General features: G+C 46.7%; 2 protein-coding genes and 1 pseudogene across 4 annotated transcripts; all 3 read left to right on the top strand.

Moving 5' to 3' along the window:
* The first annotated feature begins 21299 nt into the window (after positions 1–21299).
* LOC142583671 (uncharacterized) lies at positions 21300–22955 on the top strand. Its single transcript, XM_075694161.1, has one exon. The coding sequence runs from the start codon at positions 21300–21302 to the stop codon at positions 22953–22955; it is 1656 nt and encodes a 551-aa protein (XP_075550276.1).
* A 21260-nt stretch (positions 22956–44215) lies between these two features.
* CCHa2 (neuropeptide CCHamide-2) lies at positions 44216–64943 on the top strand. 3 transcript variants are annotated; one of them, XM_075691430.1, is made up of 5 exons: positions 44216–44349; positions 55949–56008; positions 57242–57280; positions 61275–61310; positions 64586–64943. In XM_075691430.1, the coding sequence occupies exons 1-5, from the start codon at positions 44271–44273 to the stop codon at positions 64771–64773; spliced, it is 402 nt and encodes a 133-aa protein (XP_075547545.1). In that variant the 5' UTR covers positions 44216–44270; the 3' UTR covers positions 64774–64943. The 3 variants fall into 3 exon arrangements, with proteins under 3 accessions (XP_075547545.1, XP_075547544.1, XP_075547546.1); XM_075691429.1 differs by having other exon boundaries at positions 57242–57286; XM_075691431.1 differs by lacking the exon at positions 57242–57280 and having other exon boundaries at positions 44217–44349.
* A 5992-nt stretch (positions 64944–70935) lies between these two features.
* On the top strand, positions 70936–71078 carry LOC142583797 (U2 spliceosomal RNA; annotated as a pseudogene).
* The last annotated feature ends 1011 nt before the right edge of the window (positions 71079–72089 follow it).

The following is a 72089-nucleotide window of genomic DNA, read 5'->3' as shown; positions in this document are numbered from 1 at the left end:
GGCTTTGTCTCTTAACGCATACATCTGATTCTTGCCAATTCCTAGTTTCTTCTTCTCTGCTTTTAGGCTTCCTCCGTTCCTGAGAGCTTGTTCAAGTCTATCCATATTATACTTCCTTATGTCAGCTGTCTTACGCTTGTTGATTAACTTCGAAAGTTCTGCCAGTTCTATTCTAGCTGTAGGGTTAGAGGCTTTCATACATTGGCGTTTCTTGATCAGATCTTTCGTCTCCTGCGATAGCTTACTGGTATCCTGTCTAACAGAGTTACCGCCGACTTCTATTGCACACTCCTTAATGATGCCCACAAGATTGTCGTTCATTGCTTCAACACTAAGGTCCTCTTCCGGAGTTAAAGCCGAATACCTGTTCTGTAGCTTGATCTGGAATTCCTCTATTTTCCCTCTTACCGCTAACTGATTGATCGGCTTCTTATGTACCAGTTTCTTCCGTTCCCTCCTCAAGTCTAGGCTAAGTCGAGTTCTTACCATCCTGTGGTCACTGCAGCGCACCTTACCGAGCACGTCCACATCTTGTATGATGCCAGGGTTAGCGCAGAGTATGAAGTCTATTTCATTTCTAGTCTCGCCGTTCGGGCTCCTCCACGCCCCTTCAGATCACCGGATATACCCTTCACCTCCTTGGTCGTATCCCCTTTGTGTCCAGTCTAAGTCATAACAGAGGCGGCAAATTTGGGCAGATGACGCGATTTTTTTCTTTGAGAGAGCCACCGCAGTGCTCTTCAAAGCAGTCTGAATGTAGTGGGCGCTGGGTTCTTTCCATTCTGCGCGAAGCCTTGGGCGCACAGCGATAACGCGCTAAAGGGCACAATGGGAACTCTGTTCATCGAAGCTCATCAGCAAAATAAAAAGGCCGTCGCAGATTGGGTCGACCTGGGTCGAATCAGGTGAATGAAAGCAAAAAACTACGGCAGATCTTATGTCACAATGGCTCTCGAAGGATTTGCATTCGAGCACTGTAGTGATACGTAGTAAATTCTGATTTGTTCAGAAAAGGACAGACTAAGGGAGGTCTCGACTACTTTTAGTTTACAACGATATATATATATGAGGTGGGAAAATGTCTGTGTAGAAAAAAACCAACCTTCGTTTTAGAAAACTTAGCATTGATTTCATGAAAAAAAATCGTATTTTCTTAACGGTGGATAACGACCTTAACAACTTCAGATTTTGCAAATTAAAAGGCCTATCAATCTAGAATTTCTTGTCAAGCCAAAATATTCTCAGTACATTTACACCAGTAGTAATATTGGCGATAGCGTAGCTAAATTTAACTAACTCACACTTCGCTCTTGAAAAAATGCCACAGTTTGGTTTTTGAGGAACTGCCTCTGACTGACCCCAAAATCAATGATTTTTGGGGACACTTTTGCTGAGGCGATGACGCTGGAAAATATTTGTGACAAATTTCCAAACGGTTTCTCGCAAACTGAAACCAGAAAAGTATGCAACTAGACCACGTTTTGCCAGATTTCGTTAGGAAATCTCAGAAATGTCAGAATTGCAAATGTGGCAAAAATTGTTACATTTTCTGGAACTGTTACAAAAACAGTCGTCGCCGATTCTCACCAAAGCTTTATAGAGTTTCCACGCAGAACTTGTGGATCTCATATGGCAAAAAAACACGTTGCATTATCTTATTTTAAGGGAGAAAATTGAGCCTAAATGTAAACCCGTGTATGGTCATCCGAATGATGTGTCTCGTTCTAATAATGAAATATAAATCACACTCAACGTGATATTGGGCGTAATATTCATTTTGTTGCGCACGCATCTGCTCTTGTGCCGACGTCAAGCATAACACTTCCTTTAGACAAAAGGAGTCACGTCGCATAGTGCATGAGAGAGAGCAGGTGCGCGTGACAGCACGAGCAAGGCATTTTGCATTTGGTCGAAGTTGCAGGAATGAAATGGGAGAATAAAAGCTTTACCGAAGTATTCCGTGTCGCACTTCTCCCCGCATAAAGTTATCTGCACCAATATTCCTTCGACAAACTCAGAATACGGCTTTTGTCCACGTGACATAACAGCGTGGACGTCCCACAGCGTGCACTCGCATCAACTGCTTTTCGCATTTCCGCGTAACTCGCGAACGGTGTTGTTAACAGACCCAAACGTTGCACGCTACTATTGTTGCGAGCAGCGCGGTGTATAAATATTAACACGGCCTGAGATTACACGATGTAGACGAGGACAATAAAAACACTTGTACACATAGCGTTTAGTTTGGTCAATTGTTCCATTAGTTCGAAAGAAAAGCTTCCGTTGGTCATTCCCGCGGGATTTGGCGTCCGTCGCTCGCCGAGTAAACTGTGCCGATGCCACGAGATGGTGAGGTCGAAAGTGGGCTTAGCCACAAAGACTGCGTATAATCAATTGTGTTCACGCGTGACACCAGCGCACGATATGTGCACTCCTGGAGGCGTCGATGATCCTGTCATCCGATCTTGATAATGCTATCTTACAGTTGCTCAGGTGTAGAATGTCGGCGTAGCTTCTTTGCTTCCCTCTCAGGCTTTGGCGTTGATATCTCGACGTCTAGAGGCAGCGAGGAGCCTCCCATACCACAATCGCAGGCTCGCTTTCACTGACAACTTGAGCCAAAGGCCATCGAAATCTGTCCGCCTAATTTGATGTTGGCTTGGCTTCACGGAAGGGAACCGATAGGGCATGTGGACATTTAATGTATTTGGATTCAGTTCTCATAATAAACGAGCGCGTGAATGCAGTGGTAGAGAGCTGCTGTGTTCGCGTCTAAATGGCATGGAAAGGGACACTTGCATCGCGATCTGTATGGCGACTTGCAGGAAAAGTTCGCATCGCCGAGCCGCGTGGGGAGAGAAGAGGTGCGTCATAGTGCGTTGGAACGAAGAACAGCCTCAGGTGAGCGTTGAGGAGTTTAGAGAGCAAACACTTGTGCAGCCGCCCTAGTTAACAAGTCACGACTGGTGCTGGCATAATTCAATGCAGCCCTAAATGACATTTACCAGCTTCTCAATTCTGACACACAATTTAACGTACTTCTCTATGGGCAATTGATCATGTTTCTGAAGTTTTGTAGGGAGCGTTACATGCAAGTCTTTACGATTGTTGCTTTTCACTAGACACACCCATAATTTGAAATTCCACTTGCATCCTGGGCCAACAGCGTCCCGGTATTGAAAGCGTGACGGAAGCCGTCGGCAGTACAGAGGTAAGCATTACATTTCATTTATTTTCTCTCAGGGCCTTGGAACTACAGATAGGAGTGGGTGGTATCAAAAGAAACAAGGTAAATAGTACACATTTTAGCTGCACATTAGGATAAAAAGCTTTAAACAAGCGCTTTTTGAATTCGTTTAATGGGATTTATCGAAGTTGGACTGTATTTGCATCTGTTTAACGAAGAAGAAGAAATGGGACACTTCACCGGCTGTAACTTTCATATGTACCTTTTGATAGCAGAGAGCATGGTGAACTTGATAGCGAGGCAAATGTAAATTTGTGTGTGCAAGGCAGGCCCACGTGAATTTTGCGTTCATAGAGGAGAATGCACTTGGATGGTCGCTCAATCCTCAGTATTGCTTTGCAGCTTCTCTGCATGGCAGCAAGCCATGTAGTGAAGATTGAAGACTGTTGAATCCAGCAGAATGCCTTTCGTCTGCCTACGATCAGTACTGGCGCCTGGTATGGTGGAAGAGAACGTCGCCAGAGAATCAGGCACTATACAGGAGACACGAGACAGTCTGCAATAAAGAAGAAAATAATGTCATGGTCCGAACCACTTCTTATGGCGCGCCAGCTTAATGTTACGCCCCTTTCGTCTGCTTGAAAGGGAAGCCCTGCGATTTTGCTGCGGATTGCCAATATTTGTTGTAAATGACGCACTACATCAAAAAGTGATGTTACTTTTAATGCTGTATAGATTTTGTTTAGTGACGGTATAAGCATTCTTATATATGTATGCATTCCCTATTAGTAGTTTGGAAGGCATGCATCATTTCTAAGGCTGCAATATTCTTTGGAGTATACAGTCCCAGTTTTTATACACAACAGGTGGTCTTTGTATAAACATGCTAATCCCTTAAATAATGTATGTACGTTGAAGGTGCCACCTATTTGTGATGTGCGACAGTTTACAACATCTATGATGATATCTACCCCAAAAAAGGCAAAGCTTCTCTCTGATACTATAATAAATGTATTATTACAAGGTCGTTAGTTGAGTTTAGCTATAAATGCGGTCGATGCGACAGGTGCCTCACAGTGTGAAGAAAAATCTGGTATTCGAATTTTTGCTCCTGGTCCAGTGTGGTCATTGTCACTCACGATTCATGACTTATCCGCATTTCTGACTGAATTACTAGCCGTGGCGCTAGCCTTACACAAACTAAACTCATCAGTACCGACAGTAGTCATAATAACAGATTCTTTACGTTCGTAGCTCATTTCAAATAGTGGAAGTAACCTTTTACGTACATTTCGTGTTCAAGTGTCTGCCTACATAAGTTTAATTTTGTTGGTTTGGGTGCCCGAACGTACCAGATTATTCATGAACGACACGGCTGGCAATCTCGCGAGAGCGACCCTCAGGGGTTCTGTACTATCATTACTTTCTAATTATCAGCTTACCTACATGCTGCTAGATTCTGGATATGCCAATTATTCAAGACTTTCTGAACCCACCTGTCGATAATTTTTGCGAATATCGACACCTCCTTTCTTGCTGGCACGAAAATTCCTTTCACGCATGAGAAACATTAGATATTTTTACACGATTACATTGTCCAATACTAGCCTTAAACTATTATCGTTACAGGGCTGATCTGGCACTGTCCCTTCTATGCTCAATATGTGGAGAAGATGATGCTATAGATCATTATTTGACATTCTGTCGACGTCTTTCCTCTCTAAGAAAAAATATTTGAGAATCAAGGGTTAGACACCTTCTTTTAAATTTATCCATTATGAATATTCTTCGTGTAGGAACTTCGTCTCTTAGAAACTATCACAGTGATGTTTGCTCAGCCATGGTTTAATTAATAATTGTTTGAGGGAGATTTTCTTAAGTTCTTCATACGTTATTTTTATTTATCTGTTCCTGGCAATATTACTAGCTTTATTAGCAGCTGCAATTTCCTAATACCATGAAAATTTTGGCCAATTTCCCACATAGGATATGCGCCATCATGAACGGAACAAGAAAACCAAAGCGAACCCCTTGGTTTTCTGCTTGCAGGCCTTCGTCCGCCCCTGCGACAAAGTCTGCTTCATTTCAGCCGACGGATCTTCTCTTATCAGCCGTAGTGCGATGCAACGTTAGAGATCTTTTCTAAGGCAAAAACTACTCCATCAAAAATAGCATGACGGCCTCAAGTGTGTTAGGCTATCAAATGTACTGCTTCAATTGTTTTATTGCGACATGCATCAGCCTAGATGGTGTCTGGGAATTAAATCGCATAAACCGCATTTGCACGCTCGATTTCTTTTTTTCTCATTTATAATAACAGATTTACTCCCGTAAGTTGTTTACATCGTTGATAAAGGAGGAGAGGATAAGAGCAATGGAAACCAGCTTCAGTAGCCCTCTCCCCTCGTGGATACAGCAAGTGACAGAGGGATATGAAAAAAAGAAGTCCCAATTCATTCTAAAATGTAAAAAATAAGATACGTTGGGTGGGTGTAAACGAGTTCAAAAGAACACATGTGTCAACAAAAGCATAAATGCAGGATCTTTGAGAGATTAAATAAACATAATAATTTATTTCGCAGTACTAATCAACTGAATTACTGAAAATATTCAACATCACCATGTGACGTGAAGTCACGCAGCACACCCCACCAACTTGACTATCCGCAGGCGTCAAACTCAAGTCATGATCCAACAATAATTTTTATTCGCGCGACGTTGGACGTGGAAATGAATTTGTATGAGCTAGCTGTGATATGTTATCAAGCTGTGAAAAGGGAGCTGAGCCATATTACCCGCCAGAAGCCTTTATTCACGCCGCCTGCCATTCAAGTTTCTAATGAGTGAAGGTATACGGCGAATTCGAGCGGTGTTCCCTGTACTGAAATGTCGGCGTGGGAGCCTATGCATCTCATGCCACAGAAAATACGTTCTGGCTTCGAGTCTATAAGGGGTTACAATAGTTGGAGACAATGGTTTAGTGCTTCAGGTCCTGGCATTTCACTTACTTCCATTTCCCTTCACAAAAGATTGTGCTTGACTGTGAATTCCCCGTCGGGAACTTCAGACATCCGAGCGATGTTGTGCTTGAAAGGCATCGCGATACGTTTTGTCATCCCCGGATAGCAAGCTGCACCCTCGCAACTTGCCTGTTTCTGCAGGTTCAAACGTCGGTTCCGCAGTTCACCATTTCCACAGGTTCCATAGATGTCAGCTTTTGTGGCTAATCATTTCTGACACAATTTCAGGTTTGCGCTCTCCATTATCACAGTCTTAAAGTTAAGTGAAGGATCGTTGTTTATTGCCAGCATATCTTGTTAGCGCAGCTAAGCATTGAAGTAATTATGTTTGCATGCGCAAATTTCGAATATCGCACAAAAATTGGTGGAAGAAGAAGAAGCCGAGGTGCGGACGTCCCTCACATCGGCTCCGTCGTTTTTGAATGTTTGTGCAGCCTTCTTTGCCACCATCACAGATTCAAGCACATCACTGGATTTGTGAAGTCACCGGGAATTTGCGGACACCTTTCTTTAAATTGGGACTTTCATTTTTGGACTGTTACTGGCCTTTCTTGGTGCGAGACCCAAGTAGGCCTACTGGCCCCGCCGTGCCGCGATGGCGGAAACGCGCATGGAAGATGAAGACGCTACCGGATTAGAAGAGAATGAGGAAGATCTAGGTTGGCAAATTGTGACAAGCCGAAAATTTCGCTCCACCACAAGGATTACTGGCGATGGGAAAACATCGCCGCAGAGCCAGCGAGAGCAAGGCAACAGCAGCAAGAACAAGGAACCTACAACCACTATGTTCAAAAACCGGATTGTCAAGGCATCAAGGATGCCCCAATTGCCCGAGGAGCACAGCAAAATCATCATCCGCCCACGAGGAGGTCTCAACTTGAGCAAAGTGAGCACCACAGCGATAGGCGTGGCGGTTATTGAAGCATCGGGCCTGACTCCGCAACAAGCCCGAGAGGATGTCGTTTGCCCTAACTTCACGCAAAACATCGTGGTGGTTAGTACACCAGATCCCAGCCATGCTGCCAGGTATGTGCGAATCAGGTCAATCATTATAGTGGAAACCGAATACGAAGTGAACGCCTACGAGACAGCTCCGCATACCACGTGTAAAGGAGTGATTCGGAGAGTTGACCTCAGAGACAATCAGGCCACGATAACGAAGAACATTGTGCATGACTTTAACCCACTGGCATTGGCAGCCAAACGTATTAAATCCACGGGTTCGGTTATTGTTCTGTTTGATGGGCTCAAGGTACCCAATTATGTAAGATACGGGTCGACCCTTGTCAAGTGCTACCTGTATAGGAAGCAGTTTGATGTCTGCTATGCCTGCGGAAAGATTGGACATCGATCAGATGTATGTCCAACACCGGACGTGGTACAGTGCAGAGGCTGTGGAACTCAAAACCCGGAGGACAATCACATGTGTGTGCCTAAGTGCAAATTCTGTGGAGGGGACCACCCAACTGGGGACAAGACTTGCCGACAGCGGTACCAAATTCCATACGTGGTACGAGTTCGACGACGAGAACGCAACAGATCTGCATCGGAGGCGACATCAGCACAGCTGCAATGGGATGCCCAAACGGGCACCAGGGGGCGCACGTGCTCAAGGAGCCCCACACGGTCAAGACGCCGCTCGCCGTCGAAGGGCAGAAGCCGCTCCAGATCACGCGAAGTGCAGGTGCGCTTCGAAGGAGGAGGGCAGACGCCTGGCGACAAGACGACATCTGGAACAACCTGGGCCGACAAAGTGAAAGGTACTGTGAGGGCTGCGGAGAGCGGTGCGGAGCGGCTGGTCGGAGATAATGATGCCAGGGTAGAACAGCTAATTAAAGAAGTAACGTATCTGAGAAAGGCAAACGAAGAACTTACTAAGCAGGTTGTAGAACTTCGCAAGAACTCGCAGACTAACTCCACAAAAGTAGCAATAGCCAAACCGGTGAATGATGACAATAGCCAGGATGAAGAAAACACACCAGCTCCAAAGAAGCGGGCAATAAGCCCAGTAGAAACGACAGTGTGCTCTGCTTTGGAAGAGATCAAGGAGGCGATTAAACAACTTAGAGATGCCATAGATAAAACTACCTTCAAAGTTGATAAGTTGTGGAAATGGAGACTGACGGCTGAAAAGAGGCTACCCAAAGTAGAAGCACAGGGCGATGACGACGAATACCTACCCTCAGAAGCAGAAAGCGTCAGATCGCTCCCTGGCGTGTCGGGGGGTTCTACGAACGTACTCTAGCGGGTAGCAGTAAGGCGGGTTCTATAAGCAATGGCTAGCAGGGGGAGCTTTACCGTGTGGCAATGGAATTGCCGAGGATTTTATCACAAAAAAGCACCTCTTATGCAGTTAATAAAAACCTCTCCAGACAAACCGAAAATAATTATGCTGCAGGAAACCTTGGCGGATGAGATCAGCCTATCCGGATACAAAGCGACATGCAATGCAAAGAGCCGGGTAGGGGGCTAGCCACGCTCGTAGATAAGAAAATACCTTACATAGAACATGATTTGCGCCTTGGACTAAACAAATTAGAATACTTACTAGTGGAAATAATTTTGAAAAGGAATAGAAGCAAACCGCAAAGCCTCTTATGTCTTAATGTTTATAGCAGCCCTAGCGACATGAAACAGAGTTTCAGGGCACTTCTTAATAAGACTATGGCTGTTACTAAGCACGCTCCACTCATTATTGGAGGGGATTTCAACGCCCCACATCAAACCTGGGGATATCGCTGGAATACTAAGAAAGGAGATGGACTCTGGCACCTAGCTACAGATCTTAATCTCTCCCTCATCACAGACCCAGCTTATCCCACTAGGTGTGGTACATCTACATGCAGGGACTCCACCCCAGACCTTACTTTTGTATCAAACTTAGCGAACGCTGGCTGGAATAACTCCAATATTGACCTGGGTAGTGATCATTACATATTACAAATACTATTGGAAACACCAAGTAATGAGATAAAGCACTTTAGCTACATTGACTGGGATCTTTTTCGGAAAGCAAGGAAAAGCAGAGCTGAGACAGAGGAAGGACAAAAGAAAACACTCCAAACTTGGACCACTCAGCTCAGGGAAGATGTAAAGGCGGCAACGAAGGATATTACCACAGAGGAGGATATCGAAATCATGGACAGTAGGCTGGCGCACTTGATTGAAGCGAAACAATCTGTGTTAAATAGATGGAAAACGCAACGGCTGAACAGGAGACTCAGGAAGCGCATAGCATTGTTGAATAGGGAGATTGAAGAACACTCCAGAAATTTACAGAAACAACAATGGGATGAGCTTTGTAATTCCATAGATGGTCGAATCAGACGTGGTGGGAATTGGAACTTACTTAGACATTTGCTTCATGAGAACGACACGAAATCTAATAGGAGAACAGCAGTGGCACGACTCGTCCATCGTGAGAGCCAGGACACAACGGAGGAGGCCATTCTGGATCGGCTCGCAGCTAAGTATTTACCACTTAAGGATAGCGATGAGAGTACAGACCTGCCTGATTATACAGGGGAAGACTGTGAGCCTATGGATCAAGACTTCACAGAAAGCGAAGTTCGTGCAGCCCTCTACGACCTCAACAGTAGATCTGCTGCCGGTCCAGATGGCATTTCCAATAGGCTGTTGAAAAATTTGGACGATCATTCCATAAAATATTTAACAGAGTATTTCAACGAACTCTGGAAAAACGGTGATTATCCGAAGGAATGGAGAATTGCTAACACAATTCTTATTCCCAAACCAGGCAATCAACTCAATCTAGATAACCTAAGACCCATATCATTAACATCATGTCTGGGCAAAACCATGGAGCATGTCATACTCAATAGACTGACTAAGTATGTGGAAAACAGAAATGTTCTTCCGCATAACCTGATCGGTTTCCGTCCTGGACTTTCGACTCAAGATGCAATGCTTTTAATCAAGCATCACCTTATTCTTGCTAGCCCGCTACATACGAGAGCTCTTCTAGGCCTAGATGTAGAAAAGGCCTTTGATCGCATCAAGCACAGGGCCATATTGGATATCCTCTCGGAGATGGGATTGGGTAAGCGATTGCACAATATAGTCAAAGCCTTTCTCGGTGGCCGTTCTGCTTGTCTCAGGTTAGGCGAACTCCAATCGACAACCCTGGAACTTGGGAATCGTGGGACACCACAAGGGTCTGTCCTATCTCCCATGTTATTTAATTTGGCGATGTCAAAAGTGGCTCGAGGTCTCGCGCAGATTGAGGGTATCCACTTTGCTATATATGCAGATGATGTAACAATCTGGAGTGCCGAAGGTAATATGGGACAAACAGAGATCAAACTACAGGAAAGCATTTATGTGGTAGAAACAACACTTGAGGGTATGGGACTGAACTGCCCTGCTAAAAAATCAGAACTATTGGTATTACGGAGCAGTAAGCGTGGGCGCAGGCCGAACGGATATATCCCAGAGGAAGAACCCCGCATTGACATATGCGCCAAGAATGGAGAACCAATCAGTCAGGTGGAGACTATTAGAGTGTTAGGACTTCTCCTGCAAGCGAACGGATCTAATTGCAGGATGATAGAATACATCTCTAACAAGTCAGAAGAAGTCATTAGGCTTCTGCGTAGAGTTACCAACAAGCATAAGGGGCTAGGAGAAGACAGTGCCATAAGATTGGTACATGCATTCGCCTTTTGCCACTTCTCGTACGTGGCTGGCATGCTACAATGGACACAGGCTGATAAGAACAAGCTAAACGCTTTAATCAGACGACTTATAAAGACTGCACTAGGACTTCCCATCAGCACGGCCAATGATAGCTTATTGCGCCTAGGGCTGCATAACACACTAGAGGAGATAGCTGAGGCTCAACAGGTGGCCCACCAGGAGAGACTAAAGGGGACACGCCCTGGGAGGGCGCTACTTGAAGAAATTGGCGTAGAAATTAACAACCACACCAACGAAGGAGAATTATTAACACAATTGCAAGCGGGACTAAAGAAACAATAAAGACGACCCCGTTCCCTAGGAACATGCACCCGACACATAACCTCGAGAGACGGAAGGCAAGGGCGAAGGCACTCCTTCAAGACATAGATCAACATAAGCAGCAGGCGGTGTTCGTTGACGCTGCCTGGGTTAAAAATAAGGATGCGTATACCTCCGTTGTCGTAGACACTCAAGGTAACATACAGGATGCCATCACCGTCTATACCAAGGACCCCACAGTAGCAGAACAAGTAGCAATCGCCTTAGCCATCCGGGCTAATCGGTGGACACATATTTACAGCGACTCTAGAACAGCCATACGCAACTTTACCAACGGATATGTGACACGGATAGCAACAAAATTATTAGAGAAGGTCAAGAGTGAGAGGATCGAAATCCGCTGGTTTCCTGCACATCTGGGGGTGGTGGACGGAGCTCGGAGAAACCTCAATGAGGTGGCAAATGAAGCAGCACGAGGACTTTCTAGCCGTGCTCTTCAAGACCGAGCAACTTACACTTCACCTGGGGAACACAGGGATCGATTATTAACATATAACGAAATCACGGAGCATTATTATTTAAGCAGAAGGGAATACCCATTGCCACACGGTAAGCTTTGCAGAGCCCAAGCGGTCACATTACGTTTGCTACAGACAAGAACATACCCAAGTCCATATTTTATTAACAGGATCTATCCGGAGAGGAACTTCAAACCAACTGTAATAAGTGCAATGGCATCATTACTCTTGACCACATGCTTTGGCAGTGCCTCGCGGTCTTCACAGACCGTGACAAGGAACAAGAATGGTGGCGGCAAATGCTACACAGTGAATCACTCTCTGACCAATTACGGGCAGTCCAGAAGGCCCGCGATGTGGCTGAAGGGCTCGGCCTGACAGTCCCAACGTGGGAGCGGCCCGCGTCAACGTATGGTTGACCTTCAGGACCCAATAAAGTTCTCCATACCATACAAAAATTTTACTTCGTTTCTGAGTGCCGTTAAACATCTAAAGCGAGTCAGAGAAGCTACAATACCCTAGCAGAAGACATATAAGCTTAACAATAACTCACCTTTCAATGTTCACCTAGACTGGGTATGAACGCGGAGCTCCGATCTTTCCAGGATCCGTACAAGAAAATGAAACACATTTAAACCTGAAGAGCATGCATCCAGTGGCAATTCTTGTGTCCATCTCACTTTTCGTTTTGATAGCTAAAAAAATGCGGATCCAACGCACATGTTGGAATCTACGTTAACCGAGCCTTTAGTAAAGAGGTTAGTTCAATGATGTACACATAACTCCAATGCGTCAAGTTTCTTTGCTTACATCCTATGCTACATGTAAGCTCATGGAATTATGCAATATTTATGTTTAATGCACTGCATCATTCACAAGTTACGCTGAAATTCACTCTAAAGCAGCCGGATGCAGAGTGTGAGAAGTATACGCAGCGACGCCACAAGAACAAATGCGATGTTTTATGCAGAAAAGAACATACCGTGTTTTGAGGATCATTATCAACCGGAAACTATATTGGAACTATACTGAAATCAATCAATCAATCAATCAATCAATCAATCAATCACAATGTCTTACAGGCTCATTGAAGAGCATCGAGTAAAAGGGGTAACAGTTTATACACAACAGAAAAAAAAAGGTTAGTATCAAATAAAAAGATAACACAGGTTACAAATAGTCAAGTGGAACATAATTATGCAATGTCATTCAGGTTATCACGAAAAGTTCGGCGGTTCGACATGGATGCGATGTGCGTCCGTAACATTGCTCCAATATGTTATAGCGCGAGGCAGTGACGATGAGTTAAATGCCTGCGTTTGACTGTGTTTTCGCGCGAAACTGAAAATGTTGCGAAGGCGTCATGACGTGCTCACAGGGCCATGAATTGGTAGAAGGCCATATTAGACAGTTTTATTACTGCGTACGTTGCGTGGGTTCTGTAAAGAGCGCATCTGCAGAACGCAACACGAACGGTACGTGAACTGTACGCGGCCGCCGCGTACGCACGCATCCGATTCTTTCGTGCGTACGTGGGGAGCCTTGCGTGCTGATCTGGCTGTTCTCGTTTGTTCGGAAGAGCGCGAGAAGAAGGTGTTTCGAAAAATAGTGGTGCCAAAGGCGACCAGCGGTAGGTTGTACTTTTTCATTCCATCCGATTTGGCCTTCCTGCGCGAAGAGGACTTGCGGAAATCATTCCAGGATCCTGCACGGTGGGAATTCATAGAAAAATATGAACTTTGTTTTTGAGAAAGTGTTCAGTGTGCGCTGTTTCGGCGTCTAAGAAGGCTCGCCCGCTTGCGTACGAAGGCATTTCCCAATACTAAAAGCCCTGACGTTACGTATCGTCATGGCGAGTACTAAAAACTGCCTACTCGTATTTATTTATTTGACCGCACCTGTGAACGGACATAAAAGAGCGATCACGCGTCGTATTTCTAATAAATGGAGCCAAATGTCGTTTTTTTTCTACGTAATTAATGCCAGAATAATGGTCGTACTTACGCGAGATGAATCTGGCTGGTCTATTATGAACAGCATCCAATGTGCTGATAAGGTACTCCTGATATGGTGACCCTGTGGATGAAGCAAATTCCACTTGTGGACGAACATAGCTCAGATACGCCAATTTGAAGGTGTGTTACGCAAGTTTCCACGCAGATAACCGAGCTACTTGGAAGCTTTAGAAGTGGTGGCTTCTTCATGCGCAGCCCAGGAGTGGTCAGGCGTAACGTGGACGTCAATATATTTTTACGATATACTTATAAAGAGGGGCTGGCAGAAATTGATCCTCTAACCTTTCTCCGTGTGAAGTCTTGGGGCTCGTCAGTGCAATCAATGCAGCAATTCTGCCGCGCATTCTTTTTGTCTTCCTAAAGTATCGTACACCTGTGCGGGGAAGAACTTGTGCAACGAACATCCTTACACGCCAGAGCATCCAAGCTCAAGCACTATGAATCTGACTTGGACTCCCGAAGTGTGCATCCACAGTGACTACCGCAGCCATCGCACGTGATCACCCGATCACGACATACATTACGTTTGACGTCCTTAGCACACGTGCTGCAGGATACATTACTCGACTGCCAACGGGCTGGTCTACTCACAGCGAGTCCATGTGCGCCAGCGTCATTGCAAATCACCATGATTCTCTGGCCAGCAGCTATTACGTCTGCTGGAAGACCACCGTTGTCTTAGTTGTGTACTCACCAACCCAAAAGCAGACCTCACTATTCCTGCAGTCATCGTGAAAGCTGGAATGCTGTTAGTTGCGTTAAAAGAAGCAACATTACAGTTTCCATAGTAGAAGCACAGCACCCGACTCTATGTTTATACTGACGGTTCTGTCAAATCTGCTAGTTAGGCAGGAGCGGTTGTCATAGCAGCGAAGTCTTTTGAAATAACGACCAAGACATCCTGTCTGATAAGCTCTACAGGAGCGAAAATTTCTGGTCTTCGAGCGGCACTCATGTTCATTCTTCACGAGCCACCTCATCGCTGGACCGTTTTTTTTTTGTGACTCGAAGGCAGCACTCCAAATAATACCAAGTTCAATGCACCGCGGTCTTAATGAACAATTCGTTTCAGCGATACGACGCTCACACTATCGAGAAACTGAGCAAATCACGATATACCTTATCAGTAGTTGTCGGCACAGTGTGGTGCCAGCAGCAACAATCGCGGCGACCAATACGCAAATTTTGGGCACGACAATGCCTGATATGTGTCAATTGCACTCGCAAGAACAGACGCAGCACCTACGCTTCACTCTATGGCAGGCGATAGTACATTGGCCTTGTGGAAGTCAACGAGTTCAGCGAACAGTCACCCATATTATCGGGCTCGTGACTTGAAGATCTACCTACCGCCTGTGCTACCAAGTGGGAAAAAATTTTGTTGTAACGGCTGTGACTTAGTTTCACATTTACAGGGTATATTCGTTCTTAATTAGCTGTGCCGACAGTCATACCTGTGACACATGCGACTGGGGAAGGAGATATTTGACATCTTACGTGCATGTGTCCCCGTTAGAGCATGGAGAGACTTGTGTTATCTACTACATTAGAGGCACTCGACGGCCGGGTACTGCCATAGGGAAAGATATGATGACAGTGGCCGCAACGGACCTGCGCGTTAAATGCAACCGTAGGGCTAGTTCTCAACCTGCGGTCTAGGGCCGGCGAGAGAGATTATGACACTGACTTGTGGAAGTTAATTTTGTGCGCTGATTCCCGTTTCCCCACTTGCCTTTCTCTCGTTTCATTTCCTTAAATTTCATTTGCGATTTCTCTGTGCTGCAAGTTAGGGAACGGGACTTTTTCTGGATGACCTCTCTGTCTTTCCTTTGTTTTCTCTCACTATCTCTCTTTCCTGAAAGGAAGAATCTTGATGACAGGCGCATGCGGAGAAAAGTACGACACGTATCGAGGAGCATTTGCAGACTGTCTGTCTCTTGTGTCACAGCGGGGCATACCGATATTGTAGGACTGGCCAAGAACTGGGACACCCCCGGTGACCCATACCGAATGGTTAAATCAAAGAAAACAAAGTAAATAAAAGAACCCGTGAGATATAGTTAACCGCGCTATTAACAGATTGGCGTGGTTTAGAGATATATATCTGCAGACAGTAAAGGTGGAGGTTATATGCAAAAACTAAAGTGGAACATGCCCATTCCGGAGCCCAAGAATGGCCCCACACCGAGTGGAACATACTGAATGGCTGAATAAGAAAAAAAGTATGTCAAAGAATCCGTGTCATAAAATTCAGTATGCTATTAACATATCGGCGTGCTGTAGATACATGTATGAGAAGACGTTATATGTTTATGTGGGAAAGTGTTGTTACGTAGAATAGAAGTGCGCATGGTCAGCCCACCGGGGTTATACAAGCCAGTTTGCTGGTACCTTCATTCAGCGCACATAATACTTTTGTATCATCGTTATTAGCCTATATTTATGTACACTGCAGGAAGAATGCCTTTCCCTGCGATCTCCAATCATCCCAGCCTTGCGCTAGCTGATTCCAACTTGCGGCTGCATATTTCCTTATTTCATAACACCACCTAATCTTCCGCCGTCCTCGACAGCGCTCCTTTTGGCACCCATTCTGTAACTCTAATGGTCCACCATTTATCTACCCCAAGCACAACATGGCCTGTCCAGCTCCATTTCTTTATTCTTTTAACGTCGAATAGAATATTCGCTATACCCGTTTGCTCTATGATACACACCGCTCTTTAAGCGGTTCTTAACTTATTCCCAAGCTTTGTCAACTTCCATGTATCTACCCCAGATGCCAGCACGCACCAGTAGAATGCAATGATGACATGCTTTTTTTTTCAACGATGATGGTAAGCTCCCAGTCAGGATTTGTTGCTTTTGTATTTGTGGCATGATCATGTTTAAGTTTTACGGAATCTCTATATATTGGCTGTTGCAGATAGCATAATTCTAATCCTTTAGCTGGACTATTCAAAGAGGCGGACATTACTTTCACGCAAAATAATAATATGCAGTATACTAATTAATAAAATTTTGCAAATCAACTTCCCAACTAATTATATTACGGCACATATTGATATTTACCAATTGTAGCTGTTGCGTTAACAAGGTGTATCCACTTCGAATGAGTGTTCAAACTGACACCAGTTCCGAAAAATGCGCTAGCAAACTCACCCTAAAAATGCACTGTTGGTCTACTTCCTTCTTTAACAAAATGCTCTTTTATGCCTTGAAGCGCGAGTGTACTTGGAACGCTCATGTATTTCGTTCAACATTTTGAGAAATATATTAAAACTGGTGTTATCCTGGAAATTTATTTGAAGTGGACACACTTTCCAATTTCACTGGCTACAGTTTAGAAATTGCAATGTGTGGTGTAATGTAATTATTTATGATGATGAATCAACATTTATTAGGCCCGAAATAAATCGGTGGTGCACGCAGGCCGCAGACGGGGTGGTTTCCTAGTTACGGGACCCATATGTTCCCAGCAGCTACTGGCCGCTGTACGTCAGTGCGAGCTTAATCGGTAAGGTGGGGTTGCATAACAAGGTTTCCCATCGCTCAAGGGGTTGGGGATTGGGGGTGTTGAAAGTCGTAAACGAGCACCATACATTGTGCACCCGTGGATGGGGGACCGACGACACAAGAGAAAGAGGGAGCCGGCGAACGGACGAGAGGCGCCCCAATGCAGCACGTGCCGGCCGGCACATCTACAAACAACCTGATCCGTACCGCCGGCTTTTCGGCGAATCGCCTACTCAGTGCTAGTGTTCCTGTATATGCTCCCGCAGGGAGCAGAGTTGCGCATACCTTTTCCGGCGCCGCTCGCACCGCTATTGGCCGAGCGCGAAAAATGACGTCAAATGATCCGCGCCGCTGTGAAGCCAACTTTACGGGCGCATCGCCGACTCATGCAAACTCGTCGTTTCCGTCAGTGCCATCGCCATTGCAATCAGCGGACCGTTGATCGTGCGTTGAGAGGAGCAGTTGCGGGTTTCAGGTACGGTATTCGACGATGTGAAGTCAAGGACCTTGGTGAAGTGATACGGAACACATCGTACTGGCACTTGTATTCAAGTATGACGGGGTGCAGCGCACCACACTGCACAAACCGCACGGAATTCAGCCATAGGAGTAAATGCTTCAGCCAAGCAAACTAGCTGGAGGCACACTGATACTATAGTAAGAGTGTTGTTGCTAACAAGTCTGGGCTTGTTGACTTTGAAGGCACCCTTCAGAGTTTAAAATTGAAATATTGTACCTCTCTCGTCAACTGCAATTTCTGAAGAGCTAGGACATCTTTGCAGAAAGAACACAAGGGAACAAGGACAAAACGGGTGCTAAGTTGGCGTATGCATGTTTAGCTCTCTAGCTGTGATAATTGTAATATATTCCTTCTCCGTGTGAAGTTTTGAGAACAGTAAAATTGATTCTAGTCAATTTATTGTCTTCAAGTGCATAGGCTTATTCATTTTGTTAACTAATTGCTGCCATATAAGCTAAGCTGCAATTGTATGTGTGCTAGCTTGCGAGCACCATGTATCAGCCAGTGGAACAAAAACTTGTTCAATTAAACACGCTAGAAATCTACGTTGCGCTTTGGTGAATGCTGTTTCCTGTGGGCGGGAGTGGAGTGAATGCACTGTTCAATGACGTAAAATTTCCTTGCCTCTGATGCGATAGGTCACAAAGCTTTGTAACCTGGCTTTTTGGCCAAAGCCTGCTTCAGTGATTTCATTGATTTGATACAGTGTCTTCAACTACTGGCTTTTTCTCTGAGTGGTAAGAGATCAAGAAAAATGTGTTGTCAGATTACAGTCTGCACTGTGTGAATAATTACTCTGCAAGTTTGCCATCTTGATGTGATTAGTGCAATAAAAATAACCTGTTGTTACTCTTAATAGCTTGTTGCCTTTCCAGTTTCTTTGAATTCTGCCCCCAAGGTTCCAAGAACCAGCACACTTGGCCTGCTGCCGTTCATGCATTCCCTTGTATGAAATAAATTTGATCTAGAAGCTCTTGCATCTTGAATCTTTTTCTACTTGCAGATTTGCTGCTACTATATAGCTGATTAGTCTGCGGTATGAATGAATCGTAAAAGTAAGTTTTGCTTAAAATGTGCGCATGTGAACATCTGAAACGCGCTTAAATCTGTGTCTGCACCGCATGTATCGAAAACGTGCAGCTGTTGTGAACGATGGTTAGTGATAAATGACGCTCTGTTAACAGTCACTGACATAACTGCAGGCACGATAGCTCTCTTGACGACGGTAATTAATCGGCAGGTTTCGGCAGCCAAAATGCGCTAAGTGTCCACCTTACGTGTGTGAAGTTTTAAACACTTTATAAAACATTTCTTGCTTTCTGACAATGATAAGACAACTTCATATGCTTGCTGAAAATCATTGCACCGCCTTTTGTGGCAACGTACTGCGCCTTTGCGAGCGAACTTTGGCGCTGTTCGAGCCACGGGAGTATTTTATTTTTGGGAATCAGAGGCGGTCCGACCCCCTATTTGTACGTTCATGCGTGTGTTTGTATATGCGTGTTTACATAGGTACATACAAAGTTTCGGTTGGTTGGAAGCCCACCCCCTCCGACTGCACAAATGACTCGTTCGAGCGTAGCCTGTATTAAGAAGTGCCCTTTGCTAAGCCCCTGCGAACAATTGGCGCTTGTAGCTCGCGACCATTAGAGAAAAAGGCGGAACACCGCCCGGCATTTGGCTCCTGCGCGCGCGAGGAGTGGCTTCGCTGCAGAGCTGGATCACGACGGCGCACCTATGCGCAACTCTGCTCCCTGCGGGAGCATATACAGGAACACTACTCAGTGCGAGGCGCGGGCGCCCCCGACAAGGACGAAGGCTCGGTGCGGCCAAAAGAGAACGTGGACTTTGTGTAACTTCTCCCTTTCCCTTCTCCTTTCTTCGATCTATCTTTTGTAAATAAACCAGTCTCGAAACGGATCCCAACGAGTGAAGTTCCTTCCTCCGAGGCTCCTGCCTGCACGGCCGACGCCGTCCACCTTAGTTAACACGCAGCAAAGGTTAGCGCAATCGTCCAAGAGCGACAGCAATTAGAGTTAGCTCAAAGGCGCGAGCATTCATTTACATTTTTGGTGCCGAAACCCGGGAGTGCTACATCTGGAGTAACTTCGCCTGCACATCATGGAGCGACTACAAAGGAAGCAAGCGGCCCTGCGACAAGCCATCGACACTACCATCGCAGCGGCCGGCACCTTACTTCAAGCGACAGAAGCACATACGGGTGAGCTTGAAGAACATTTGGACATCCTTCTTGAGCAAGCTGAAGAGCTTAAAGCAGTCAACGACGCTATAGAAAAGAAAGTGGACATACAGGAGCTCGACACTGTATTAACAGAGTGCGCTGCGTACAGCTTGGGAATTTGCACCTTGAAAACAAGAATAAAAAGGGCACTGAGAGGTGGAGCCGCGAGTGAAACGAGGTCAAGTACACCGTCAGAAACAGGAAATAACTCTGACCACGTCGCACAGTCAGGTTCCGTCCAGCATGCAGTTACGACGACTCTTCAGCTACAGTCGATAACGACAAGGCTTCCGAAGCTAGAGATCGCCAAATTCGACGGAAACCTGCGCTCATGGCACACATTCTGGAATCAGTTCGAGTCTACCATCCACAAGAATCCAGCTCTACATCCAATTGACAAGTTTCAGTACTTGTCGAGCTATCTCATCGGCAAAGCAGCAGCCGCTATCGACGGGCTACCACTCAGTGACCGAAATTATGAAATTGCAGTGAAGACATTGGTCGAAAGATTCGGAAAGGACGAGGTTATAACTGAAGAACATATGTCGAGGTTGCTCAACATCCAACCTGTCCATAACATCCTCGACACCGAGAGGCTGCGGACCCTTTATGATGAGGTACAGACGGGGGTTCGGAGTCTCGAGGCATTGGGTGTGGCGTCGAGCACCTATGGAGTGCTTTTATTAACAGTCCTACGGAAGAACATCCCGAATGAGCTTTGCCTCGGTTACTGCAGACAAAAGACAACATCTGCAGTCGCGCCAGGAGATGATCTTCAACATTTCCACAGTTTCCTCAAGACCGAAGTAGAAAGTCGAGAGAGGGCCTAATGTGGAACCCGTCAACAGCTGAGCACCGACAGGCTGAGTCACCCGATCCGCAAGGATATTCTTGAAAAGAAGTCGTCCGCGTCGGTTTTAACTGCCGTCATGAAAGCTGAAACACTGTGCAAATTTTGCGAAGCGAGCAGCCACTTAACCGCCGACTGTGATGTTGATTTGACTGCGGATCAGAATAGGACAATTGTGCAGCGGGAAAGACTTTGCTTTAGTTGCGCCAAGGCAGGTCATCGAGCATACGAATGCCGCACCTCAAGATGGCTTAAATGTAAGAGATGTTCCGGCCGGCACGTTGCAACCCTGTGTAACCTGAATCGACCACCAGCAATAGGAAAGTCGGAAGAGAAGACTGTACTCACTGAGACAATCGTACAGTCTTCGCTGCAAGTCGAAGGCACCAAGAAGAGAACTCGTGTCTTTCTGCAGAGGGCTCAAGCGTGGGTTCAGGGTAGGGAGAAGCGAGCGATGGTCAGGCTGATGATTGACGGCGGAAGTCAGCGCACCTTTGTCAAGAAAGAGGTTTCACAGAAGATGGAACTACGTGTGTTGGGAGATGAGACCCTGAAAATAATGACATTTGGAAACGACAAGCCGTCTTCAGGAATGAAGTGCCGCCGAGTGAAGTTATGGCTGTGCAGTCGACACAGCGGAAAAAAGATCCGCGTTGAAGCGCTTGAGATCCCACAAATCTGCTGCGACATCGTGCCAGCACCTGAAGCTTCCACCGCCAACTACCTCGATGAGCAAGGCCTCGAACTCGCCGACAGTACGCAGGATGGAGCAGAAATAGGGCTGCTGCTGGGCTCCGATTACTACTGGGAGGTCACAACCGGTGGTGTCAGGCGCCTGGACAGCGGTCTCGTAGCCGTGGAGACCATTTTTGGCAGGACCCTGCAGGGGAGAACGCACACCACAGAATCAACAGCAACGTACGTGTCCACTGTGGGAGTGTTGCGCGTGGCTGTCATCGGCGAGGAAGACCAAGACGACACTGCTGCTCAACTTAAATCGTTTTGGCAGCTCGAGAACCAAGTTTTGCGGGAATTCCGGGAGAACGTCTCCAGCAACAACTGCCGATATCAAGTTTCCCTTCCCTGGAAAGAGAATGCTGGCGATTTGGCAGACAACAAAGCCACGGCTTTCAGTAGGCTCAGGTCGTTGACGACAAAATGGATGGGCAACAATGACCTTATGTGCGATTATGACCAGGCAATCAGGAACTACCTGCAAGCTGGACACGCCGAGGAAGCGAATGAACTGGGTGAGTCCCCACTGGGGCCCATTTACTACATGCCGCACCGAGGTGTTGTCCGGCCTGGTAGCGAAACAACTAAGTTGAGAGTCGTATTCGATGCCTCCTCCAAAGCGGCGGGAAAGCTGTCACTGAACGACGTCCTCTTCGCAGGACCTAATCTAAATCCAAACCTAGCGGGCATCCTGATTCGATTCCGAGTGCATAATGTGGCCATAATGTCCGATATAGAAAAGGCTTTCCTTCAAATTGAGCTTGCAGAGAGTGAGCGCGACGCTGTCCGCTTTCTGTGGTATCAAAGTACACCAGGGCAGAGTGACGCGCTCCCTCCAATCAAAGAGTACCGCGTCACAAGGGTGCCATTCGGCGTTACATGTAGCCCGTTCCTCCTCGCAGCTACCTTAAGCCATCATCTCAAAACGGTACAGGAGAAATTTCCTCGCACCGCTAAGATCTTGAGTGACAACCTGTATGTAGACGACTTGGTTACTGGTGCCGACAGTGTAGAAGAGGCAAAGCGTATAATCAGGGAATCGCAGTCCATACTCAAGGCTGCAGGTATGAACCTCAGGAAATGGCGATCAAACTACCCAGAACTGATTGCATCGTTTGCCGAGACTGAAAGCGCCCAAAAAACTCTACCGGAGCTAGGCCCCACAAAGATTCTCGGTGTAGAGTGGAGGCCTGACACAGACGAATTCGTTTTTGAGATGACCGCCCTGATTGGATTTTTGGCAAGTCGGCAGGACATGAAGCGATTCGTATTGCAGGCCTCGGCGCGCATTTTTGACCCATTTGGCTTTCTCTCGGCCATTACCATCACGGCGAAGATCATGTTCCAGAGCCTCTGGGAGCGGGGTACAGCGTAGGACGAAAGGCTTCCTTCAGATTTATAGGAGACATGGGATAAATGGTGCCAACAACTTCCTCAACTTCGGCAGATATCAGTCCCAAGAATATCGGCTCGTAACCTAAGACATGCCTGAACGAAATTTGAGCTGCACTTATTTTGTGACGCTAGCCCGAAAGCATACGGTGCAGTGGCCTGCATAAAAGCGCAAAATGAAGAGGGTGAAATCACCATAGCACTATTAACGGCAAGGGCCAGAGTCGCTCCACTGAAGCGACTGTCACTGCCGCGGCTAGAGCTGATGGGAGCGCTGATTGGTGCACGGCTCGCAGGCTACCTGACAAAACAACTGAACGTAGACGGCATTTCCGTGCACTGTTGGATAGACTCCACTGTCGCACTCAGTTGGATCAGGAGTTCTGCGCAAAGGCGGAAACCCTTCGTTTGCAATCGAGTGCAGGAAATTCAAACGCTAACAGGCCCAACTGTGTGGCAACATTGTCCCGGCAAAAAGAACCCGGCGGACTTGCTTACCCGCGGGATCTTGCCTGCGGAGCTGGTCGGACGCAAGGACTGGTGGACAGGCCCAGAGTGGCTTAAAAGGGAAGAGCGAGTCATTACGGTGCCAGATATGCGGGAGGGCGAGCTTTGCATGGCAGAAGAGCGAGCGGTCCATATTCTTCACACCATCACAGAGAGCACACCGGAACCACTAATGAACCTGGAAGACTATAGCTCACTAACGAGAGTGCTCCGCGTAACAGCGTGGGTCAGGCGTTTCATTCTAAACTGCCGATGCCGGTCGAAACTTACGGGCGAGGTGACGGCTGAAGAGGTAGCCGACGCGGAAAAGCTTTGGCAAAGAACCTGTCAATTAGACATGTTCGGGAACGATATGTGCGCGCTGCGTGCCGCCAGACCGCTCGACCGGGCATCGTCGGTGATAGCGTTGAACCCATTCTTGGACGCTGACGGTATAATGAGAGTTGGCGGGCGGCTTCAGTACAGCACAGAAGAAGAAAATGCTAGGCATCCCGTAATATTATCACCGTCTCATCCGTTCACACGCTTGCTCATTTCTTCGGAGCATAGGCGCCTACTGTACGCCGGAGTACGGGACACGTTATCCCAACTTCGAGAACGCTACTGGATTATTCGAGGAAGACAGGCCATCAAATTGGTCATTCGACGCTGTCTTCCGTGCCAGAGGCAGAGTTCCCGAGCTGCACAAGAGCCCACTGCCCCGCTTCCCCCCTACAGAGTGACCCAGGCTGAGCTATTTGAGACGACGCGTATCGACTTTGCGGGGCCCATATTCTACAATGATAGCGGGTCCGAACACAAAGCTTATGTTGCTTTGTTTACTTGTGCGACAACACGAGCCGTTCACCTGGAGCTTGTTAGAGACCTCTCGGCGAAGTCATTTTTGATGGCGTTTAAGAGATTTGGGTCAAGGAGGGGAATCTGCAAGACGGTTCTGTCCGACAACGCATTGACATTTAAACGGGCATCTAAAGATCTGAACCAGATGTTCCACGCCATAAAGGGAAGCGAGGTCCAGTCCTTTTTTAGTGCACAAAATATCAGTTGGAAATTTATTGTTGAGAGAGCGGCGTGGTGGGGTGGCTTTTGGGAGAGAATTGTGAGAACCGTGAACGCCACCCTTCGCAGAGTGCTCGGAAGGAGCTGCCTTGACCATTACAGCCTCTCCACGGTTCTAACCCAAGTCGAGGCGGCCGTAAATTCTCGTCCGTTGACTTTCGTCTCTTTCGTCTCGACGCGGGGGAGCTTATGCCGTTCACTCCAGCACATTTCCTAGTCGGTCGCAGGCTAACGAGCTTGCCTCCCTTCCGAGAGACCACCAAGGTCAAATCGTCAGCACAGACACTAACACGCCTATGGAGGAGACGCGCCGGGCTTGTTGACTCACTCTGGAAACGGTGGAGGCGCGAATACCTACTGCAGCTTCGCTCAGCGCATGTTACAAAGCCAGGCAGAGGAAGAGGCATCGGTGAGGGAGACATAGTTCTCCTCGGGGATGATCGGGCTCCACGCCAGATGTGGAAAATGTGTCGTGTTTTGGAGACTTTTCCAGGAAGAGATGGCCGAATACGCGCTTGCAAGATCCTTCTCCCGAACCAAAGCGAACTGCGACGACCCGTACAAGCCTTGTACCCAATCGAGCTCAGTGAGGTGCCAGCCTGTGCGAACAATGGTGGTCGGGAATGAGCCGGCGCTCATTGTGGGGGAGGATCTTGAAAGTCGCAAACGAGCACCATGCATTGTGCACCCGTGGATGGGGGACCGACGACACAAGAGAAAGAGAGAGCCGGCGAACGGACGAGAGGCGCCCCACTGCAGCACGTGCCAGCCGGCGCATCTACAAACAACCTGATCCGTACCGCCGGCTTTTCGGCGAACCACCTACTCAGTGCGAGGCGCGGGCGCCCCCGACAAGGACGAAGGCCTCGGGGCGGTCAAAAGAGAACATGGACTTTGTGTAACTTCTCCCTTTCCCTTCTCCTTTCTTCGATCTATCTTTTGTAAATAAACCAGTCTCGAAACGGATCCCAACAAGTGAAGTTCCTTCCTCCGAGGCTCCTGCGTGCACGGCCGACGCCGTCCACCTTAGTTAACACGCAGCAAAAGTTAGGGGAATCATCGAAGAGCGACAGCAATTAAGAGTTAGCCCAAAGGCGCGAGCATTCATTTACAGGGGGTGTTGGTGGGAAAGGGAGGAGGGGGGCTCTTGAGATCTGTGCACCCTGCCAATACGTGCGGTAGGGTGCCCTTTTCTCTTTTGCAAAAAGGACAGAGCACATCATGTTCCCCAGGTTACATGCGGTTCATCAGTACCGGATGCGCAAGCGATCCCGCCTGCTCTCGACGCAGGATCGTCTGTCGTTGCCTGGTGAGCTTGGGGTGTGGTTTTGGCACACTGCACCTTTCCTCTCGGTACATCAGGGTAATGTCCCGAAAGCTGGTAACCGGTTGTGGTAGCTCTTCCGGCTCGTGCTCTGCCCGGATTGACATTTCTCGGGCATGGGCATGATTGACTCACTCGCAGATGGCAGTTGCGTGCTATCTGCGAGTGAGCCGGGACCCACACGAGCTCTATGGCTCTTCCCGGAGGCTTGCACTTGGATAGAATGGCTCGGGCTGCGCAGGAGATTACCCCCCTGCGGTAGCTTCCGTAGGCTGTATTTGAGTCGGTGACCACGGTGTCCATGTTCGGCTGTACGAGTGCGAGGGCCACGGCCCCTTCTTCGACAACTGCGGGGTCTGTTGTCTTCGGGGACGCGCTGACGATCCGCCTCTCTTTTCACGTAACCACCACCGCTGCACGGTCACTGTGTTTTTTAAGCGAGGCGTCCCCGTAGAGGACCCTGGGGTTCTCTTCCAGCTTCCGGGCTATGATTTTGCCTCGCGCGGTGGGCCTCTCGTCGTCCTCGCCGAGTGTCATGTTCCGGGGAAGGGCATTGTTCTGAATGGTCGTCTTCCAGTCTTTCGGAAAGGCCTCCTTGATGGGTACTGGCTCGATCTGGCATGCTATCTTGTGTAGGATGGCTCGTCCATGTTCCGCGTGACTGAGCCGGATTCTCTGATTAGAGAGGGGGCCTTCGATGAGCTCCTCCACGGTGTTGTGGACGCCAGTGTCTAGTAGTCTTTGCTTGGACGACTATATGGGTATACCCAGTGCTTGCTTCGTTGCCTTACGAAGCATCGTGTTTAGGGTGTCCCTATTCGCTTTCGTCAGCTGGAGATACGGGGCGGTGTAGGTAACCCGCGACACGATGAACGCGCGTACCAGGCGCATGGCATCGTCCTCTTTAATGTCTCGGTTTCTGTTAGATACCCTCCGAATCATCTTAAGTATCTGTTCAGTTGTAGTTTTGATCTTTGTGACGGTGGCGCGTGCTTTCCCGTCACTCTGAAGTAGTAAGGCGATAATTCGAATCTGCTGTGTTGGCTTGATGGTCGTTCCGTCGATGGTGATGATCACGTTCGGCAGCAGCTCCTGCTTGGATTTTCTCGGTTGGATCATAACCCGCTCCGATTTCTGGGGAGCGCAGCTCAGTCCGCACGACTTTGCATACTTGTGCATGGTCGTTGCCGCCCGCTGCAAGGCTTCCTCCGTCCAGGCATAGGACCCGGCTCGGGCAGTCCACACCGTAATATCGTCGGCGTAGAACACGTGGTCCACGCCTTCGATTTGCTTGAGGAGATCGGGCAGGGCCAGGAAGGCCAGATTGAAAAGCAGGGGCGACAAGACCAATCCCTGAGGGGTTCCCTTATCGCCGAGCTCGACAGGGTCTGACTTCTCCCCTATCCTGATGGTCGCCGATCGGTTTGGCAGAAAATCTTTTATGGGGCCGAATGCCTTTCGGCCACACCTGGTCTTTTTCAGATTCTGCAACACGCTCGCGTGGGACACGTTTTCAAACGCTCCCTTCAGGTCGAGGGCGAGTATCCCGCGCGGCGCGTGCCTCGTTGCCGGCTTGACGACCAGTTCCTGGAGTGGGATCATCACATCTTGGGTGCTGAGATGTCGCCTGGAGCCGTGTACCGTCTTCGGCATCTGATCTGTTTTCTTCGAGGTGCTTCTGCAGCCTGCGAAGGACCGTGCGCTCCATCACCTTCCCCACGCAGGAAGTGAGCGAGATGGGCCGCATGTTGTCTATCGTGAGGGCCTTGCCGGGCTTTGGAATGCAGTGGACCTCGGCATCCTTCGATTCCTTCGGCAACCGCGAGTTCTCCCAGGCTTCGTTGATGTGGTTTTGGAGGCTGCAGGCCGCTGTACCACTCATGTTACTTAGTAGATTCTAAGTTATGGCATCCCTACCTGGTGCACTTCTCTTGTTACTTTCATCTATCGCTGTACACAGTTCCGTCATGGTAAACAACCGGTCCAGCTCTTCCTTGTCGGGCATTTCGTACACCTCGGGCACCGGGTACTGGCCCTTCTCGCTCTTTAGGTACTTCGTCTTCAGGTCTTCCAGGAGCCTGCGGCCGTCTCCCTTGTACGTGTTCAATATTTGCTGAGGTTGCGATTGGTCGCAGTTTTCCTACTCAGCGGGTCGATGAGGTGCCTCAAGAGACACCACGTCTTCCATGTGGAGAGCTTGTCCTGCAGGCCATCGCATGTCTTCGGCCAATTTTCGTTACAAATTATGGCCGCGTGCTCGGCGATATGTTTGTTTAAGACTGCTATGCGCTTGGCCAGCTTTCTGTTGTGTCTCTGACGTTTCCACCTCCGCTTTAACGAATGCCGGGCCGCCCACATGTGGGTCAGTCTGGCGTCCACGTACGGTGTCTGCGACGTCGTTGCGATTTCGTGGGTAAATTTTTGGGAAACCTTCTTCTGCTCCCTCGCCTACTCAGTGTAGGTCTGTTGTGTTTCAGCTTGCCCCGTTTCTTCCTGGGACGCCTCTTGTTCTTGGGTGAACGTTCTCATCTTGTCCCAATCCGTGATCCGCACCGTCTTCAGCACAGCCCGATATCGGGGCCTCGGATCGTGATGCCGATCCAGCTGTGGTCAGACCCCAGGTCCACTTCGCTTCTCCAGGAGACGTCTAGCGTGCCCGATAACCACGTCATGTCTGGCGTGGTGTCCCTCGCGGCACTGTTGCCTCTTCTGGTGGTTACGTCCGGCTCGTTCAGGAGGGCCATCTCGTGATCCTCCAGTACTTTCGTCAATGCTTCTCCTCACTTGCACTGGAACTTATCGCCCCACGTTGTGTGAGGGGCGTTAATGACGCCGAGTATCAATACCGGCCTGGTCCCCGCCAACCCTTTCGCCTGGCTCGCGATGCGGTCAAATTCGAACTGCCGTTGTGACAGCCCGCAGTACGCGCTCATTACAAATAAATTGCCCGAGCTGCCAATTTCTTTCGCATGAATTTCGACCAGCGTGTGCTCGCACCCGCCCTGCGCCATGACACGTTGAGTTGCCGCCACTTTACTGCGGACGAGCACCGCCGTTCCGTTCTCCGTGCGGTCTATGTAAGTCTTGGTTTCCCGTTTGTTTCCGGTAGAGCAATTACATCGGGCTTGTTTTCGTGCCCGTCAATGTGTAACATTGTTGCATTGTAACATTGTAACATGTTGTAACATTGTTCTTTGTTGTGAACCCCACGGCAGTTTCATTGGTAAATTACGGTGCTATCCCCCCCCCCCCCTGCCCGGTCTTCTTCTTGTGCTCCTTACTTGGCTTTTGCATCATCCTTTCCGGGCGTCTCGAGTCGATTGCGGCTTTTCGCGATCGCACCTTTGATTTTTTCTTACCGCTTCTTTTTCAGGGACGCGAAGCGGTTCCTCACCGATGTTGAGGCTACTTTTGGCGCTAGGCGCTTGTGCTTCACCGAGGGCGTGTGAGGCTGACTCTCGACAGCTTCGAGTCGGGCGTCCATTTTGCTTAGCCTTTCGTTAATTTGGGAAATTGCGGCCGAAATCGCCGTCAGCTCTCCTTCTCGCGGAATCTGTATCGTTGCCGTGGTCGCGGTCTCAGTGGTCGCCGCTTCCTCTCCGCTCACGGGGCTCTCTTCGGCGGCCAACGCCTCTTGATTATTTGATGCATGTTTATTTTTTATTAATTAATTAATTAATTAATTTATTTATTTATTTATTTAGATACTATACTGAAATTAACAAATCAAATCAATACAAATCACCAAACTACAAAACTACGTAACATGACATGATACAGGCAAGCACAAGCAAACACGAAGAAACAACGAAAAATAACATGACGTAAGGAACTAATTAGTTACTGTTAGTTAAAGCATTCTTGAAACGTTGATGGTCTGTAATTTCTGCAGTAGTGGTAGGAAGACGGTTCCACTCCTCACATGTCCTGGTAAAAAATCAATACTGAAAAGTAGAAGCCATTCAAAAAGGAATGGCTATTTTGTGTCGGTGTTCAATGCGTGATGATGCATACTGGGGAGGAAAGATGAAATCATCGTGTAGTGAATGATGGTGAAATATGCGGTGAAGAAGACACAAGCGATGAATATTACAGCGATATCCTAGTTATGGTAGTTCAAGGCTCAATTTCATATTAGTCACTCTCGCGGTTCGAGCATAATTGGACATAATAAAACGTGGAAAGCTATTTTGAATCATTTCGAGGGAGTAGATTAGATTGTCATGGAAAGGATCCCAAACAGAGGCGGCGTATTCGACGTTCGAACGAATTAGTGTTTTATAAAGTAAAAGTTAAAGAGCCTGTGGAGCGCGGAAGAAATTCCGCCGAAGATATGCAAGTGTTTTGTTGGCGCTGGCAATTATGGATTCAATGTGATCATTCCAGGTTATTTTTGAGGATATAGTGACGCCAAGATATCTATATGACGATACTAGTTCTAAAGGAAAGTTATCAAGATGATATGAAGCATTTGCATTAGTAGATCTAGTTACAGGCATGACTTCGCATATTTTAGTGTTGAATTCCATGCATCAAGTCTTAAACCAAGCGGACACAGCATCAAGATCACACTGTAGAATAGCAGTATCGTTAGGACTAGTTATTTCTCGAAATGTTACACAGTCATCTGCAAACAGGTTGATATGGGAAGGGACGCATGATGGTAAGTCGTTAATTAAGATTAGAAAGAGGAGAGATCCAAGCACCGATCCTTGTGGTACCCCTAAGGAAACACGACTCGGAGGAGAGTCAGTGTTATTAAAAGAGACAAACTGGGAACAATTTAGTAAAACACATTCAAGCAATGCAAGTAGTTTGGAATCCAAATATAGTAACTGCAACTTATATAAAAGGAGATTATGGTATATTTTATCGAAGGCTTTTGAAAAATCTGAAAATATACAGTCAGCTAAAGAAGAACGATCGAGGATAGCATGAAGACGGTGAGTCGAGTACCACACGAGAATGTCCTGCGGAAACCATGTTGGGAAGGCGAAAAAAATGAATTCCATTCAAGAAAAGAAACAAGATTTGAAAATAGAATGTGCTCAAAAATTTTACATGGAATGCTAGATAGAGAAATGGAGCGATAATTTGGAGGCGAGTGTGTATTACCAGACTTGTGAAGCGGAACCACGGTTTAGTCAGTGGGGAGGGAACTGTTCTCTAGATACTGTTGAAAAATTTTTGTTAATATAATTGACGAGTAAGGGAGGAAAGGAGGAAATAACTTTATTGAGTCCTGAGGAACACCTCCCCACCCACTCTTGGCTTAGTGGTCGGCAGGGGTCGCGGGCCGCACCCACGTTGGGACGGGAGTAACAGACTGTATTTTTAAGAAACATAGGAATAATATAATCGTACCCAGGTGAGGAGTATGCTTTTAAATTTTTATAGCTTTAACCGCGCGATGGTAGTCAATTATAAAGGGAGACAATACTATAAATCCTAAAGATTTAACGTGCGGAAGGATTGTTTGAGTTGTTGTAGAGAAATTGCGGACAAAGAGTTCATTTAACACGCGGGCACACTGCGCATCAGGTATAGTATTTCGCGCAGAATCAACAAGACTGATTGCGCTATCATTTTTAGGATGAAACACGCGCCAGAACTTTTTGGGATCGGATGGGAGCACTGAAGGTGACCTGTCATTTAGAAAAAGTATATTTAGCATTCTTTATGGCTGCTACGTACACGGCGGACGCTTGTTCATAGGCTGCCCAGCGGCCGTCATCTGTGTACTGTACTGCTAAGCGGAATGTGCGTTTTCTTCTTATTCGACAAATGTTTTATGTGGCGGTTGTAACATCGTGCATCAGAATTGCAATTATCGTATGAGTAGGTACGTATTTATTTCTTGGTTCTTGAACCTTAAATAAAAATAAATCCCAGTTTAATTGCAGCATTCGCTCTTCAAAACCACCGAGAAAACCGTCAAGAAAAGTGCAAAGTTCCTGGTTGATTAGTTCGAAATTTGCATTTTTATAATTGTTCTTAAATTTCATTCTGTTTTTGCATTTTGGACGTGAAATGTTAATGCGAAATGGTATAATGGAGTGCTGATTTATACCGGACAGGTGAGAGACATTAGAAACGTATTCAGGGTGTGTTGCTAGTACGAGATCAAGAATGTTTGCTGTTGATTCAGATATTCTAGTTGGTTTCGTTATCATTTGCGTTAAAGAAAATACAGCACACATATCCAAAAACATCTGTTGCGAGCGAAGAAGGCGGATTCAGCGCAGGTGGCTCACAGTCCCACGAAACGTTAGGGATGTAAAAATCCCCCATCAAGAATAGTGGTAACCTCGGGAATTGACACACCACAGAATTAATCACGTCATGTAGTTCGTTAATGAAAATGGAATTGTGAGAAGGGGGGTGGTAACAGACACGAATAATTATTTTGTGCTTTGGAAATTCAGCGACAACCCAAGTGGTTTCCAACTCATTTGGAATGTGGGTACGGTACAATGAGAGTTCTTTCGAGATGGCGAGCAATGCATCACCTTCTGTCCGCGGCCCTCGATCACACTGATATAGAGAAAATTGATTAACTGACGAAAAACTTCCTCATCCATTACCTCTGGCCGAAGCCAGGTTTCTGTTAACACGAGAATGCGTGCATTGCAAGTATCAATAGCAGAGTTTAAAAGATTACGCTTGTTAGACAGACTTCGAATATTCGTAAAAAGTACATATGTGTGTAACTGATCTTAACTCCAGCTCCTCGCGCACGTCTAGCTTGGCGCACTTTAGTTGCATCTGCACTTGCGCGGCGGTTATCAGATCAAGCAAATTGCTTACGTTCAGCAACGCTGTCTGTTTCTGTAGTGTACACGTAATGCTTTTTATTCATGTCAAGAGTTTTGTACCTAAGCTGATGGGGCTGCGTTTCCGTTGACTTTTGGCAAAATCAGCAATTTTCGAGCGTATACGACGCGTTCCGGGTGAAAAATTTTCGCTCATTGTGATGTTATTTTCTTTTAGTTTTTACGTGCACTCAAAACATTTTGTTTAACTTTATAGTTTGAAACCTTCACAACAATGGGGCGCCACTTGTTGGCGGCGAAAGGTCCTATACGATGCACACGATCGATAGCATTATCGGGCAAATTATCCGCAACAAAAAGAAGGGCAGACTTGACACGTGGCTCAGACTGCTCTCACTATTCAGGAGAGTCAGGTATACCTCGTAAAATTAAGTTGCCGCGACACGACTTATTTTCTAAATCGTTAGACGAGCTTCCACAGAGTCATGCCTGGCGGTAGCGGCTTCCAGTGTATGGCGCACTCCGTTATGTTCTTCAGACATATTGTCGAATGATTTAGTTTTTTCTTCGAGTTTATCCAATCTCTCGTGAATGTTGCCAGTCTTCGTTTCGATACTTTTCTGACTGCTTTTTATGGCTTTTATGTCAGCGGACTGTTCGACCTGACTTTTTGCTGGCTGCAGAGAACGAGTATGCAGATCTTTCAGTAAATGAAAAATAACCTGCATTTGTTCTGCGGGATCATCGGGCAAGTCTTTCAAGGAAAGCAATGATGCCAAACGTGTGTCAGGCACGGGATTTGTTTCCAGATCACCGGACATAGTAGTAGAAACATTAACGAAAAACAGTCACAGACAATTTCATAAAACACTTGTGGGCAAGGGAGCAACAGCAAATACGGGTTGTCGCTTTATTTAGCATATAAAGAATATCGTTTACACACCTGTGAAGCGTGGCCCCAGCCTCTTCCGCCGCCCGTTCTATGCGGGGCAAGGGGGGGTCCCGCCACGGCACCCTGCGCAGGCCTGCGGCGTTGTTTGCCGCCGTGCTGTTCGTGCCCATTCCTTCGCCCAGTGGAATGCTCATTGGACGCGAGAGAGCAGTGACACAGTACTTTTTCAATGGATCACAAACGTCACTCGCATTCCCCCTTTCTTACCGCCGAAAAGACCCATCGTTCACCTCATCACCGCTCATGGCCGTTTCCCTTTTTACTATTTCCGCTTTCATCTCTCATCTACCTGCAATTGCGCATGTGGCACTCCTTGCTCAGACTTGCTACATTATTTTACTGACTGCCCTCTCACTTCTCATATTGCTCATCTCCTTAAAGATAATCACCAGACTGCGGTGACACCTGATCTTTATAACTCTCTTCTTACCAACCAACGAAGCCGGGCACTCCTTATTCGGCTTTATCGCGTCGTCTCTTGGTTCACTTTTCCTGACCCCTCCTAACATGCTCTTTCCTTCAGCCATCCATATTTCTTCATTGGTCTTTTCCTTCTCTATCCTTTTCTCTTTTCCTCTCCTCTTCCTCCTACCTTGCTCTTCGCCTTTCGCTGTATAGTGTCCTTAGTTATGCCAACTAAGGTGGAGCTCGTCTCCGGGGACACTATAGACGAAATGCCTGACCTCCCGACTCAGATCCTTTTGTTTAACCTCCTCTTCCTATCTGTTAAAAAATTAAATCATGGGATTTTACGTGCCAAAACCACTTTCTGATTATGAGGCACGCCGTAGTGGAGGACTCCGGAAATTTCGACTACCTGGGGTTCTTTAACGTGCACCTAAATCTAAGTACACGGGTGTTTTCGCATTTCGCCCCCATCGAAATCGGGGAGCCACCTACCAAGTGCCAGTCCGTCTCCAGCCTTTTGCAGCCTGGCTCACCCGAACATGTGCTCTTGCTATCCGGCATCCTGCTGGACCTGCCTAGGCCTCCTCTGGCCCTGCCCTCTTCTGTCGTCCTAATTCTTTCTTCTTTCCTTTTCTCTTGCTCTCCCTTCTCTCCCTCAGTTTCCCTCTTCATACTTTTCTTCTGCTCTGTGGCTTAATAAAACATTGGTCAGAATCCCGAGTCACCACATGCCGTGCCCATGGAGACCTATACTTCGCGTTAACTCCTGCGCCCTCCTTTTCATTTATATTCACTTTATGTCGGCTTACCTCGTTTTTTTTTTCTTTCTACAATTGGCTTTTCTCAAATTAAAATTTGGTTTCTACCCCTATTCATTTATTTTTGATTGGCTGAAACCTCCTATACCTTGGTGGTGTGGGTTTCCCTCATATATATTTAGGTTGTTTTTGTAACTTGAGGTGCTTAAATATGCGCCGCGTTGTTATTTTGGGGGCTTGCATTTGCCGAGCTGCCGTTACTGGCCAGCGTTTTGATCTTATTCATAAGCGCCCGTATTTGGGCGTTCTGCTCCTGGATCTGAGCGTTTTGGCGCTCTATGATCCTCTTAAGCTCTATCACTTCGCTAGTATCCTTTTGCGAATTCACTTGTGATTTAAGGGGTTGGGAGGGGGTGAGGGGTGGGAATTCGGTGTCGCTGGTTCGAGCGACGGAAGACCTCTTGGTACAGCCCATCTTTTTCTCGGCGATCCCTGAGCGTCCGGTTGACTCGCTCCGGGACCTCTAACTGGCCCTGGATCTCGAACTGGCCCGGAAGCGCGAGTGGCGGTTGCCACCGCTGTTGCCGCCCCCGGATGGTGTCTTCGATCGAGAGCTCGTGAGCGACTCCAGCGGCCCTTTCCGCCGCCACTCTTGTTACTGCTGTGGCTTGGCGTGTATGACCGGCCCCGTTGTTTGGAGGTGCTACGGCGGGGTCCAGCTGCAGGACATCTCTTGTCGTGGTTCCTTCTCCCGGCGTCTACTTCCTCCGCTCGGCGCCGTTCGCAGCGTCGCCGGCGGACGACGCAGGGCATCCTGAAGTGGGCTTTGTTGGCCTTCCCAGCGTCGCCGGCGGACGACGTAGGGTGTCTTGAAGCGGGCTTTGCAGGCCTTGTCCGCGGTCAGGTGTTTGCCTCCGCACAGGCCACAGTTCAGGACAGAACCGCGGTCTTTAGCGGCTTTGGAGATTCCGCACCATCGGCAGATCGTGTTCGAAGTATCCGGGCACACGTCCATTCTGTGGCCCACTCTTCCGCACGTATAGTATACGTCGATTTGTTTTTTAGGCATCGTGCACTCCGTGAGCAAGTTACCCTATCACATGTAATTGGGTGCTTTGTGCCATTCGAAAGCAATGACGACTGATCCGGTCTTACCGATTCGGTTTGTCTGTAGTGCCATTGGGTTATGCTTGCCCACAACATTGTCCTGAGTCTCCTGGGCCATATCCTCGAGCGCGATGCCCCTTATGAGGCCGTTCACCGTGCTGTGGGGGGCCGCTTCGTAGGGGTCACGTCGCCCACGTGGAGCCCGCCTCATGGTCGTAAAACAATATTTGTGTCGCCATGCGGCAATTCTGGCATGCGTGCGCCCTTCAACAACTTGTTCTTGTTTACACGATTCGCCCTTGAGTGACGTGTATTGCTGCCAGTAGCACCACCGCCGAGGTTGTTGCTCCGGCTGTGGACATAGGCCGTGGCCTTGGGGCCATCTTGGCCCGTTTGAAGTACGGGATTTAGGCCTAGCTTGCCCATGCCTTTGTGTCTGACTCTCTCACCGGCAGTTTTCCAGCCTTGCGATCTCGTGCACTGGTCCGGCGAAATTTCGATGCCGTCCACCTCTGCACGCAAAGCGGCAATCATCATAGGTCAATGCTCACTTGCGTAATCACCGATGGTTCGATGTTCCGCTCGCGGCTTCACCGCGGGCTGGGCTGTGCGTACTGGCTCGGGCTGGGCTGTTGCGTATTCCAGGGTAGCGTATCCTACTGCTGCGGAGTTGTAGCGGCGCCTGCCTATCGAAGCTCGACCGACGTTACTTATTGGGTAGCGTGGCGTGTCGGCGGGCTGCAGGCATCCTGTAGACCATGGTGACCAAGCAAGGACGAGACGATTTCAAGTGTGAAACTTGCACGGTTTATTCAAATGTTGATGAAAAATGAAGAGAAGAGAATGAAGTGTTCAAAAGTACATTTCGGAGCCCCTTAAATAGAGACTCTACACTCGTGGGAGGGATGTTGCTTTCGTCGACGTCACGTGACGGGCACAGAAAGAGGGCCCCTCCTCCTTTGGTTATACCTATCCTGCTGCAAGGAGTAGGCCATCCCGCCTCCTGGAATTGTAGACCCCTGTCCGTCTCTTTTTCGCGTTGCTGGTTCGTGGAAGTTCTCCTGTAAACTGGCCGTTCGAGGAAAGAGTCCCTCTAAAGTCACGCACGCACGCGCGCACACACACACACACACAAACACACACACACACACACACACACACACACACACACACACACACACACACACACACACACACGTACACACACACACACACACACACACACACACACACACACACACACACACACACACACACACACACACACACACGCACGTACGCACATACACACACACACACACACACGCACGCACGCACGCGCACACACGCACACACGCACGCACACACACGCGCAAACACACACAAAATAGGCCTGTAAACACTGCGGGGCTTCCGACAGACACTCGAAATGGTCATGGCAAATTAGGAAGTCACGCATCATTTCGACAACGCAAGGTCTGTGAAGGTCGGGTGAGAAAAATGCCTTTCTGCACGTGGTGCCAGACGCCAACCGTAACAGGGCCTACCGCTCTCCCGGCCAAGGCCGAAGTCGACGTTAGGCCCAGCGATGGACGCTCCTCTCGGCGCACCAATGTCCTCTATTAATTCACCTTTGGTACTCACCTTGCTCAGGGAGCCCTGGGAGGCCATCCTCGCTCTTGCTGACCTCGAGGCCCAGAAGGGCCACTTGGACCAAGCTGGGCGGGTCGCGATGGCCACTGGAGTCTTGGAATAGGGACCCACCCTGCACCGCTCCCTTCCGCCACTTTTTTTTTGCCTCATCAATAAATGTTTATTCCTCCTCCTCCTCCTCCTCCTCTAAATTCGGAAAAAAGTGCTCCCCTACCTCAGAATGTGGGTTCCCGGTGGTCACTTTCATTCACTTCTATTAAGGTGCGACTCAACACATTCTGCAATTTAAAGAAAAAAGCACGGAGCCCAGGTGAGATCCGTCCACTCGCTCCATTCGCCTCCTTCTTTCTCCTTCTTTCCCTTCGTAATTAAGCACGTATTGAAATAATTACCAGAAAATCCCTAAATACCTTCGTAATTATTTAAATAGTTATTTAGGGATTTTCTGGTCATTATTCGAATACGTGCTTAATTTTCTCGTGCTAATAACGTCAGGCTCTCTGAATAATCCAGTTCAAGAACAATTATGCTATCTACCACAGACGATATGTAAATATTTGTTAAAGCTTAAATATGATCACCCGTATATCGGCAGATACATCCGGCGCGATAGCAACCCGTCAAACAGCACCCAGCAACCAGGAAGGCATGCAACATCCGGCAAAGTAGGAAATGAAGGCTTGGCTTTGGAATTCCCCGCGAAGCAACACACGTGCCCGTGTGCCCGCTCCTTCACCTGCAACCTCACAGTATGGGAGGGCGTTTGCACAATTAGGTATGAGCTTGGGTGACTCTAAACCCTGCTGCCCTCTACAAATGCATGTATTAATTCAAGGACACCGCCAGCTGCACCAACTGTGTGCACCTGGCACCAGGCACTAATGTGTACCACCTGCCGTGGAATTCCCTAGGCGCCCTCCACGTCAGGGATCCCTTGCTCACACCTCTTCACTGCGGATCCTCGTATGGTGTCCGAGTGAACGACGTGCGCACTTCAGCTCACAGACTTAAAACAATGGTCACTGTGGGAGGTATTCGGGTTTACATTCAAAGCTATAATTTTTTTCTGCCATGCGTTAAGGCATCCCACCTTTAGAAAAAAATCACTGCCATCGTTGTGCTTTTTTGTTCCCTTGAAACCCGTTCCATTGCTTTTCTGGACCACCAGAAATCACTTCTACGCCCTTGCGCTCTGTGCATGGTAATGTCGCTGAAAGCAGCAGAAATTGAAGCCTTCGAGAGCACACCTTAATAGAATGCCAGCGGGTTCACTGGCATCTGGAGAAATGTCTCCCATGTTGGTCAAGCATAGGCATTCGATGACGATGGGCATCGCGAGGCACTTCTAAAGCTGCTACTTGGCCCTGGTCCTGCCTTAAAGACAAAAGGAGGTTGAAGCACACTGAGCGATCTCCTTGTTTAAATTCATAGGAGTTGTGCTCTGTGATTCAATCAACCAGGAGAACGGGCTGAGTTCAGCAAGGGATATTCTACAATGCATTATGTCCATGTCATCCAGCAGATAATTGAGAAATATGCGGAGTAGAGTAAGCCTCTTTACATGGCGTTCATAGATTATCAAAAGGCATTTGATTCAGTAGAGATACCAGCAGTTATGGAGGCAATGTGGAATTAAGGAGCTCAATCGGCTACGTGAATATCTTGGAATGCATCTACAAAGATTACACAGCCACCTTGGTTCTCCGCAGCAAAAGTAGAAAATTACCTATCAAGAAAGAGGCCAGGCAAGAAAACGAATGCTATTCACTGCAAGCTTAGAATAAGTATTCAATCTTTAATACCGGGAAGGCTTAGAAGTGAGCATCAACAGCGAATACCTCGGCGACCTTCGCTTTGCAGATGACATTGTCCTGTTGTGTAAACTGGGAGGAATTGCAACATATGAATGGGGATGTTAACAGAGAAAGTGTAAGATTAAGTTTGAAGATTATTATGCAGAAGACGAAGATAATGTTCAATAGCCAGGCAAGGGAACAAGACCCCATGTTTGCCAGTCAGCCTCTAGAGTCTGTGCAGGGATACGTTTATCTAGGTGAATTACTCACAAGGGACCCTGGCCATGAGAAGGAAATTGACAGAAGAATAAAAATGGGTTGGAGTGCATACGGCAGGCATTATAAAATCCAGTCTGGGAGCTTACCACTGTCGTGGAAAAGAAACGCGTGCTACCACTCGATACTTTTTGCACTGGTAATACTTTTGCATACTTGCAATGGTATAGATTCCATACTTTTTCGCCACTAGTGTAGCGCCGGTAAGTCCACCATGCGTTCCTTTTTGAGTTCACCGTGGCTCCTCGTGTTTCCATGCGCTTAACTCAGCTTTATTCGAATGAACACGTCTCGCAGCGAGTGTTTACAGCTGGAACATAGGCCGATGATCTCTTTATTATATGACTGCAATGCGAAATTATGCCAATTTCTTGTTAACTATACGCACGAACGTTATGCAACGCCCTCGCGTTGAAGCACACAAGGCGGTCACGAGTGGTCACTAGAATCTGTATTTGTGACGTAAAGCGACGACTATATTTTAGAATAACTAGTTCTGGCATAAATCTACACGCGTACGTAGAGGCACAGCAAAGGGCGAAACGTTGTCAAGCCTTTCATGCGGTGTCACCGGGCTGCCCAGAAGACCAACACAAAGCGTTGCTGCGTGATGAACGTGGGGTCATGTGTCTGCACGCGCGTTGGGAGGCGTTGATTGTGTTACTGAGCAATAGGACGGACGTCACTGCAGAACGTGTCACATAAGCACCACTGGAGAACCTTCCTTCTTCGTGCGCCGTTGCGACAACACTACGCCGCTTTTTGTTCATCGCTTCTGAATATGTCGCAACTTATCGGTGAGCAGATTGCAGCTGCCTTATATAAACGACAGATATCTCGGCACAAGGGTGCGTTTGTACTACGGCCCTTTATCGCGTTGAGAGCGATTTTGGTCACGCTTCCAGCCGGTGCGACGAGTTTACAGTACTATATATGCCACGTGGCGACGAACTTCAGCTGATGTGTGTTGAACTCCTTCTGAGGTACGACTGACTAGAAGCAGCCAGTCCATAGTAGTTATACTCTGAACGGGTGGGGCCTGCTAGGGAACAAGAACAAGGACAAAAACAAGTCCGTTTGTTGGTTCATGACAATGCAACAGAAGATCAAAGAGAAGAATGTAGAAGAGAACTGTCAGACATTATATATAAGAGAGAAATATGGTTTATTAACTGTTATTGAATCGAAAAAGAAAAGCAAAAGTCGGAATATTTGGCCCTCCCTACCGGGTCAAGTCGGGACTGTTCTGCTAACTAAATTCTAAGCTGTTGCTTACCCTAGAGTGGACGCAGAATAGCTAAACCGGTGGCTCTTTAATTGTAGTTCGTGGTCCTGTGGTCGTGGAGAGAAGCTGCGCCGGAACACTGCCAATTGATTGCGTTCGTCGCCGACTCTCGGCTCAAATGCCTTTTTCTACACCGGGATACGTTAGACGAAATAAACTACAGCGTGCACACACGGATTTCTATATCCCGGAGAATCCGAAAGAGGTGCGCGCCTTCTGGCATCACACATTATTTAGTCGAGAGTTGAGTTTTGTTGCGCCATGTACGAATAAGACGACAGAAATGATGCCACTGATCGCCATACAGTAAACGTTTTGTAACAATCCGAGCAAAGCTTCTAGTATGTTTCTTTCGTGACTCGCAATACAGGTGCACATGTACATGACGACGTAGCTACCTTACCCTGGTAACTGAGCTTTAAAAATAGCAAGGGAAAATTCAAAGAACCTGCCTCGACATTGTAGCGAAAGAGGGAAGTGAAGGTAGAGAACACATAAAATGAAAAGAGCCTCAGTTTCCTCAGGGCAGTGAAATGACTTTGGATTAGGTGGTTGGCTAACGCAAACCGAGGATTTGATGGCCTGAGAACAAACTTCACAGAAAGGCAGAACAAATAAGTGCGAACTTGTGGTCTACACGGTCGGATGCTGAGAGAACCTAGCCATTTAGCGTCGGAGGCTAGACATACACTTCCATGATGGCTCTGCGTTACTTCAGCACCACGGTCGCAAAATCAGTAAACTGAAAGAGCTCCGTGATACCCATCCGTCCATCAATTCACGAATCCACCATCTATTAACCTATCCATCCATCCGTCCATCAATCTATCCAGCCGTCATCTTTTAACCCGTCCGTCCACCCGTCTGTCTGTCTGTCTGTCTGTCACACAAAGGACGCTTTCGACGACTACGACAGCATGACAGGTACATGTTGAAGTGTGCCAAATCCTGCCGGTCGACTTTGGCGATGTTTTGCTGCTTAATAAAATATCTGTGAACGGCTTTCTGCACATAGATATCTGCGCTGCATGCATAAAGAAAAGGCAATACAGCTGCGCTATGTTGCTCTGTCGCCATCTTAGCCATGTTGCAACGTACCGGTGGTGCGAGAACAAGCTCAGTATATGGCCGATAGGTAGGCCACATCGTGATCTAGGCTCAAGTGCAACGTTGCTTCGCTGGTGGCATTTCGATATGTCGTAATTTTCCTTTGATTATGTAGGTCGATTATGCACTCTATGGGTCATTCTGGCACTCGAATGGAAGCGCTGCTGTAGTGGCCCCCAGCAACTCGTGAACTACCGTAGAGACGCAAGATAGTGAAAAGTGCTTGCATTTTGTGTCGTTTGCATATGGGGTTGCTTGTTTCCCTAGAGGCCATACTATATTTTGTCTCCGTTGAAGCTACCTATTTCATATATATATATATATATATATATATATACGGAAACTGTGGAAACTAGTTTGGGTATCATGAAGTAGCTTCCTTGAACGCTCGCTCTTACAATTATGGGATGAACGACACAGGTATTTTTTTTACTGCTGGAGAAATTTAAGGCAACAATTTAATTTTAAAGTTTTGTAGCCGAACCATTTTGACGTTACCTTTGTCTGAGCTCAACTGCTTCGAAGTATTTTCGCAAGTCTTGGCCATTCTTGCACAAAGAATTTGTCATGAATCACCATAGGCTCAGTATTTGGTTCCTCTGAATGCAATGTAATCGTTTTAATAGCCATCGCGATGTTATGTTTCACACGAAATATCACTACGTGGTCATAACTGTGTGAACCGATTTCTTTCCTTGTATTACTACTTTGCACATAGTAAGCAGGAGCTTAAATAGAGCGTGATTGAGCTCATCAGAAATGCCTCGCTGAGGCATTCCCGATCCAGAAGTTTCTGATTGTACTTTTGTCGGGGAATAGTGTAACTTTGTTATAATGCCTCAGTTATTTAGGAACAATAAGTATTTTCATGAACTGGACACACGCGGTACAGCGCACAATGTTTCAAAATGGCAAGGCATTCTATTTTTTTTAAACGCGTGAATTCAAAATAGCAAGATCCCATAAACGCACAATAAAAAATGCCGATTCATAGCAACGAGGAACGGCACCAAATGTACAAGGACACAGCGGTGTGCTTTTAGGGTATTCTTGGCATTGCGGCCTAAGCTGCACACGAGTCCGGTATATCTTAGTCACGCACAAATAACCAGAGGAAAGCGCTGTCGCCGTCCGAACACTACCACAATTTCTTATTTATTCCATTGAATATTTGTCTTCTCGCTTTTCAGCTCTGTCCTGTGACGCTCAGAAAAGCGGGCAGCAAATTGGAAATGACGTCCTCGAGAGAAAATGAAGACCGCTATTCAGCTTTTAGACTTTATTACGTGCAGTCTGATATTCGGATTGGTTGATTTCGGTGATATCGAAAATGGAAGCAGCGAAATTTTCTTACACAAGGGCATTTTCATAAAGAGCCTGTATTTTGTTTGTCTTATGTAGCCTGGATTATGATCCACCGTCTATGATACAGGCGCTCCATATAAATAGACATGCACCGCACTCGGGAAATTTTTTCACTGAACTGTGGTAACTGCTCACCCTGGCGCAAATGGCACGCACCCATGTTTATTCCTTCCCCACGACGCAGGTAAATAAACGCAGTAGCAGGACACAACGACAGTATTCATTATATTGCCATCTTCGTAGATCGGACACAACGACAACAACAGTACACACATATGTGCAATCTAATCTAATTAACGAACGAGGGTCAGCAAGGTTGCACGCCCACACACGGATTTATCGAACGCGAGAGCGTAAACCTGCTGTTTGCATTCTCATGGCTTCCCCTGTTTGTTTTTTCTTGACTGGTGGAAGGCTTATTTTTAGTGCCATATGAAGTGTCCATCAAGACGGCGGCCCTCCTCCGCTCGGGCATAGCCCCGTGCCGCTGATTCCCAATTCATTATTATAATACGCTGCAGCTCAGCAAGCATGTACCGCGGTGGGGCCACAGAGCCGTTGGGAGAGCCGCAAGGAATGGAGGTTGAGTGTTTGCTCTGATCTAAATAAAAGTGCACCCCTTCATCATGTTACGACGGCGGTTTTCGGCACCACTGGCGAGCCACTTGGCGTGATCCCATACGTCCTGTTGACTCGCGCTTGCGCTGCGGTGTCCACGTCCATCTTCGCCGTGAGAGAAGCGCGCTTGGCTGGTCTTGCGGGCGTTCGCTCCGCTGGCCACCGATGCTGCGTTCGAAGTACCTGCATGCAATAACGGTAATGGACAGGCCACTGGGGGCCCCTCCTGGTGGAGTGACGAGGGGGTTAGGCGACTGCTTAAAAGGGTCTGCCGAAAGCCGACTGGAGGACATCCGTCGGTCGCCCGCGCCGAGCGCCTAGTTCCTTGAGCATGTGTCTCCAGTCCTCCCTGTCCGTCTGGTTGCTGTGCTTGGCTGTTCTAGTGGCCGGCGCCTATTCTGCAGCGTTTGGTGAGTCGACTGGGGTTGGCGTGCAGCTAGGCTGCATTTCGTGGTCTGCGGTTGTCGGCCACCGTTTTTTTTCATTAAACCTCCAGTCCGCGATGATGACCTGGACAGGTGCACAGAAGACAATTTGGAAGCTATTACTCGTTGTCGGTGGAAATAACGAAGTTGTCAGTGATTATGCTGAAAATAATGATATGGTCCGTTTACTGCTTTCACAAGGGCGGCTACACTGTGTTGAACTTTGCTCAATACGCGTTCAATCTGATAACTCTTGGCTGCGAGTTCACAAACCTCCTGCGCACGATCCTCGGCGCTTGCCACTAGTATAGATTCGTTTCTTCTATGCTATACATTCTGAAACGGCACATATAGCTCAGGCTTGTTTAGCCGGGCGGTCTTGGATAAACATTCATCAGGTTTAGTCTACTTTAGGGAAACAATATTGCATCGTCCAGTCTCGAACTGCTGATGGATGGATGAGTATGGTAGAACAGGGTGAAAGGAGATATCTCGTACTGTCATCACCAAGCTTCTGTACAGTAATTACAAACGCGCGTGTAACTGTTGTAATGTGAGGATAAGGTTTTCCTTTTATAATTTTGCCACTGGCAATACGGAAGCACTAATTCGGCGAAATGTTCGGCCCTTATAGCGTTGTGCACGTTATCGTCCGCGTCCATTCTAGAAAGGTGAAGCCGCCAAGCGTGCAGGTTGTTTCTGTATATTGTGAATCTTGTGTATGTGACTCAACCCTTAGACAACACATCATTCGCATCATGTCAAAGCGCGTATCGTTACAGAGAACCACTTTCTGGTGATTATTAGTTGGTGACCTATTGGTGCCTTCGTTCTCAGAGTTGCTGAAGACAAAGTTCCGCTTGCAAAAGGTTCACTCTTTTTTCCTGCAGCGTTCCAGAGAAATAGTTACGCGTTGACTTCACATGTTGTTTTAAAGCATTCAAGTAGAGGGCTGTGTGCAGACCTTTTGAAAAAAAGGCCGCTGAAGCTGGTTTTTAAATCGCACACCCTTATCTTGACGTCCTGAAAACACCTGTATGTTTTACGAACTACACAGTCCATGGTGGTGCCTTTCGCAGTCATCATCAATGACGCGGTGGCTGAAAACACATTAAACAAGAACACGGGATGCACCCTGCTTCGATGATGACCGGCAAGGTTGTTTTTGTACCCCAATGCTGTAAGCTTTGTAGGCATTTGTGAGAGTGGTTACTGTATGAAAACGCCACATCGATCCACGCTGGGTTTCGTGGAACTGTGCCTAGACACTTCGCCAAACACGCACACAGAAAAAAGGCTTGAAACAATACGAAGGCCACTGAAGCACTTCTTATGAGTTGTGAATGCGTAAACATTCATGTCCAATTGAACGCCGCTGAGCGGTCCTTCGAGTTTTGAGCTGCGAGTAATGTTCGCGTTTAATGTTCGTTCCGCCCACCCTGTATTGGGAGAGTTGACGGCGGTAAATTGCGCTGCCGGCCTCTTCGCTGTTTCCCCTTCTGCATTCTTCCGCTCCCTTACTTCGTATGCGGTGCACTGGCATGGACGGCCACGTTCCAATCCCGCCGAAGTTGCGGCCGTCGACGATGTACATACATGCTTCAGACTCCCTAGCGGTAGGTGCTTCCAGAGCCAGCAAGCGCTAGCCACGCGAGGAGCGCGCCAGGCGCGCTGGTGACGTGGTGTCGCTGTCTATGGGAAATTAGGTGCCGTTTTTTTTTCACTCAATCAGCCATTTGATGCTTTCGCATCGAAATAAAGAAAGCCCCTGGATGTTTTACGTAGAGAAGGCAATTACTGCAACAGATCGAGTCGCAAGCACTCGCAGACGTCGTAAGCTTACGTTAAACCAAAGTGAATGCATGCTGCTTCAGATTCCGTGGCGCACGTCTTATGTGGCGCGTGCCAAATTCTGCGTATCGGTGTCGTTATAGGAGTTTAGCATACCGTTACTCCTGTGCAATTACTGATTCCGCCTACAGCTGAGTGCCGATGCTCGGGCTTGGTAACATTTGCGAAGTCTGGGGAAAGTAGTAAGGGTAGATAGTCAGCGCCGTGCTAAAATGCTCTAGCACAGCGATGAAAGGTTGTCACGTCGGCCAGCAGGAAACCAATCGCGTACAGAAAAACTGAAGCCCGCCTAGTGTGGAGAAGTTGGATGCCTTCTCGAGTGGAGAGAGAATTGGGTCATCCCGGACAGGCAGTGCGAGCACACTGACACTTCAGAGAAGAGTCAGTGAAGCCATACGCCCACCAGACGGTGTCGAAACAACTGCATCCGGCAGTGAGCGACTCGATAAGATTGCCCTCGCACACTCAGGGATAGCCAGCTCGACACAGTGAAGCATTGCGCTATTTTTCCCCACCCCTATTCGCATGGCGGACTCTGAATATGATGGACACTGAGAGTGGCAGCGAAACTTCGTTATCTGCAGCTGCCAGTGGATGAACTCGCAGGGTTACCTGAAGTTGAGCGGACAAGAAAACGTGGTCGCGTGCCTTTAGCGCATACTGTTGCTACTTCCCATGTTTATACATGGGCAGTAGAAAGAGAAAGAGAAAAAGAAGAAAGAGAAAGAGAAGAAAAAGAGAAAAGTGTATAACAGCTGTGTCGTACCAGTACTCACGTACGGGGCAGAAACCTGGAGGCTTACGAAAAGGGTTCTACTTAAATTGAGGATGACGCAACGAGCTATGGAAATAAGAATGATGGGTGTAACGTTAAGGGATAAGAAAAGAGCAGATTGAGTGAGGGAACAAACGCGAGTTAATGACATCTTAGTTGAAATCAAGAAAAAGAGATGGGCCATGGGCAGGACATGTAACGAGGAGGGAAGATAACCGATGGTCATTAAGGGTTACGGACTGGATTCCAAGGGAAGGGAAGCGTAGCAGGGGGCGGCAGAATGTTAGGTGGGTGGATGATATTAAGAAGTTTACAGGGATAACATGACCACAATTAGTACATGACCGGTGTAGTTGGAGAAGTATGGAAGAGGCCTTTGCCCTTCAGTGGGCGTAACCAGGCTGATGATGATGATGATGATGATGATGGTGGTCATACACTGCTTCACCCCTTGAGCATTAGACCGCTTTCGGAACAGCCGGTGTCAGATATTCATTATAACAGATATTCAAACTACAGATATATGTCACCAATAAAGATTGATGCCTCCAGCATCTTATCTCTTATTAAGAAACTAAAGGTCTCTACCTCAGCGGGTGTTGTTGATATAAATAATGAAATTTGAAAGCATACATCCACATATACAGCCCCCCTCATCCTATCGCGCATTTCTGAGCAGTCCTTATCCACAGGCGAACTACCATGAGACTGGAAAATCGGGAAAATCATTCCCATCTTTAAGTCTGGCGATAAAAGCAAGATAAGTAATTACCAACCCATATCATTAACAAGCGTTCCATGTAAATTACTAGAGCATGTCATGGCACCTAATATTTTTCAGCACTTAGAAGCTAACAATTTCTTCTATCCAAAGCAACACGGTTTTAGGAAAGGACTTTTCTTTGAGACTCAACTAATCGAATACGCCAACGAGCTACTCACATACACAGACAATGGTTTCCAGATTGATAGTATCCTTATTGACTTTGCCAAAGCCTTTGATCGCGTTCACCACTCTAGATTGATAGCGAAACTATCCTCATTACATTTAAACAGCCTTACAATATCATGGAAAAGGAAATTCCTCACATCCCGCAAGCAGTTTACGTTTGCTGACAATCATTCATCTTCCTTGGCCGATGTGTCATTTGGTGTACCTCAATGTAGCGTGCTGGGCCGCTATTGTTTCTCATCTACATAAATGATTTTCCACGCAGCATAACATCAGCAGCAGAATATTTGCTGAGGATTGCGTAGTTTATCGCCAAATTAAGATGCCCGAGGACTGCATCGTTCTTCAAAAAGATCTAGATAAAATTACAAACTGGTGTACGCTATGGCAAATGTCACTATATACAGAAAATTGTAAATAAATGACCATAAGCCGAAAGAAAACGAACTCTCTTTACACTTGCTCGCTTAATAACAGTGCTGTAACTGTCACCCCCTTGTACAAATATCTCGGTATCCATACTGCAACAAACTTATCATGGAAGGCGCATATAAAACATGTTACAGCAAAAGCATCTATCACACTTGGTTACCTAAAACGAAACCTACGTGAAGCCCCTTCAGCTACTCGTGAAATAGCATACAGAACTGTCGTTCGTCCTCAGCTCGAATTCTCTTCCACCATCTGGTCAGCAGATCAGGAATATTGAATAAATTCTCTCGAATCTGTTCAAACTGTGACGCATGTTTCATCGCGAAAGATTAATGTAGACATCCTAGCTTTACTGCTATAATGAAATCGCTATCATTCCCATCTCTTGAATCTAGAAGGACGATAGCTCTGCTTTGCTTACTGCACAAAATCACTCATAGTCAACACGCAACTACATTGCCCCTTTTTCGCCATTTCGCACATCTCGCCGCTTATATAACGCACACAGTGTCGCACGTGTGTCTGCCCACACAAATGCATTTAACAAATCTGCATTACCTCTAGCAATAGCAGCTTGGAACGATCTTCCAAGCCACATCGTTGAAATTAATGATCTGAAATCATTTAGAGAAACATTTAAAAAATATTCCGGAGTCGCGCGCACACGTTCTTTCATTTGTACCATTGACTTAAATGTCGTCATTCTCGCTTCTTGCAAGCAGTTTATAGATATATGCATCCGTTTTGGAGTTCTTTGACAGGAGTTCGATGAGCCATGCACGTTTCTGATCATCCAGAGTGTTGTTGTTGTTCTTCGTTTGGTTGACGTTAGACGGCGTCCTTCTTTTTTTTTCACTTGTTTGATTTGCTGTTAGCTATGTTCACCTGTTTTTGCTACATGTTGTTTCTCTTACCCCCCTCACGCAATAGTCCAGTTAGAGCCTGTGAGGTATGTATATAACTAACTAACTAACTAACTAACTAACTAACTAACTAACTAACTAACTAACTAACTAACTAACTAACTAACTAACTAACTAACTAACTAACTAACTAACTAAATAACGGACAGGAACGTGGTTTTGACGCATGGCCTGCACACAGTTTTCAGGGTGTAGGTCTCATCGCGCGCGCATGTGAACTCATGTGGTTCCGCAGTGGTGTTCCGTGTGAGTCACTCTACTAACATTAGGAGCACGATAGCCTACGAAACAAATGGCCTTCGCACAAGGTATTGAAGAAAGCGAAAGAAAGAACTCGAGTCGCTACAAAATTGCCCAACCAAACAGGCAACATTGCAAATGTGACGTCCGATTTCATGGCCGCTTCCACGACACAGCATAATGCAGCCTGTTTAACAATGCCTTCGCTTTACGTTTACGCAACAATGTCCAGGAGTGCTGAATTTACAAGCCAAGAGGCCAGCTGATCACTACTTTGTCGTCAGCGCAGCGTTCTACTACATTTGGGTAACATAAACCACCGCCCATTTACAAAGTCGGTGCAACTAGCCAGTGATATCAATGGCTAGCAGGCGAGATGATCACGTTAGTTAACTACAAAGTGGCATGACTACACTGGCCATGCTGCATTGCACTGGCATTGAACCTTTAGTACCCAAGCTGGCTGTTTTGCAAGGCACATTGCCCAAGATGCGGGGGCTCGCGCATTACCAAAATGCTAATAAAAGCGCAATTCTTGCTGCGGTGTATTTCTTCCCATGATAAGCACGAGCACTGCTTTGCGGGCATCAAGTGCCTGCAATTGCCCTTCTAACGGGAAGAGTAACGGTAAATGAAGTGTTCGACCAATTCGACGAGTGCGACGTCAGCCTTCTCGAGTGTCATGAGAAAAATCCTCTTGGAATTTGGCGTAGGCGAGTGCGAACAAACCGCGTGTGGCTTGTTGACCGAGACGACCGCTTTTGCTTTCTCATGGCATGACGCAAAAGTGATCCAAACTCTGTCCAGGTCTGCGGAAACGTGGTTTCACGCTCTCCAGGCAGACTGCAGACTCGGTATACAGCTGAGTCGTATTCTCGAGAGCACTCAACAGTGCGTGGAGCAGCATGTTTGTTCTATTGAGATCTGGTGAAGAAAGCTGCGCACACGTGTGGGCTAATATTTACAAGAGAGCGTGTAATTTCTGGCATTATCTACGCTCCGGCTACGGCTATGCAAGTCGACAAGGGAACGCGGAAACGCTAGCAAGCTGGTGACTGTCAGGGGTGCAAGCCAGGTGAATTCGGCGAACGAATTACGCGCACACGTGCCTCCTCCTTATCTCTCGTACTTATTACGGAGAAGAAATAAAGAAAAAAAGTAGGCCTAAGCGTAGTTGGCGCAATTTTTTCGCCGTAACTTAATGCGAACCATTAGGGGGAGTGCGTGGTTTCTCGGGGGTTCCAGGGGACGATAACGCCGGCGGCTCTTTTATCTGGCCGTGGTATTTACAGTTGCGCAGATTAGCAGGAATCGCCGTGTTGGAAACCGTGGTGACAACGACATCGAGCGCGAACCGTGACATTAACGGGAAATAACGCTGCCGCGCAGACCGATATTACGATATCTGAGCTGCAGTTCGCCGAAGGTGCACATGGATTGATTACCTTGATAAGGCCCTACAGAGGACACGTTTCTATTGTGAAATGTTCGCATCATAGCGCAAAAAAAATGAGGGGGGGGGTCACGAGGTGTTATCACAATTATGCGTTGGGGCCTGTGCATTCAACGTCTTGCCCGTGCGTTTCTCTTGCGGAGGGTGCTGACGAACATAAAGGCTGACTCACACTAGGCGGAGCCGACACCGATTTCGGTCGGCTGAGCGTTGGCCACAGCGTTTTCTTTTACCTTCGTGTCGGCGCCTCTGCCACACTGTACCAACGCCCAGCCCTCCACCGACTGTGTCAGCAGATTGTCGGCGTCGGTACAGTGTGACAGAGGCGCCGACACGAAGGAAAAAACGCTGTCGCCGACAGTTGGCAGACCGAAATCGGTGTCGGGTGGGCCTTAGTCAGCCTTAAGGAACGCGGCAGAAGTTCAACAGTACAGAGCATATTATAACATCTAAATCTAGACAAGAATTGCAGACACTGGGCAGGGAGTCGAAAGTAATGAAGTTCTTGCTCTATTATGGAACAGTACCGTACTTAAAAAAGCGTGGAAAGCAGTATCGCCTAGACTAGTTAGTTTTTTACAGCGTTTTGCGCAGTTTGTGCATAATTAAGTGATTTGATTGAGAAAAAATAAAATGAAATGGAACTTCGACACTTTGTGCTGTTATTTGTCATCTGTGCGACCGACGAACGAAGGATCTGTTTGTAATTTTATCTGATTGAAGGTGCGTTAAGATCAGAGTAGCTCCAAGCTGAAAGAGTCGGTTGAATTTGGTCCGGTCAGGAAACGCCTTCTACGCAAGAAGTGTACCGAGCAATGGCCTAAGAGGTAAAATTAACAATGCTTCGCATACTATGTGTGTGTGTTTGTGGATTATGTTAGGTTGACTGTTCTGTTGCGACTACACGCGATAATGCATTTAAACGATGGATGCACTACCCGCTGACTAGAGACCGTATTATTAGGCCGCAGTATCATTTGTATTTTTGAAACTTTCTTCTACACAAATGTGGAGTCATTTTACTTGTATATTGTATGTATCATGGATTCCTTACGTCGTAGTGTTACTGTGAAAACGTTGCTCGACAAGTTCTGGTGCTTGTGTGAAAAGGTTATCTGCAACGTAATCTTGAACCCCTTACGTTGTAGGCTGGACCCATTCAAGAGCTAAGGAGTAGCCGGCGCCTCAAATTTTGCCTCGACATCTCCTTATATCATATCAATAAAAAGAAAATGCTCCTTGCGATTCGCTGGCTGCCATCGCTAATATGCTCAAGATCACGGTCGGCTAGTGCCTGTGCTTACGAGCAATTATAGCATAAGAAGGCTTTGTGAATAGGGGCTATCGGAAAGTGCTGCATTAAGCGGAATCCTTTTGCGTCATGCATCGTACTGCCACTTAGTCGCGTTAGGCCTGTTACTATAGTTGTACACTAGCAAGCCAATGCAGTCTCCTAGCGTTGTAAAGCACTTAGAAAACCTGCTTCAGCGTCCGGGGAAAAAATGTTCTGACGTTACAGCTTTTTGTCCCCTTGCCCACTGCAGGGTAGCCAACCGGCCTCGAACTGGTTAACCAGCCTGCCATTTTGTTATCTATTTCTCTGTCTCATTCTTCTGTTAGCGAACGTGGCTGACAAAACTTTCGGAACTCCGCATTTATAATCGAAATATATATCTAAGCCCTCGCACGCAAAAAAGCGTACCTGAAACAGTAGAATACACAGGCTTCAAATGCCACATTGTAGATCAGACGACAACGCGAACATAAGTGCCCGGTTTAATTGGTGCCTGGGGATCACTTTTTTTTTGCGCCATATTACTCCTTAGTTCATCTTTATTTTTCGCACGGTGACGTCTGCCACATTTTCTAGAAGGTTGTTCGAGAAATTTTCCTTCCCGAGAGCAGCTACGCGTCACGCGATAGCAACACCAGTGATTCCGACGTCGCGAATATTCAGCGTTGTATAGAATATACACTATATCGAGGGTGACAGTCGCAGGGAGTGTAGAGAACTGCATCAGTAGACTCGCCGCACATCACACTGCGCCTTCGCCTACGTACAACCCTGCGCGTTTGGCGAGGCCAACCCTAAAACAGCGTAATGTCCTGGGGCCAAATTCTCAACTACTTTCGTTCGTAAGTGATATCTGCCACGAGCTGGCCGGCTTCGCTGACAATACGTTGGCTGCAATTTTCTTCAAGAAGAATTCTTTCGTAAGATGTGTTTGTGAATGCGGGCCGGGAGATAACAACATATTTCCCTGATGGCTGGAAGCTTATTTGTGGATGTGAAGATGCATGGCTGAATATGGACGCCCCCACACAAACCGCTAGTGTGCCGCGTTAAAAGGATTCAACGTTCGTTTTTTTTTACGTAATCAGACTCTTGACGGTTGCCATTTGTGCCCCGAGCCCGTACCATTCCTATATATTCTTATATATATGTTATGACGCCGTTGTGAAATAAACGATTAAGAATAGCACCTGTCCGTTGTGTTTCTATTGCGGTGCGCGCGTGCGTGTGTGTATTTGACGCTTCCATGCTGTGTAACGTTACTTGAGCGTGAAGCTTTGCTCACTTGGGCTGGTTGGTACGCCGCTCCCTTAGAAAAAAAAGAATAGAGTGCGAAGGTGGGGCACAGAGGGCGTGAAACACACAACGAAGTGCTGCGTTGTCTCTGTTTCTATTCCCAGGCATTGTGCGAGGTTTTGGCGCCCTTTTCTTTGCAATGTGCACAACGTTAGCCGTCGGCTGGAACCCGTCCTCGGATATGACGTCACGGTTCCGGGGGTTGGCGCTTATTGACCTAGAATGACATTAGTGCCGCGCATTCCCGCACGAGGTGCACGGTGCGCGCTCGGGCGCACCTTCTTCGTGCATCGAAAACATTTCACTCGCTGAGCCACTTGCGCACGGTCGGGATCGTTGCGTTCCTGTCGACGGATAACTCCATGAGCAAACGAATTCGTTCGTCATGACGCAGCCTACTCTGGCCTTAGTCGTAAGACTTATGCCCGGCGAGGAATCCCTTTGACCGGGGGTCACAGGTATCAGGGGTTGCAGCCAGTAATTCCTTTCAGTGACGTTTCTTTTCTTTTTTTTTTTTAGAGGCAGAGCCCTTGCCTCCTCGGGAGCCCTTCTGTAGAACGCGTGGCGGTGGGTCCATAACTACGTGCACTTATTGGTTTGATGAAAAAAAAAAAAAAGATGTATCTGGCAGCGCCTAACGTCACGGGAACCAGAACATCCATTCTTACGTTTCATAAAGAAGCGCTCCTTCAGGATTTCTCAAGAAGCGCCTTGTGGCCTTACCACGCTTATAGTTAGGGAACACGCAAAAGAGCGTTCGATATTGCTTACGCTTCTTCCGGAATTTGACATTAACACCACTCTCTCTATTTTTCTTTCTATTTTTTGCTGAAAGCATAGTAGTCCCTTGCGCGTGGCGCACGTAGAGTGTCCGAAGCAGTAATATTCTCTCTCGCACAAATAATATACAATCTTGGCTAATGTGTACGTGATGTTGCAATTACGAGTGCTTTTGCTTTGCTTCACTACTTGGCGAGTATTTGGTGCAACTGCCAACAGATATGACCCGGCATGAAATTGCGAATAAAACGAGGCAGAACAAATATGGCCTTGGTGTCTGTGCAGGGATATTAAAGTGCGCTGAAGAACTGGATGGTTTCAGTTTTTGCTTGTAAACAATTGATCAGTCAGTACAATCATTAGCCGCACTTTACGCACTCAGACTAATCATATAACTTACGAGTCACGAACACAAGGGCGTTGATTAAATGTGCGCTTAACCGGGGAAGCTCTGGGTTACCGCTATCGAAATTAAAATCAAACTTCGTTGGTCAAACGACGTGGTATTACTGACGTCAGCAATAAAAGCACACTACTGGCGTTTCATATTGCACGCAAGAAGTGCTGGATATTTCAAAAAAATCTTAAATTTATCAGCCACCTTCGAAACACGCTGCCACTACGACTCACTGTGTTGCATGTAAAATGTACTCAGCATTGGAACAATGCTGAAAATGTCGTCTCGGCATATTTAGTCATGTTGAATTTACATTTTGTTTCTTCTTTAGGTGATCTATTTACAAGTTGTTTAAGACCCGCACTGATAGAAATACCTGGTTTTGCTTACATTATATGGTGACGCGAGTTCCCCAGCTCCGCAGCGGCCACGCGACAAGAACACTGTGACAAGAACGAAGCAAGGTTCACTATTTCTCCTTCGATGCCGGGTCAGCTGTGACCACTGGGCGTTATTCCGAGCGTGCCCCTCCTTAACCATAAGCAATACAGATTTCACAACAGCCAGCTAGAGGCGTCCCACAATTGCGACCTAAAGGGCCACAGTATAGCTTTTGTAACAAATCATACTTTTCTCTGCGTAGAACCTGGCAAATAGAAGTTGTCGTAAGGCTCGGCATAATAAGTCTTAGGAAACCTGCACCTGAATGAATGGACCTTTATTTCCCATCGAACAATAGAGGAGGGCGAGGGAAAAAGCCGCAAAGAGATGGCTTGAGGACCTTCAACGCCCTCCTCACAACGTACGACAGCGAGACGTCGTTCGTCGTGACGTAGCCTACTGTGGCCTTAGTCATAAGAACTTATGCCCGGCGAGAAATCCCTTTAGCCAGGGGGACCGTCGGCATCAGGGGTTGCGGCCATTCGTTCCCTCCCCATTCATAACTTCTTAAAAAGGATGAGCGATTGCACTTAGACAGCCGGATTTAGATTTCTGATTTAGAGGTAATGAAGAGCCTGCAACGATCGCGGAACCGAGGCGTGCTTCATCTGCCCCGTAGTTGGACGCGGAAAACACGCAATAGCTGAAGCCACGCGCTTGTTCGCTTGCGCAAATGGTAGGCAGCTCGTCTTGTTTTTGTTTTTTTTTTCGTCAGCGCAAACAGCAACGTGACTCGTCGGCCTCTCGCAGGTGATTCAGTCGAAGAAGGAGTGCGGAACAAGAAAATCATCACACTTTTACGGCGGAATAGTAAGTATGGACTGTCGATGCTGGGGCGACGCTAAAACGACTACACAAGCTAGCCTAAATCGACATTTAGGTTGCAGGACTCGACCTCAAAAATTTAGACGAGAATTTGAGATTCACAAATGATCGTTGCCTATTCGAAATATATTGAGTGTTGCATAAATTGGGTCACCAGGTGTACGTAACTTTTCCAGCAAAACCGATGGCTGATTTATGCTAACATTCTCAGACTTATTAGTTTGCAGTGGGTGGATCTTAATACCACGTCGCGATAATTACTTGTCTGTTTCTATAACTGTGCAACTGCAGTGCGCCTCGTCTTCGAGGAGGCCATGCAAACACATGTCCACTTCTGTGCGACTTAAAGGTGGCGCCATCTGTCACCGCTACGGTGAAAAACGCGTTCAACCATAGTGGTGGCAGATATCGTCACTGTTGAGCTGCCGCAAAGTCGATTCTTTTTTTTTTTTTTTTTGCGATGTCGCCGCAGACAGCGCGCACCTCGACTTCAGTGTGAGAGAAACAGACGAGTAATGCTCGCAACCGTGGTATTACGCGCAACCCACTGCGAGCCAATACGACTGTGCACAATGTGAGGATAAATCAGCCAGCGGGTTTGCTGAAAGAGTTACGAACACCTGGCGCTGCAATTTTTGCAACACTCATTAGAATAGGCCCAGACTAACGAGGCGTAAATGCCTGGCGTAATGTTAGGAAGCCAGCCACATTATATGATGAATTGCTTAACAAGCCGGACATAATGATATTCCAGCTGAGATCAAAAGTAAGAAGGGACTTGTCATGCAGGGCGTAGAGCAGATACAAGGTGGTCTGTTAAAGTACGGTTCGTGGTTCCCAAAGAAGGGAAACGGCTGTCAAGAAAGCATAATGCTCAGGTAGATTGATGATATTAGAAAATTTGCCGGCTTACGATAGAGCAGGGTTGGCCCAACACAGGGGACGGCTGAGAGAAGCCCTGATCCTCCAATGAACCTAAAATAAGGTCTGATCATGAGGCGTGTGGCAAGAAGCCGTCACGAAATTCGAGCCATGCTTAAAAGAGCACAAAATGATGTGAGATGAATGTATGGCGACGAATTGAATAGCAGAGTTCAGCAGAGTTGACGTTATCTGATTCCCTTCAAGTATGCGCCTGCGTACATGGTGCAGCGAGTTTTTTTAAAGCGTCCCTCTGGCGGTCTAAGCACTGCTCGTGTCTGTACCCTGTTCCTCCAGCCAAAGGCCATGATTCGTCAGCGGCGCAGGCTTCGACCGGTGAGTGTAAGGGACTCTCAAACATTTCATCCACGTCTACACCCTGTGTGTCTTGCACCGGCCTTGTGCGTGTGCCCTTGTTACTCACCTCCTCGGCGTGGCGTAGCCCCAACCTGGATTCTCCTCCAGTTGAGCCCTCTGCACTCCTTCTTTGTACACCCACTGCACAGTTTGTACGAGCGGTACTCTGTCGTCTCTGAACCTTCACCCTCTCCCCACGTATGTGCACCTGAGCATAAGCAGTCAGAGGTCGACAAAGAACGCCTGGCAATGCAAGAGGTACACTGGTGGGTCAAGCACCATTCCAGATCTTGTAGTAATCCTTCCTAATAAAAGAAAAAAACAACGAATAAAACTAATTAAATTATGGGATTTTACGTGCCAAAACCACGATCTGATAATGAGGCACGCCGTAGGGGGGGACTCTGAAAATTTGAACCACCTGGGGTTCTTTAAGTGCACCTAAATCTAAGTAAACGGGTGCTTTCGCATTTCGCTCCCATCGAAACGCGGCCACCGTGGCCGAGATTTGGTTCCGCGACCTCGTGCTTAGCAGCCCAAGACCAGAAGCAACGAACAGTGATTAACTCAGTTCCGAGATAGGATTTTACGTAGAAATGCTCAAGCATGATGAATTTCCCGCCCCTTGACCACCGATAGGTGTATCTTTTGGTATTGCCGTTTTTGGAAGGCGCATGAACATTTACGCATGAGTCCCTGACTTCGGCACAAGGCACGTGGAATGCAAGTACATGTCAGTCCGTTGGCGCCCATTTGAATGTTGTGTATTTTCTCTCGGTGTAGTAAACATCACATGGCGTGAAGCGTCTTGTCGGGTATCGCGAGATAAAAAAAGTACTATTCTGTACCCGTTGTTCAAGTAATTTAATTGCTTTTGTGATTACTCTTTTGCGGCTTTTAAACGTGTGTTCTTTGCCCGTTGCCACTCGTTGAACTGTTCGCTGTTGCTACTAAGAAAACTCAGATGCAGGTCTGTAACATGTCTAGTGTCCAATACTCTTTCGAGTTTTTTTTTCGCCGCTTTTTTGTACATTATTCACATGTAAAGGTATATTGAAAGCGGTGCTATGTCTCACTTTTGGAGTCACAAGCGTATAACGAAAGGGTCACGTGACAGTATGTCTATTGGTCGTACCGTGCTGAGGGCTTGAACGTTGACGAGGCCATTCTATAGACCTTATCAGTTTATTGAATGACGGAAAGTATAAGCAAACATCTAAACTGATGGAGTTATGAAATGCGAGGAGGTTAGTGCCAATGCAAGGATGAAGGGGGCAAAGTCGCCTCAAAGAGGATATGTGTATCTGAACCGGTGAATCGCCTCGTTTTATTCTCTCCCTCCGTGCCATAAAGCTCGTCGCCTGGCTCCAGTGCTATCGTGGCACGAACAACGCATCTTCAAAGTGCGCTGGTGGGTCATGAGTGGCGAGTAGCAGCCCTCCCTAAAAAGATTAACTCGATTCTTCGTCACGAACTATCTCGGCTGCGACGTGAGCCTGCTCGCGCTGTGTGGGCAACGGTAGGGAGGTGCTTCCCATGTATGCAAAGCGACCGAGGTGAGGTTAAATTGTTCTCCTGATCAATTTTTATTTGAACTTTTTTGACGATCGTACATCGGATGATGAGGTAAATGGTCTCGAAATCGGGAAATGAGATATGGAAGTAAATTCAGCATGAAAGTTTTGGTTTTAACCGAAAACAGCGATCCAGAAGGTGGTCTGACAGAATTGTATTAAGAGATTATGAGTGGAAGTGATTGCCAGAGATGAAATTTACTTGTTTTCGGCTTCATGATGCAAACCAGCTAGCATTCGTGTTTAGGAAACTACTGTAGGCATCTGTGGCTTCTGTTGGCGCAAACTGTTCTTGTGATTAGTTTTAGCACTAGAACACAGCGGTTCTGCAGATGCGGTAGATAGCTCGGTGGTCCAACATAAATTTCCGGGTTCGGCTTCGATCTTGGTAACCCTTTCCTTTTTTGGACAATGTCGCTGGTCGGGACCACGAACACTTGGTGATCATAAAGATAACTTGTTCAAAATTTTCGTTTTTTCAAAGGTATGTTTATAGATTGCCTGCTGTCTGGGTGCGTCACCGGCAGGAATGTCAAGAGGGGAAACAGTCCCCGATTTCCTAACATGATACCGCATCTCAAGACTGTGCTTTGCCTTGAAAAGTGGCTTTGACGCACACAAAACGTTCACTAACAAACTATGCTGTATGCCACTAGAAGTATCGACAAATACTTGAGGGGAAGTGGCGGTGGCGCAGCTGGCGGGGCTAGCCTGGCGTGATGTATGGGCCGAGCTGAGCATTGATGATAAGCATGGATGTTTTATGAAACGTTAATCAACACGGTGTCCCGGAAGCAGGCAGTCAATTGGTGTAGAACTCGTGTAGCTCATCGAAGCCTTGAAAGTAACATTTTCTGTGTATTTGGCACTTCGGTACATACATATGTACAGAGGAGGGATTGATAGTAGCGACTTTAGCGGGAGCCTCGATAAAAGCTACATAAAACCACAATAGGTGAAGCAGCAATCCACCAAGCACGCAGGCAAAGTTGCAGAAACATGAATTTCTAGTAACATGAAAACGTATTTATGCGCAAAAGATCAATTAATCAGAGTGACAACGTGCCAGTAATGAGTTGAATAAGCAATGAGTTGAATAAGCAATGAATTGAATAAGTATTCCTTTTGATAGTTTTTGTCAGAACTTCATTTGTCAATGACGTCAAATATTCTTCTTTTTTTTTGTCGCTGATGCCAAATATAATTAATTGTCAAGCACACATTCGAATTGACATAAAACTCCGCCATGTGGTCAATGAGTCTGCATTCTGCTAAATGGTCGGCTTAAATATTTTCGACTGCGAAATGTGGAACTAGGTTCGGTCTTCGCTATTGCTATTTCATATTTTAGGAACAATAATTTCTGAGCATTGTGTAATCATTTTAACCTTCGCTGTGCGCCAGCTCGTCGGAGCCATCAAAGTCACATATTCCCTGGATTTCGAACGTGGGGAGATCTATGAGCTACGCTCGCCGCTGTGAAGTAATCAGGCCAATTCACTTCTTTTTTTTGCTGGTACGAATCATTGTCATTCATTGGCTAATAATGTTTGCTATAACAACTGGTCTAGGTCTATTCTTAATGAATGGTCCCCATGATCTGCATTCTCAGTAGAGGCTGTGGTAGAGAATATATATTTAGCGACGGAGTTTGCTGGACAACGGCCAACTACTTCTGCGAACGAAGCACGTGTGGACTTAGCAAATGCAGCAGCCTAAATGCTCTTTAGTGCAGCAAGATGCTATTGCTAACCTTGGTTCGCAGAAACGGTGTAGCCGTTAAAAGAGTGAAAACGTTTTAACTTTGCAGTGGCATCTGGCACATATATTTAAATACTTAATTTCATACCCAGTGCTCTGCGAAGTGGTAAGTATTTGCGACCGAGCTTCTACTCTTTCTACATTATATATTGTTTAATAAAGCGACGAGCGGGGCTGGTTGGTGTGCCTTCATGATTGCATTGCGCTTAGCATTATACTGTCGGAAGCGCTTGAAGAACGAGAAATGGACTTACATAGATCAAGTGCGTCCATTTCTTGTTTCTTTTTATGCACTTTCGTTAGTGTAATATTAAGGGCAATGAAATCATGAATCGTAATTTATTGGCTGAAAAATTCTAAGCATTGCATTAAAAGAATAAAATAAAATAAAAATGACAAAAGTCAGGCGCGTCTGCACATCGCCGCGTCCTATTCAGATTCGCTTGAGTGCACGGGCGTCTCGAGGAAAGTCATTGCGCTTCAACGATTAAGTCCTTCGTGCACCGCATCTTGAAATGCATGGCGTTGTGACGCAAATCTGTATCGTTCCACGCCGGCAGCAAGATGCCGGACCTCATTCCGGGCGTGCCGAAGTGAATTCTAACGAGATTATTTGCACCTTGCTCTTCTCCCAACAGACAGCTGCAAGTTGTACGGCCACTCGTGCCTCGGAGGTAAGCACTGCACTCGTGGATCTGCATTTGTTCCCCTCCGATATCGATAAATAATGCTTTCAAGGGCAAAAGCCAAGAGTACGTGCGTGCGTAGTGTCGGCCGTGTCGAGAGCCACTTGCAGATCGGGCGCCTGCTCTGCAAGATGCGGCGTCTGCAACTTATCACTGTGATTTATGCAGGCCGAGAATATTTATCATCGTCATTGTCGTCTTTTATTCGAAAAAAAAATGATCGTACATAAGTGTATGCAAGCATTTTGGCTCGTATATACAAAGGCGTCTTGCATAACTGATCATAAGAAAAGAATTGAGGCCGGACATATCATTAGCGAAGCCACCTGGCAAGTGGCAAATAGTACTTACGGACGGAAAACTCTTTTAATTAGGCGTTGGATCCTAGCCAGCGGCCGCAGTTGTAGAATTAATCCACTACGGACACTCTGAAAATACAAAAACAAAATACAAATATGCTTTAAAGTGGATACACTAGGATACTACATGTGGGAAAAAAGGAAACTAAAATTAAACAAAGTGGAAGTTAAGGTTATATTCAACTTGAATAAAAATTCTTCAAAGTAGTATATATTCAGTACTGGAAAACTATTTTCCCGTGTAGATTTTCACCTAGTGTATGCTAGAAATTATCATGTTGTGTACCTCATGTCCTATACCCCGGTAGAATAAAGCATGAAGTATTTATACCTTATGACTATTTTTAAATCCTATGCAGAGCCCAATAAGTCTGTATTCGAAATGTGTTTTGAAACACATTCGTTCCATCTTCAGAATCGTACAAAGCATACAGCGCAGTGCAAGTGCAGGACGGATTGTTATTTTTTAATTTTTTCGTCGAGTTGCCTCAAGTTGGCAAAAATGGAATTCTATTCGAAAACTCTTTACGCGGATGCCAGATAAAATAAGAACTGTTTTGCGTTAGCATACGTGGAAAAAAACGTATCCTAAGTATCCCATTTACTTGAAAAAATGTACACATAAAACATATTAATAAAACTTGCAACCCAGGTTCGGTCAGAAGTGTTCTAAAATGTTTGAGGCACGTTTTAAATATCATTATTTTAATCAGTACTTTTGCTATTGATGCGCTATCTCGACGTGTACATTTGTGCGCACAGCAGCTGAAGCAATTTTTCTTAGCGAGAAGTTTTCAAATAACATGTCGCAGATAGCATCATTCAACTTCTTGAAATGAAGACTATTATTTGCACGTGAAATCAAAATGCATGATTAAATAATAGCAGGATGTCAGGAATCGCACTTTAAGCTAACCATTTTAGGGCAGATATGGAAGTTGGCACATTCGACCCGGTAGTTCTTAAAACACACAGTTATTTAAACGTAGTTCTGAGGCTAGCGCCAGCTTCAAGGTATTTGTTCCGATGTGTAAAAGGAAATAAATTGGTACTTCTCCTTAATTTCTCTTAAACTACTTCAAGGTGGGCCACTCTGTGACAAAAGGCAGCATTGTGTTCTCTACCCAAATAGGGCAAAGCGGTTGGCTGTATGAACGAGCGTATACTGAATGGGCATGGGGCCATTTGCCATTGAATAGCTAGTTAGGAGAATATCGTTCCTCGGTCAAAGTGGATTTTCAATGGCAGATGTAGCCAACGTGCAAGGAGGGAATACATGCCTAGCATTGCGAAAATGTCGGAGGGAACATATAAACGATCGCCTCCTGAATTACCAGTCCACATTACTATACAGAAATTAACACATCTAACTTCAAGAGGTGCACTTTCGAACAATCCTACTCATTCCATTCTAGTCATTTATTGTTATCTGCGCACAGTGAATGGTCTCGGTGGCAGTGACGGTGATTTGGGAACTGAATAGAGCGGTAAGTGAAGTTACAGTTGGCACCAGATTTAACATAAAATATTGCTTTATTACCTCGTCACTGTCTCCAGAGATCACGTCCTCGAAAGATTGGAACCGACCGCGCCATAAAGCGAGAAAAAGTTAAGTAAAAAATAAGTAAGCAGAGAGAGAGATAATTAGTTATTATGCGTTCTACAATGAGCTACATTATTAAAGGACAGCTTAAAGTGTAGGAAACACATAATTAACCTACCACGCGCCTTATGCATAAACTGAAAATCCTGATGAAAACCCTACATGAAAGCCCTACATGAAAGCATGTAGAAGGACCGGAAACATTGGCAGGAACGCAGATGCAGCACGGACTGATTATCTCGCTTGAGCCCACGATCAACAAAAGCGCACGCTCCTGGCGCTCGCGGTGAACGCAGCGTGCACAAAACATTTGACGCTGAAAAAAGAAGAAAACAGAGAGCGAAGCCTATCCACTTCGAAAAAATTAAAACCAATGACGATTCCGGAACTTAAAGCAATATGCTGAAATCAGTGCACAAAGGCGTACCCACTTGTGGTGACATGTAGCGCAGCATCGAGGGTCGTCGTACGCTGTGAAAATGGTGAATCTCAATTTGTTATTTATTATGCCAAAAGCTTAAAGTAATGCGTCACACAGAGGTTGCATGGCATGACCAAACATCTTCAGACAGTCACTAAACCTAACATGTATACTTAGTTTAGGTAGGGTTCGGATTTAGGGCTGAATTCTCTAAGCTTTGTTTTTGGTTTGTAAGTGCCGTTCCCCATTCGTTGGCTGATTTCGCTAAAATTTTGATGAGTTATTTGCTCTTACGAAGAATTCTAGCGTAAACTGTTCTTGTGAGTGCAATCCCAGATGATGGCTGAAACATGAGACAATTGAGACGCTGTAATGCAGTGATTTGGGCTTGTTGGTATGACATCGTGAGGCTTATACGCGTGAAAAGACAGCGCCTGTGTGTGTCACGTCTTGCTTTCGTCCTTGTCTTTTCACGCATTATAGGCCTCACAGTTGAGACATGCCCGCGGCCAGTCTCTCTGTTTTTCTTTCCCTTTCTAGCGAAAACATTGAATTACTTTTGCTGCTGCTGCCACCATTACTTAAACACAACTGCACTACTTACTGCAACTGTACCACTACTACTATAGCTTTTACTACTATTAAAAGAACTGTAGAGTAGCAGACCAGAGCAAGCCATAGCTCAGGCCAACCTCTTTGCAGTTCTGTAAATTAGTTTCACTACAGCTACTACTACTATATGTTACCGCTACGCTATTACTGTTTCAACTGCTACTTAAACTACTATTACGCTACTTTGCTAGTACTACTACTAGTACTACACACTACTCCTACGAGATGTGGACACGTGCGCGCGCTTTTTTTTTTGTCCTCTGCGCAGGCCACGGGAAGCGCTCGGACGACGGCAGCGCCCCTGGCGGCGCCGTCTCCCCCTACGTGATGCAGATGCTGCGCAAAACGGCCGATGACGAAGCGCTGCCCCCGTTCCCGCCCCAAGCCAGGTTTGACAGGGTGGCCCTACTGGAGAAGGCGCTCGTCCAATTGCTGCGGAACAGGATGATGGTCTGAGCAGGGGCAGCTCGGCCCTCTTGCGGTCACACCGCGCCGCTGCAGACACGGCGACGCTGCCCGCACAAAAGCTGGAGGAGTTGACGGAGACGACGAACGAAAGCCGATGGTTTTTTGCACAAATATTAATAATAATAAAAAATAAGACAACCACGACGTCCATGGAGAAACACTGTATTTCATCCAGTCTTTTTGTTCTTGAGCTTGTCTTAAGGACACTTGGACAGAGACGATAATGCACAATACGAGGACTTACAAACTTGACTTGGCGAGATCATTCCTTACGAACAGCGGTACGATTGCGCGCTTTCAAAAGTATGTTGCAGGAGGAAGTGGAGGAGACTTCCTCGTGGAAAAGAAGAGACGTCAGCCTGGGTTCATGCCAGTAGCATTTTGAAGGGAGCGCGAGGCCTTCTAGAGAGAGGCCAGCGCAAACATAAAAATAATAATACAACAGGCTGCAGGTATAGGACGAGCCGAAGATACCTATATTGACTTATCAGAAGTTAGTTCTCGCACAAGTCCCAAAGAAGATGGATTCACTATTCTAAATTCCCTCGTCTATTAAAATAAAAACTCACAAACACAGAAATGTCATTTATTGCGCTTGCCAGATTCAAAGCATTCATTTGCGTACTTTTATTCAGGCCATTCAGTTTTATGGCGGCGGTTCGAGAATACGTCTGCCATCTCAAAACTGACATTTCACCTAACTTGCTCGAATACTTTCCAGAGAGCTCACGTTCAAAGGGCGTTCCGAAGTATTAGGGACGTTATCAGCTGCATCACGTGAGCGCTTGTGCTTGTGGCTCTTCGGCAGTGTCCAAACTATTTTTAGCAGGCTGCGAAGGCATAATTAATAGCCCCATGGTATCAGCTCCGCATGCTTTCATATAATCGTCAACACTGGCATAGTTTATGGCTATTGTCAGGATTGGGGGCTCAATCCCATCGCTCGTAACCCGTTGTCAAGATTGGAGTCCGGCATGAATGCGAAGGTAGCTGGCCCATGCCATCGTCCAACTTATCCACGCTGAGGACGTTGAGAAGGGAAGTACTGCTTCTCATCGAGAACGAGGAATATGGGTTTATTTACGGTATTTACATGCAGTTCATCAGTCTAGCATGACTTCGAGAGAAAGTGTATCAGTCTAACACGACTGCTTGAAAGAGTGTCTGAGTCTAACATCACTGCTTAAGAAAGTGTACTGAGCATCCGCACAACAGCCGTTTATAAACAGTCGGTCCTCCCCCGATTTCAAGGTGGTGGAAACGTTCGTCCAGTCATCATAAACACGCCGCCACTACGCGGGACGGTTTACACACACACACGCGCACACACGCACGCACGCACACACACACGCACACACACACACACACACACACACACACACACACACACACACAGGTTCACGGTCCGAAACCGACATCACACGGACTTCGTAGAACTCGGAGCGGACCCTCGCAGTGCGCCCGGGTAGCCATTGTCTTGCGTCTTGGTCGGCGCGTGGGAAGGGGCCTCCGACGACGTTCCCGCGGCAACTCCCCCACTCATAGCAGATCAGGTCCGCGTTGGTGGGTTCGCTAACAATAGTTGGCCCGCCGAACTCCTTCAGTCACAATGGCGATTTAGTGACGCCGTGGCTAGAGGTTTGCGGCGGCACTATAGCAAACGTTGACGCCCGTTGTCGCAACTGGCTGGCAACACTTGCACTTCAGCTGGGCCGTTCTTAACACTGTGATCCAATGCTCCCCTTAGACGGCTGAGTAGACAGCTCGACCGACAACGCCCATTTTAAACCTTGTTCCAATACCGACGAAGCCGGCAAAAGGGTCAGTTCCGTGACGCCAGCGTGGAAGTAAAAATCGATGCAGGCTACTTTGCTATTCAAACAGCATGGTGGCTGAGTAAAAAGTTTGGATACTCGACCGGAAGGTCATCTGCGCTGAAGAAATTGTAGTCGCGATTTATGTGCGCCTAATGTTAGCTACGTTTTGCTTTTCATTGATTCGCACACGAAAAGAGGTAGAAAATAGTGCATGTGCTTTTCTTAGCTTTTCGTTGTCGACCTGAGGGGGGGTTTCAAGTCGCAAAGACGACTTTTAGATGCGTTCCCTTACGTGGGCTCGAAGCTGTCTTTCTATAGCGTGCGGTGAACGTAGACTGCCTCCAACGCTTTCCGGAATTGGAACGTACCTTTGCCGACAGAGAGAGAGAAAGAATAAACTTAATTGAAGCAAAATTTTGCAACAAGAAGGCCCCTTATTCCGAGGTTCTTGTGGCCTCGGCCGCTTAGTGGGCCCTGGTCCACCAGCTGGCGCTGGTCATCCAGGCTGGAGTAGAGCTACCGTATAGTATACTTTCAGGGAGCCCAAAGTAACTCTAAGCCGGATCTGAGCTACACGGCCTCCCATTGGGATGGGATAAGGTATGCGATGGGTGGTATCGCGGGGTCCCGTTGGCATTTCCACACAGTGCGGTGCAGATTGGCGTAATTGCTACAGAATGGACCTTCTTTGGCATGTTGTTCGAGGAACCAGTAGTAAAGTAGGCTTAGATGTCGATGAGTGTTCGTCTGCAGTTGCAGCCATACAACAGCCTACTCTCTCGTGAGCTTCTTGCGTGGCGAAAAGAGCTTTTGGCGTGCGAGTCATTAGTACTAGCTGTGTGATCTCCAGAAACCTCATATATACTATAACCAGAGCGAGGAGTGCACTCTGGTTACGTCGCCGAGCCGAGGAACTTCAGCTTGACCCAATGGACGGTTAGGGTTAAGCAGATGTTTCCTTCTTCTTGTACGGCTTCTGCAGGAAGCCAAAGAAGCACTTGAACATTGTTGAGCATTTCGAAGGTTCGGCCTCAGAAGGTTCGTCTTAACGGGAGTACGCTGTAGTAATGAAGCTTCCAAGGCACGTGCAGGCAAGTTTGTCCAAGCGCGTTACTTGAGAGGCTCCCGATCTTCGGCAAGTAAAACAGAAAAGCCTTGCAAGTGCGATGACATTAATTCGAATCAGTCGCGGCAAAGACACCTGGAAATTAATAATTTCAATATGTTTTCATTAGTGACTTGTCTGCCGCATCAAACATGTAGTGTTCTAATAAGTAGGGTAATGGGATGAGCTTAGGAGGTTTGTGTATCTATTGATTGAGCTTAACATCCTAAGTCTCCACAAGGGCTTGATGCGTCATAGTGGAGAGCTCCGGTTTTATTTTGACAACCCCGGGTTAGGTTAAACGTGTGTGTGGTACCTGAGCGTTTGAAGTCCACCCTGTTTGGATTAGGGCCGCTGTAGTTGGGAATCTAAGGCTCGACCTCATTCTTAGCCTCAGACGCCATAGCCGCGGCGACACCGTGGCAAGTAACAGCGCCTTGCGCTTAGAATAGAGCGAGGTTGTTTTCCAGGAGCACGCGCTATGCCTGACCTCGCATCTGAAAAACAGAAAAAAATGTGCCTTGTATGCAGCGAGTGAACAGGAAAGGAGAAAAGCTTGAATATCCTAGCACCCTTTGCAAACAGCTTGAAATTGATATCCCGAACTTTGGCCTTAGTGCTCTAACCCTGGAGGAACCTTGAAAGGAAGTTTTAGCTCAACCTCTACCACAATGCCGCCTATTCAGACACAAGCAAAACGCAGAAATGGTTTTCTGAGGTGACCTCTTGAGCAATTTGAATGGAATTTATTGTATTTTGGAAAGTTAAGTTCTAATGACTCTTGAATGATAATTTTTGTTTAGGGCCCGACTATATTTTTTATGAGAACTGCTGAAAATTCATAAGTATAAAAAAAGAAGATGTAAATACATAGTTTACAAATCCGTAACTGAAGTAACTCGACAAGCGGTTGGCAAAGAACGAACCTTTATTAAAGGTTAGTGTAGCTTTTATAGCCTTTATCTTGTGACGTCATCGCGGCCACTGCCGAATAACAAGAGTCGTGGCCGGTGAATCTAACAATATAAACACGTGTCAGCGGCGCATGCTGATTCATAACAGTAACTATGTACCAAAAACAGATATCGCACTTCTGCAAACTGCATTTATTGGAACATTCAGAGCGGACAAATTTGAGTTAGTACTTCGATCGTACGTGAATTTGTTACATTGTTCACAAGTGTTTTGCAAAAGTCCCACTCAGGTATTAGTGGCGTAGTTCAGAGCTACGTATAACAAATCATTTTTTTATCAGCTTTAGATATTCTATTAGATGCAATTCAGATAATTGCGATATCATTGTTTATTGCCTAGCTACAAAGTTCTAAACCTGAGAGTTTCTTTCCTTGAAAATTAGAAATTTTTAATAGTTGTTATAAACCTCTTAACGGCATAAATCAAACATTCGCTACGTACAGTGACTAGGTCTTACAGTTTTTATTTTTAATGCGACCAATCTAATCAAATTCGGTGCTTGGGTTGCCGAGAAAAGTGGTTTCTTCTCTTTCATGTATTTAGATAAGAGCCCCCGCTCTGGATGTTCTAATTAATGCAGTTTACAGAAATGTGATATCTGTTTTTGGTGCATAGTTACTGTTGTGAATCAGCATGCGCCGCTGACACGTGTTTATATTGTTATGTTCACCGGCCACGCCTCTTCTTTCCGCCGAAAAGAAAACTGCAGCTCTTTTTAAACACAGAAAGAAAAGTTGGCAATCTGTACACAATACTTCGATGAACATGCGAGGCAAAAGTTAAACCGGAGCTTTCTTTACGTCTTCCCCCTGAAATCGGTGCTCTTTGTGGTTGGTTTGCCCGATAAATTTGTTTTGACAACTCGGGCATCTTGATATATGCCGGCTCCTGTATTGCCAAGTAGACGAATTTGGGTCACCGCACATGTGGCCGAACCGACACCTTGCTGCTGTCTGACTTAGTAGATAAGTTAGACTGCTTGGTATATGACTGGGATATCTCATAAACATTGTGCGCCCTCTGCACCGTCTTTCGAGGCGTCCTCCATTACGTCCAAGGCGACAGCCCATTGAAGCCATTCGTCGGGAGATATTTTATGATCATGATCGAACGACTCCCGAGCGAATAATGCTCGCTCCGGCATACAGAACCTTCAATTCTTCTGGCAAACGGAGAAGCGGCGGTTGTTAACGCGACCCGCCAGGCCCATTACCACTCCTTTCTCCTTCTCCGGCACCTTTGTCAGATACCAAACTTCAGGGGGATTAAGTGCACTGCAGAATGAAGAAAAAGTAAGAAAGGTGCAATAGGCATTACTATGGGTGCCTTCCCAGCTGAGAAAGAGAAAGAGTGGTGGTGAAGGGAAAGATGTGCTATTTTCTGCAGTCCTTTAGGGAGCACAGCTCAGAGAAGAGGAAATGCTGGGGAGAAAAGGTGATAAGGAGTATTGCGCTCGCTGTGCATTCGTTACCATATCGTCCTCCTCAAAACGTTCAGCGGGAATATGTTGTTTGTTTGAAATGCACCGCACGTACTCCAGTGTTTTCCTATATTCGAAGAAAAGGTTTTGGACTACGTTTATCTAGGGGTAAAATAAAAATGAAAAAAATTGAGGAGCGATTCCACTTTGTTAAGGTGCATGACCAGCGAAGCTGTAGCACAATAACACAGGGTTCGACAAAAGTACATGTGTTTATTTTCATCATTTGGCAATGCTAGCGACGATAGCTTTGCGATTACTGTGATATACACTGATTGGTTCGGCTACAACCTTAGACATAATTTTGGCAAAGTTAAATATGTAAACGACGGTTATTGAACTGTTGATCGACATTGATTGGTATGACACTTCAAACCAAACTCTTCTAGCACAAACTGTGTGAACAATTCCTTGTCTGGTTTTCAAATGACCACATTGAAGCCTCCAATGATGATCACCGTGGTAGTGTCATCACGACTAACCCATGGAAAGTGCGTGGTCATGAAATCCTCGATATCGCACTTCGGTGTGCCTGTAGGTATATTCACAGTGGACGTCACAATTCCGTCTTTCGTTTGTACGGCACAGACACCGCCACAGTCAGCGGCATTGTGCTCTTGCGAGCCAAGGGTGTATGCTTGTACATACGTGCTGTCCTTTCCCAATATATGGCCATGTCTCCTGCTGGTGAGTCCATGTGCTGTTCACAAAATATTCCAGTATACCCATCGAATTCAAACAATGCATCTTGATTTATTATTATTATTATTATTATTATTATTATTATTATTATTATTATTATTATTATTATTATTATTATTATTATTATTATTATTGGCGGAGTGCTTGAAGCATGCTTTACCTCCTCCGCGAGTCGGCCCGGTACTGCACTGCCTCCGGGATCGGCGCACACTTGCGCTCACGGACGCGAAAGGTGCACTAGGAGAGGGGGGGAGGGGTGTAGAGGTATACAGCTTCGCTAAAAAACGTCATAGATCCAACTTCTTGGCTTTTTGGCACAGCGAATAGCTACGTGGGATGCCAATCGAGACGCGAAGTTTGAGCGAAACCTGCAAGGGGGCGCCCTATTCGAACCTCCACTTTGGTGACTCTGCGAGGCACCTAAACAGGTTACGGGACTCGGTATGGAATTTCATGCGGGTAGGTCTCGTGACATTACCGACGCTGTGGGAACAATTTAACGCCCGCTCCACAAATCACTTGCAATTGCTTGGAGGACGCGCATTGCACGCAACCATTAAGAAATGCAATTTCGCGAGGATTTATATTATTTAGTTTCAAAACACATATGCACTCGAAAAAAAAAAAAGAAAGCGCGGAGCAGGCTGGCAAGTGCGGCAGGACCGGGCACAACGCCTGCCTACTCTTAAGAAAGGAGGGGATAGAAGCAGAACCTAAAGGTAGGGAGGAGGGCAAGAAAGAGAGTACAAGATGACATATCTGAAATATCTAAACTAAAACAATGGCAAAGAGTAGAACACCACAGTAGGAAAAAAATCATCACTGAAGGTCGTACTATTAAAATAACGTTAAATAATAGAAGAAATAATGTACGAGGTCCTGTCCCTCGCTAAGAAAAAATAAACGCTAGGAACGGGAAGCCAACCCGAGTCAAATCTTTCAGAAAAGAAAGGGGACGCAATGAGTTGGATCGCGTCGACACGCACAAGCACTGTGGTCGAGCATTCATCGAGGGTCGTACACCGCACGCCAAGAAAAAGAAGAGGATGTACGGCGCAACGCCGTCCCCTATCTGACATATCTGCCAGAAACCTTAATCCATTCGTCGTTTTTTTAATTAGCTGCTCTCGATTTACAAGAAAAAAATATTTAGTAATTGCATTTCGAAAATTAGGGCAATGTTGTAAATACCAAAAATATTATCACCTTTATGACATCTACATTT

Source organism: Dermacentor variabilis, chromosome 5, assembly GCF_050947875.1.
Source record: "Dermacentor variabilis isolate Ectoservices chromosome 5, ASM5094787v1, whole genome shotgun sequence".
NCBI classification, from domain to species: Eukaryota; Metazoa; Arthropoda; class Arachnida; order Ixodida; family Ixodidae; genus Dermacentor; species Dermacentor variabilis.
This window is presented reverse-complemented; position numbering and strand designations above follow the sequence as displayed.

What these genes read in the sequence shown, in the direction of transcription:
- LOC142583671 (XM_075694161.1), top strand. Translation starts at nt 21,300, where the DNA reads ATGGTCAGGCTGATGATTGACGGCGGAAGTCAGCGCACCTTTGTCAAG.
- CCHa2 (XM_075691429.1), top strand. Translation starts at nt 44,271, where the DNA reads ATGTGTCTCCAGTCCTCCCTGTCCGTCTGGTTGCTGTGCTTGGCTGTT. An exon ending in CGCCTATTCTGCAGCGTTTG is followed by an intron (nt 44,350 to 55,948) that starts GTGAGTCGACTG and finishes GGCCTCTCGCAG; the next exon opens with GTGATTCAGTCGAAGAAGGA. An exon ending in CACACTTTTACGGCGGAATA is followed by an intron (nt 56,009 to 57,241) that starts GTAAGTATGGAC and finishes CTGTTCCTCCAG; the next exon opens with CCAAAGGCCATGATTCGTCA.